The 72089-nt window shown below is 35.8% G+C and overlaps 5 protein-coding genes and 1 pseudogene across 5 annotated transcripts in view; 1 reads left to right on the forward strand and 5 right to left on the reverse strand.

Annotated features, from left to right (window-relative positions):
• The first annotated feature begins 7674 nt into the window (after window positions 1-7674).
• LOC104603917 (RNA polymerase sigma factor sigA-like) lies at window positions 7675-16939 on the forward strand. The gene is made up of 10 exons (XM_010268085.3): window positions 7675-7812; window positions 9328-10171; window positions 12474-12672; window positions 12786-12878; window positions 14539-14667; window positions 14876-14929; window positions 15025-15102; window positions 15209-15271; window positions 16115-16227; window positions 16615-16939. Exons 2-10 carry the CDS (start codon window positions 9489-9491, stop codon window positions 16721-16723), a joined length of 1521 nt encoding a protein of 506 aa, XP_010266387.1. The 5' UTR covers window positions 7675-7812; window positions 9328-9488; the 3' UTR covers window positions 16724-16939.
• Window positions 16940-21903: 4964 nt separating this feature from the next.
• LOC104604079 (aspartyl protease family protein At5g10770-like) lies at window positions 21904-27459 on the reverse strand. Its single transcript, XM_010268311.2, has 2 exons — window positions 27273-27459; window positions 21904-23274 (listed from the first exon to the last, which is right to left on the reverse strand). Exons 1-2 carry the CDS (start codon window positions 27433-27435, stop codon window positions 22031-22033), a joined length of 1407 nt encoding a protein of 468 aa, XP_010266613.2. The 5' UTR covers window positions 27436-27459; the 3' UTR covers window positions 21904-22030.
• A 9176-nt stretch (window positions 27460-36635) lies between these two features.
• On the reverse strand, window positions 36636-40323 carry LOC104604078 (aspartyl protease family protein At5g10770-like). Its single transcript, XM_010268310.3, has 2 exons — window positions 40086-40323; window positions 36636-38018 (listed from the first exon to the last, which is right to left on the reverse strand). Exons 1-2 carry the CDS (start codon window positions 40249-40251, stop codon window positions 36778-36780), a joined length of 1407 nt encoding a protein of 468 aa, XP_010266612.3. The 5' UTR covers window positions 40252-40323; the 3' UTR covers window positions 36636-36777.
• A 12293-nt stretch (window positions 40324-52616) lies between these two features.
• Window positions 52617-53960, reverse strand: LOC104604076 (aspartyl protease family protein At5g10770 pseudogene; annotated as a pseudogene).
• A 7712-nt stretch (window positions 53961-61672) lies between these two features.
• Window positions 61673-63581, reverse strand: LOC104604075 (aspartyl protease family protein At5g10770-like). Its single transcript, XM_010268307.3, has 2 exons — window positions 63404-63581; window positions 61673-63131 (listed from the first exon to the last, which is right to left on the reverse strand). The coding sequence occupies exons 1-2, from the start codon at window positions 63570-63572 to the stop codon at window positions 61897-61899; spliced, it is 1404 nt and encodes a 467-aa protein (XP_010266609.3). The 5' UTR covers window positions 63573-63581; the 3' UTR covers window positions 61673-61896.
• A 6911-nt stretch (window positions 63582-70492) lies between these two features.
• Window positions 70493-72089, reverse strand: part of LOC104604074 (aspartyl protease family protein At5g10770-like) — a 3274-nt gene continuing 1677 nt past the window's right edge. The window contains exon 2 of the mRNA XM_010268305.2: window positions 70493-71919. Within this exon, the coding sequence (XP_010266607.2) occupies window positions 70679-71919 (1241 nt within the window). The 3' untranslated portion in view covers window positions 70493-70678. The remainder of the gene's footprint in view (window positions 71920-72089) is intronic.

The following is a 72089-nucleotide window of genomic DNA, read 5'->3' on the forward strand; positions in this document are numbered from 1 at the left end:
GTCGATTTGGTTGTTGCGGTGGCCGTGGATACTTCGGAGGGGGTTGTGAACGCTGCTGCTCGTATCATGGCGAGGCTCCTGATACGAAGAATAGAGGAAAACTTCACAAATAAAACTAATAAAACTTTATGTTAGTGCGGGGAAGTATGAAAAAATTAGAATTATGCATGTGCTATTATGCGCTCAACTCAATTTTTTTCTTTTTTTTGTTGAAACAAATTTACGTTGATGAAGGTTGTCAAATGTCAACAAAAATAAATGGATATGAACGCTAGATTGATTGTGCACATGTAAATAAACAGATATGTTTATGCAATTTAGATCCAGATTCCGTTAGTGCAAAGCTTGTTCGAACACCCATTATAGCCTTGCATTGGGAATATCTCCTTATCAAATAAAATACAGAAGTGAGGAGATGTTTCTGATGCAAGACTGTAAAGACTGTTCGAATGGGCCTTGCACTGACTGAAGCCAATTTCTAACTGAACGCAATGGCTATGTAGTGTTGGGGTCCACATATTGCAGGCACCGACCGAAGCCGATCTCTAATTGAATGCAATAGCTATGCAAGGCTGTAAATACATTGCAGCCCACTGCATAATTCTGGAATTACTGCCCCCATAGTCTACTAGTAGCCCCCCATAAATCACATCATACCCATGGATTTGACATCAATCTACGGTCAGGATTCATCTCACCTGTACTGTAGGGTTAAGAATTCTGACTTGGGCTGAGCAGTCATTCTCCCTTTATTTTATACTGGTGTGGTGTGGGGTGTTATTATTGATTCCACAACCCAATCAACTAACCTGTGTTTTGGGACAAATGGTCTCTTCTTTTCAGAGCTTTGGCATCTTGTGTAATAGTTTTCCACCATACCATTGGACCATCTGAATGTTTTTAAAATTGGACCGGACAGGGAACTGTTCTGGGTCCAGTTCCCAGGTTGAATGGTGTTTGACCGTCTGGTCCAAATGGATGGCTTCTTTGACAAAAAAATAAAAAATTTAAAAAACCCAAAAAACAACCAAAAACTGTTTTTAGGTTGAACGGTTCAACGATTCGACCACCTGGGTCAATGATCAGTTCCCAATTTTTGGCCAAATAATGATTTTGAGGTAAAACAAAACCGATTAAATGATCAGTTCCCAATTTTTCTAGTCGACTGCCCGGTCCAGTTTTGAAAACATTGATCTGAATTAGACCTGTTCATGGGCCGGGCTCGGGCCAGGCTCGAGTTGGGCTTTTAGTCCCCATTAATGAAAATATGCTAGGCCCGAGCCCGGGCATGATAAAAAGCTCGAAGCCTGAGCCCGACCTAATAAATTTCGCAGAGAGAGAGAGAGAGAGAGAGAACTCATCGTCGCTACCGGAGTTATTGCACTGGTGAACGTTCGCTGCCTCACTGTGGAGTGTGGAGGTTGGAGAAGAAGGGTTCGACTGGAAAAAGAAGAGGGAAAGAGGGAAAGAGGCAAAGAGATAATAAAAAGATGGGGCTATTCGATTAGGGTTTTTTAGGTTTAGGTTTAGGTCGGGCTGGGCTATTTTGACAAAACCCAAGCCCGACTCGAATTTATTGTGGACCAGCCTTTTAGGCCCGAGTTTAAGCCCGCGGGCCTATAACCATGTTCAAGCCCGTCCGGGGGCCGAGCAGCCCGTTGGGCCACCTAGCCCATAAACAGGTCTAATCTGAATGATATAAACGGAGACAACTTCATCTTGTTTCATGCCTCACTTCCAAACAAATAATTGTCCTCCCACCTTCTCTATTATATATAAGTTGGGACCTACACCATTTTACTTCCCACATTACTTTTTACAAAGAAATAAGATCATCAACACTGAAGCAAAAGTAAATTAGAAGTTATTAGTTTTATACTCCAATGCATTTATATCGGTGTAAATGAAATTTGCACTATAATTGAACATAGTATCCTATTGATAGTGTTTAAGTAGTTGAATCGAATTTGTATATAACCTGATTCAATTTGATAAATATCCAAATTCAACCAATTATTTAATTTGTATACATAATACATAAAATAATTAAACATTTTATATAAGTTATATATATTTATAATATTTAAATTATATAAATAATTCATATACTTTATATAAATAAAACATTTATCTTATATATATTTATTAATTACTTAAAATAATTAATTTGTTTATATCTACTTTGGATATTGCCTGATTCGATTCAAGTTTGATTCATTTACATCCCTAATGATACCCAAAAGGCTTTTATTAATAAAAAAACCTCGCAAATTTTGATAAACACCACCTAATTGGTTACCACTTTCGTTTGGTAGCAAGTTATTTACCTAAGTAAATGCATTTACCTAGGAAAGTGTTACCTAGTCAAGTACATTTAGGCCAATGTTTGGGAGTCATTAAAAATAGTTCTTATTTAAAATAAGTGCTTATTTGGGCCATTAAGAACTTATTGGTATTTGGGAAATAAGCCCCAAATAAGTGCTTATTTTAAAAATAAGGGCTTATTTTTTAAGCCCAAATTTCCGGTTTTTTTTAAGTGCTTATACAATAAGCATTTATTCAATTTTGTTCTTCCAAAATTATCTCTTGTTGAATTTTAAAATACCACTTGTAAAATTATCCCTAATTAAATTTTATAAAAGTATTTTTATGAAAGCACTTTTACGAAAGCACTTTTATAAAAGTACTTTATGAAAACACTTTTAAGAACAAACTTTTATGTGAGCATTTTTACAAAAACACTTTTATAAAAGTACTTTTACAAAAAGCACTTTTATGGAAGTGCTTTCATAACTTTTACAAAAGCACTTTTATGAAAGTACTTTTATGAAAGCACTTTTGTGAAAGCACGTTTATGATAGTGCTTTTATGAAAGCACTTTTATGAAAACACTTTTACAAAAGTACTTTTACGGAAGTACTTTTATAGAAGTACTTTTATGAAAGCACTTTATGAAAGTACTTCTACGAAAATTATTTTATGAAAGCACTTATAAAAGTACTTTTACGAAAGTACTTTTATGAAAGAACTTTTACGAAAGTACTTTTACAAAAGCACTTTTATGAAAGTACTTTTACAAAAGCACTTTTACGAAAATACTTTTACGAAAGTACTTTTACGGAAATACATTTACAAAAGCACTTTTAGAAAGTTCTTTTGTAAAAATGCTTTCATAAAACTACTTTCTTATTTATAAAAGTGTTTTTATAAAAATGCTTTCATAAAAATACTTTCTTAAAAGTGCTTTCAAACATATTTTGAAAAATTGAAAGAAAATGAATGACAAAATATTTACAAATGGTCAGAGGGTTGGTTTTATTTTTATTAGTTTTTCTTTCTTAACATTTGGTTCACGGGGTTGGTTTAAGGCCCGTCAACCCCCTGAAATGGGTGGGACCCCGAAGGGCACATCAGAAATGTCATAATATGATACATATCGGCCAATACGCCCCAATACACCATAAAATTAAAATCCTTTGTCACTGGCTATAACTGAGCCTTAGACAACTAGCAAGCATTCATAACCATTCATAAAAGGATATTTGAACATGAAAGTAGGTTGGATCAGAGTGGAGAAAGATCCACATTGGAATTGGATCTAACTTGGAGCGGTAGCCTGGTAGGAATCCTCAAGTTTTCACTATATCACATTTAAAGACTTGTTGAGGTCAACCTAGAATTAGTTTCCATACATGTAATGCCTTGAATTTGAAAATTCTACAAGTTGACTATGAGGAGCACCATTAAGGAGATCTGCTAACATTATCATTGCACATTGTAAGACTGACTTGGAGAGAGATTGAGTAAAAGCTGAGCTTTTATTAGGACTATATTTTGGGTCATCCACTTACATATGGTCTTTCAAATCATAGGCATGTTCTAGTCTTCATTCTATTGATGCCAAGGAACTTGTTGCGGATAAGAAACGTTTTTTTTATTTTTTTATTTTCTTATTTTCTTTCTTTTGTTTTTTCCTATTTCTTTTATTTTTTATTGTTTGCTTTTTTCCTTATAATGCAAGAATGTGTTTAATTAGGCCCCATTTGGTTTGCAGGAATATGGGTCTGGAAATGGGTTATTCTGATTCCAGCTGTTTAGTTAGAGAGAATTAGAATCTCACTCTCATTCTTGCTGGGATGGCATTCTCCCATTTGAGGGAATGGCCATTCCTTGCCCCTTCCTTGAGAATAAAATCTCCTTCTGCTGATTCTAATTCTCAATCCCACTTTTGTCTGAACCAAACAGACTATAGAAATACGTCATTCCTATTCCAAAAAAAAATTCCAATTTCGATTATAAACCAAACAGACCCTTAAAGGACATGCTACTCCAATATTATAGAGGATGCATGCTAGAAGAATAACGTAAGAATTATTGGAAGGATGTCATACATGCAGTCCTATAAAGAATTTAGGAACAAAAGAACATGAAAATTGAGACCCTGGGCATGGCATGGATGCCCTTATGCAAAGTTTTGAAAATAACTTTTATATATGTTGTGGTAATAAGAGGGGGCTCGGATTTGCTGCGCACCAGTTGTTCCCCACATCCCTATCCCACGAGACATTACAGCTGCGTATTGCGTATATCTCCCTGGCGATGGTACTCTATTGTTATAAATGTGGGAATAATTTATAAATGGTACTCTAGGAATTCTCTACTCTCTATAACCGAGCAATAGCCCTCGCCCATATTTTAATTAGCATTCTTCCAACCATAAATTATAAAGTTGATATATGTCTTTGGTATATTTAATTTTTAGTTGTGGTAGGTTTGAAATTGTATCTATTTGCATGTAATGAAATATTTTAAGATGTCTTCTACTCTCTTTTTGTTTTACTGAATTTTATTCTTAACTTTTATAAATTATTATTGCCTCTTGATTATAGTTTACTTTAAGGAAAATTGCAAATTAGTATCCTGTATTTTAGGTCTAGTTTTATTTTGGTCCCCAAACTTTAAAATGTGTTAACTTAGTATCTACCATTAACTAATCGTTAGTTATGTGTATCACATTACATCATGTGTGACTTAAAACTTTAGAAATGTCAAAATTACCCTTTAAAATAAAACAATGTTCACCATTACACCCGAAGGACATTTGTGTCTTTTCATATGTCACTTAACAATTGGTTAATGGTAGGTGTTAAGTTGGCATGTTTTAAGTTTAGGTACTGGATTGACACGTTTTGAAGTCCATGGACCAAGGTAAGACTAGACTCAAAGTATATGATACTAATTTGCAATTTTCCCTTTAGTTTACTGTGAAGAGGTTTAGTAAAATAAACTACTCTTATGAATAAATAACTTTGAAATATATCCTCTTCATCACTTTTAGTAAAATAAATATATTCCTTAGTAAAACACACCCTCTTCATCACACACCTTGCACAAGGAATATATTTTACTGTCAAGAGATTTAGTAAAATAAACCCCTAAATTTTGATATAATTTTAATTTTGTGAAATTAAATAATAATAAGATTTTTGTGACCTTCCTGACTCGACCCAATTATACAGGACATTTGGCCTGTTTCCGAGTTACATATTCTAATTTCTGAGGTTGGGCTGGGTTCATTGGATTGAGGCTCGAACTAGATTGAAGTGCCACCAATGCCCCGCACCCGCACCTCAACCTGAATCAACCTGATCTGAATTGCACCCGTAGTTAGATGTGGCCATGCGTTAGGTTTAGCACCTATTATAAGGAGTCTGGATATGCTCCTCATATAGCATGCCTTATATCGATTTCATAGCGTGTCTTGACTGCACATCAGGAATATCTTCCGTATTTGTATTTATTATTTATGGGAAAATGTACCCAATACAAGATGAGATGGGGCTGTGAAATCGGTATGAGGTGCGCTCTATGAGGAGCAGATCCCTTTACAATATAAGGGCTGTAGCCTGGGCCCAGACACTGGACCTCAAAGACAAGTCTAGGTCTGGGCCAGGTTTTGGCACATGTTTTCAAATCAGGTCGGGTCAGAAATATTGGACCGAAGCCCATCGTCCAAATTTCTGGGCCTGAATTGCTATGAGCACAAAACCCAAGCTGCTTGGAAATTTACAGTCCAAGGCGGGTTAGAAATGGTCCAGCCCATTATCTCTTAAAAGCAAAAGCTCCCTGTAAAGTGTTTGCAGGGTTTTTGCTTTTCAGGATATGAAATGATCACCACCACCCATAGTCCAAATCCAATGTCATGATCGGGTTGTATTGGGTAGGGACGAGCATTATTCGTTTAAAATGGAAAAATTTGGTTTTGTTTTTTTTGGTTCTTTTTTTTTTTTTAATTTTATAAAATTTCAGTTGTCAGGTTTGGGAATTGGGTTAATAAAAAAACCGAATTAACTGAACTTTATTATCTATATATATTAACATATAATATATATTATATTGGATTATATTATATATTTCAATATATAATTTATTATATGTGTTGTATAATATATACTTTTTAATATATATAGTGTTAAAATTCGATTTTAACCAAAATAATCGAAAACAAATAAAAAATTTCGATTTTGTTTTTTCAATATTTCAATTTTGATTCAATTTTTCATTTAAAATTTTAGTTTATTCAATTTGATTTTTAACTAAATAAACCGTTTGTTCACCCCTAGAACTGGGGTTGAACACTTAAACCGGACCTGACCCGATATGCAAATCTATCGGGGAGTGACCCGATTCATTTTCTACGGTAGGACCAATTAAACAATGGATCATATAGTTCCATAATACTTGACTGGACCAATTAAACAATGGATCATATCGTCCCATAATACTTGACTGGTTATCACTTCTAGTCAAGTGTGTCCAACTTGCCTACTTGGTATTGCTCTTCTCAAGAGAAGCTATAAAACCGGGTCCAAACCCGTGAACATCCAGATCTGCTATTAGTGGACCTCATACAATATTCCAATCAGATGATATACATCGATCCAACCCGATCACAATGTTATTTGGGCGATTGGTCCGTGACGCGTGGGTGGTTCACGGCTTGGGGTGAACAAAAAAAAACCCGAAGGTATCAAATTGGTTTCGGCTAATCAACATAAAAAACTGGTGATTAATCGAACCGACTGGTATACATATATTTCTATATATGTCTATATATTTATGTATTATATATATACATTATATATAGTATAAATTAATAAATATGTATTATATATAAATATATATTTATAATATATTATATATTATTTAAAATATAATTTTATATATTTATAATTTTTGTTATATATATTTTTATAATATTATTATAAAAACTAAAAAACCAAAAAACGGATGAATGATGGTTAACTGAATCAATCAACTGATTAACCGATTGATTTCGATTCAATTCCAATTGCTGGTTTTCCAAAAACCGATACTACCGATTCGGTTAAAAAAGACCCACGATCCGATTAACCGAACCGTGAGCACCCCTGAGTCACGGCCTTAGCAGCTCTCATCAACATCGCATTTCTCAAATCCGGGTCCCGATCCTTCTGTTCTGGGGATCGCGTGTCGCGACTCGCGACTCGCCAATGGGGACCGAATATGAGATCAAATTACAGGACATGGCGCTCTGTACACCACAAGAGAGGGCGGTGGGCCCAATATCTCTTCCAGCCAATGAACTCTCTTCCTCCGATATCCATAAATTTAGAAAAATCCGTTAAAACCCCCATAGGCCATACGAAATAGCGATTTTTGATATTTCATTTAAAAAATTTCAATTTCCGTTCTAGCTTTCACCGCCTTCCAAGTGGCTACAACTCTTCTCCACTCAAGTCTCAACTGACGTTCTCTCTATCTCTCTCAAAGGTACGCCTTAACACATTTCCATAGTTTTCCTGTATTAGTTATTCAGTTTGTTCGTTCGATCTTCTTGCCTTCGTGTTTCTGCTAATTTTTTCTTATTTTCTTTGAGTTGTTGAATTGAAATCTTTCGGTCTGAAGAATCTACCGCAATCTCATGTTAGAGAATGTTATATAGGAATTACAAGCTCGAGCTTACATCCAAGTATTCTAGTTTTGGTGGTTTATTGCTTTTGGTTATGTTGGGTTCTTTCCAAATTAATCGGAAAACCACAAATAAGAAGAAACATAAATTGGAAGTGAAACATGCTGCTGTGTTTGCCAAATATGTCAATATTTATCAACAGATTGACAGTGATTAAAATAGCATATTGTTTCTGCTTATTGGACCATCCCATTTCCTTTCCATAGAGTACTTTGAGTTGATTATCCTTCCAAAATCCAAATGATATAGAAGATGGTAATTAAATATATGTTCTGCTCATAAAAGCTTTTATAGGTTAGGGTACTTATGGATAAATCTTTTATAAATAATCAATATGTGCTACTTGTAAATTTTTTAGCAACATACATTGTGAGACATTGGTAAAGGCACACTCCATTGCTATATTTTTGATTTTTCGGATGTTATGAGATTCTATAACTTTATTCCTTGAAGGTTCCACCATAATGCTTCAATGCAGAAACCTTATTTTTCTTCCTTGCAGTTACCATATCAATATCTAAAAAGGCCATTCCCTGATGTTGTTCCCAGCTATCTGGGTTTTGGGAGGGGTAGACTGGTTAAGGACCTAACCTTTGGCATTTTTGTTTATCTTTCTTTTTTCTTGCACTAAGTGGCTGCTCTCAGACTTGTCAGCTTTAGATTTTACCATTACACCAAGCATTGGCCTCTAATCACCATATGTTTATCTATATACTAAAAATGGAATCAAGAAAGGAACAAATATGGAAACTGAGTAATGTAGCCCTATTGAACCAGATGGAACATCAGGAATTGTTGAAATAGCTATTGCTCCGGACCTTCTATTTGATGGTTCTCTGTTAACATCTCAAAAGTGAGAATTACAAAGAACAAAAAGTTGAGGCAAATTCTTTTGGTTGCAGTCTTAAGTTTCCTTTCTACCTGAAGCATATCTGAAGTATTAATTCTTCTGAACCATCTCAAAAAACATGTATCAGGCTTTCAGAATTGTTATTCAAGTATGCACTGGTTATCATTTCTTTTTCTGATAGTAAATAAGCCAGAAGAGCATGAAAACTGTTCAGCTTTACTTCTACCCAGAAATTCTTGATGGAACTCATGGATATATACCTTACACCTTCATGTCCTGATATTTAATTTGCAAAGTGTTATGATGGTAGAAACTAGCGTTTTCACTACAGTTTTGATGAAGAAATTGTTCATCTTTCACAGAAAATACTCTGGTCTTTATTCAAGTTGTGCATATTTGCAATATAAAGAATATTGTGAAAGCAGTCAAATGTAATCTGATAATCCTTTTTCTCTTTCTATTCCAGAGATTTGACAGAGTGCTCCAGGCAGCTTCTGGAGAAAAAAATATTATTTCATTCAGATATAAGTAGCACTTGTATAACCTGACAATTAAATCACATGGTTCAAGCTCAGGAATCTTCATAGAGTGTGATGGTAATGCACATAATTGATAAGAAGCCCTATAATGGCTACAGCTGCAGTTATTGGGTTAAGTGCAGGGAAGAGGCTTTTGAATTCCACCTTTTATTACTCTGATGTTACAGACAGACTTCTTTCTGTCTATGATCATGGATTAGCACAATATCAGGCAACTTCAGCCAAGAATGTGATAATTGCAAGGAAATCTTCTAATTTTGGTGACAGCTTTCCATCTAACCAACACATACAGTCTATTAGGGCTCTTAAAGAACACGTGAATACTTTGTCTACTCCATCAACTGCAGATGTGTGGCTACAGAGTTCTGGCCTTTTAGAGGAGGAAAACACAGATCTTGACTATTCTGTAGACGCTCTCCTCTTGTTGCAGAAGTTTTTGCTGGAGAAGCAGTGGAACCTTTCCTTTGAGCAAACTATAACTGATGGTGCACCAGGAGAAGAAACCCACAAGAAGATACAGGTCACTCGCTCAGGTGTATCTGCTCGACAACGGAGAACAAGTACAAGGAGGACATGTCTGAGCCCAAAACATTCTATAATGCAACCAACTAAAAGAAAGCAGCTTGGTTCAATGGTCAGTCCAGAGCTGCTGAAGAGCCACTATGGCTATGTGAAGGGTGTTATAAGTGAAGAATTGCTGACCCATGCTGAAGTTGTGCAGTTGTCAAAAAAAATCAAAGCAGGTCTTTCCTTAGAGGAACACAAACTAAGGTATGTTCATGTCTTTGGAAAAATATGACATTATTCTTTTCGATTTTCTGCTTTTGTATCTTTAATTTCTTGTTGAATCTTCTAGGTTATTGTTTTGTAGCATGTTGATGGTTTTGTGCTATTTGGAAAGACATACATGGTGGAACAATTACTTTGTAGGGAAAATACCATTTGCACGATATCATTCTATTTTATTTTCTTAAAAAAAAAACTTCCTGAATGTACTTTCACATTTCCATAGGATTTTGGTATTGTAATTTAATGAAGATGATATTAAGTTTTAGTTCTCTCTTACTCTATCTGTCTACACAAACACACACATGAGTTTGCTAAATAAACCATTTAGAGAACGCATCCACCAGTTGCTCCTTCCATGCACTTTCCCTGGTCATTATTTTTAAGTGGAAAAAGAATGATTGAAGCTTTCACTGGGTGGCATCACCTATGACAAGCTTAAAAAATGGTTGGTTTTAGGGCTGATATTTTATGTGGAGTTAACAGATGGAAAATCCAGACGAACCCCTATGGCCCTATCTGAGAGATGTTTCAGATTCACTGCATCAGCTATCCATATGATGTGGAAACATTAGGGTAGGCTATGTAAAGAAAAATCCCCAAGTACAAGGGTCCTACACTTTCTAGTCCTTAAAGGTCTGCACTGTATCATACTTTGCCCCCCCCTCCCCCCTCTTCACAATTAGCAGATCAATGGAAATTCACTGATAGGAATAAGTAGCTATTAAGCTGTATCTGGATTGGGATAGATGGAAAAACATGGTGGGAAGGGAATTACAAATCCACTATGTATCGTTTTGGCTGTGTTCCTGAAAGAGAGCCCAATGAAAATCAAGAAATGAATGCAATTTTTTGCCAAGTTTTCCTACCTTCTGGTGGATTTTGAAATTGTTTGGGGGAGAGGGGGGTAGTAATTCTGCAATCCACCTGAACTTCCTTTACCTCCTGCATTTCCAATTCTGCTGAATCCAAGCACAGCCTAAGAGCAGTGCTTTAATGTTTTGAACCAGTTATTGACTCATAGGTAACATGCTTTCCGATCCCATATAGTTGGGATAAGGCTTGGATGATGATGATGATGATGATGATTATGAAGTGAACATGTGTAGCATGTTTCATAATTCTCAATATGTCTCAAATATATAATATCATGAAAGCTCAATTCCTGCAGCATCTGAAAAGAGGTAAAAAGATGGGAGATTGAAAGATCTTAAGGTATAGAAGGTTTTACCATGGATTAACAAAATTTAGAAAATTGAAAAAAAATATAGGTGGTCAACAGTGGATGGAGGGTGTCATTTAAGAGAATAACCTCTGTCCTTTGTCTTCTTTGACCTTTCTCTTTCTCTCTCTCTCTCTCTCTTCCCCCTCCCTTTCTAGGGTTTCATAGAATAACCTAATATCGTAATCATATGGTCGAAGTCATTCTAATGATGTCGCAGTCTGACCTATTCAACCTGAATGGTTGAACTGTCATACCATCACCTGGAGAGAAAAATGGTATGATCTTCAGTCTAGTTTTTTTAAACATTTCCAAACAGTTAAACATTGGCAAAGAATGTCCTGTAACCCCTATGCACCTTGTCTAGGTCCAGGGGCAGCCCCTTTGAAAAGGTGCATGCTTAGTGTGCCTCAGCTAAGTTTTGTGATTCTTCAAACATGGTGGTTGGGGCTAGAGGCTCCACCCCTGGACCCCTGATCAAGTCCCTTGAGGCAAGCCCAAACAAGTTCATGCTAGGGTCTTAAATTCTTGATTTGTATATAAGAGTTAGTTGTAGTTCTTATCTTTTGAAGAATATCTTATATTTAGAAGGGTGAGAAGTTACTAGCAAAAAGGGGGTTCTACTCTGCCTGTGCTTGAAGAAGTCCATGTGCATCTCCATTTGGTGCCTACCCTGAGTTTCAACTTTAGCTTTTGGTCATACCAAGGCCAAATAAAGACCCTTAGAACCAAAAACGTCCAAATGTAGGTCCATTTCCAAGCTAGAAGGGGCTGTGCAGGAGCAACTATTTTTCATTCTTTTTTTTTCAGGGTTCTGATCCTGAATCAATATTTTCTTATTCTCAAAAATTAATAAAGGGAAACATACAAAACATCCTATAAATTGATGATAAATGTTGTTGATCTACTTCTTGGTTTGATTTTGGTGACAATATTTTCTGTACTTTAGCATTACATGGAGTTGGTGATCATTGACCAAAGATGTAAATATCATTGTAAAGAATTAATCTTATCATCAATTGCTTTTCCTACGAAATTTCATCTAATAAAATTTTGAAATTCAAGATTGAAGGAAAGATTGGGATGTGATCCCTCTGATGAGCAGCTTGCTTCGTCCTTGAGGATATCTCGTGCTGAATTGCAATCGAAAGTCATAGAGTGTTCCTTGGCAAGAGAAAAGCTGACAATGAGCAATGTTCGTTTGGTCATGTCTATTGCTCAAAAGTATGACAATATGGGGGCTGAAATGGCTGACCTTGTTCAGGTAAGTAATTCCTTTTCCCCTTTTCAAAACATTTTAATTTTCTTCTCAAACATTGTACTTGTGGCAAAAAATTGGGGGTCATTTTCTTATGAATAACTTATTTTGGAATGTAGGGTGGTTTGATTGGATTACTCCGTGGGATTGAGAAATTTGATTCTTCCAAGGGATTCAAAATTTCAACTTATGTATATTGGTGGATACGGCAGGTGAGATTAAATATTATCCTTCATTGTGGGAAAATAAACTAAGCAAATTACTTGAGGTTATTATGAAACCATAGACAGGTTTCTATACAAGCTTTATGTAAAATTAAATGGCAATGTCATACTGATGCATAAACAACTCATCTAATGCATGAGCATAACTCGTTACACTGTCATCTGCTTAATTATGAAAGCCACCAGGCCACCGGGTGATGACTTGGTGGCAAAGAGCTCTAAAGACAGATAGTTTAACCATTCCTAGATTTGCCTAATAGTGTGAGCTTGATTTGGCATAAGGTTTTTATGGTGTATGTATGGCACATTATATCACCATTTATATAATAAAGGAATAGGATAACTTTATTATTTTATGAGTTTACATGTTCACAGCTTGAAGAAGCAGTATCAACAATTTTACTTAAAAAAGTAAAATCTTTTTTCATTTTAATCACATAAGTAAAATGTTATATATATATTAATTTTGAATTTGTATATTACTAACTTGCCATGCTAAATATATCATTTGTTTTTATGTTTGATAACATGATATTAACCAGAAAGATGCTATTATCTTATGCTGCTAAGTTGCTCTAAATTATTCTTTCAAATCACTAGATTTCTTAATGTCTATTTTGTCATTAAAAAAGGCCATTACCCAATGTTGGTCCCGGCTACCTGGGGTCTTGGGAGGGTTGCACTGGATACTGTCCTAACGTTTGGCATTTTTTGCACAAAGTGGCCCCTCTCAGGCTCGAACCTAGGTTCTCATGCTTGACAGCCCAAGATTTTACCATTTTGTCATTATTTTTTCTAAATCTAATATTACGGAAAATTAGGAAATTCTAAGATGTCAACATGGATGGAAGGTATAGGCACTTTTGGGGGTTGGTTTGTAGATTAGACAATGCCCAAGTACTAGCTAAACCAAGGTTCAAAAAATCGATACGATACACCCCATGTCGGGCATATCGTATCGTATCTTTTGGGTCCCGAAACACTTGTTTACAAGTGACAGGTGTTTTGGGACCCCACCCTTTTTAATAAAAAAACCCACCCTTTTTTAATAAAAAAACCCTTTTTTAACTCCCCAAAAACCAAAATTTGAAAAAAAAACAAAAAAAAAATGTATTTCAGTGTGTATCTAAGTACCGGTACGCCTCTGCCGACACGCAGAGGCGTATCGATACTTTGAACCATGGCCTAAACTCCTTGTTAACAATGCACTGTGCTCTCACTTTGCTTGCCTGGTTGCCTTGAGTACTATGATTGTTTAGTAAGCCTGGGTGTTAATTTTGGACATAGGTTACCTGGATATTGTCCACTAATGGATCTATAACAGTGGTTTCCAACAATAGACTTATTAGGTGAACCTCTGTGATATCAAAAGGACATTGAGGAACATCTGAATCTTAGAAGTCATTCTATTATTAACTGGACATTGGTCTACTTCTGTTGGTCAATCATGTATACTCAAATAATCATTGTTATTAACAACTTAACATATAAAAGGAGAAAAGTATGTAAGGCGTTGGCTTTGTAGTTCATGTTCAATCTGATCTATGGGTCTAAATATTTGAAAACATACAGAACAGAGTATAATGGCTTATCCAGTTGTTCTGGCAAACTTACACTTACAGCAATATATGCTTCTGTTTGTTGTTAGGGTGTTTCAAGAGCATTGGTTGAAAACTCCAGAACTCTAAGATTGCCAACACATTTGCATGAAAGGTTATGCTTAATTAGGAATGCAAAAATTAGGTTGGCAGAAAAAGGCATTACTCCTTCAATAGATGTAAGTCTACTACTACCCTTTTCTATGTTAAATTGATTCATTTCTGATTGTCTTTCTTTTTCCACAATTACTGCAGCGGTTGTAATTAGTTGATTCTAGAACTTCAATTGTGGAATATGATACATGGCATCATTCTGCTTCTATACGAACTCATTCAGTCCTAGTTTTTTATTACTTTTGAGTTTGACATATATCATTTCATTTCCAGAGAATTGCTGAATGCCTGAATATGTCTGAGAAGAAAGTTAGAAATGCTACAGAGGTACTAAATATTCTATACTTTTTCCTTGCTACCATGTAATTATCTTGATATTATTAATCTTGTTTCCTGTTCTTACGAAAAAGGTTATAATGCAGGCAGTCAATAAGGTCTTTTCACTTGATAGAGAGGCCTTTCCTTCTCTAAATGGTCTTCCGAGGGAAACCCTTCATAGTGTATGTTTAAAATTACCAATTAAATCATTCAAAGAAGGTGGTTCTGGTTAACAGTTGCATACCACTCATGGTACTTGTTGCTGACCATAATTCTATTAATTTGCAGTATATTGCAGACAATCGTCTTGAGAACAACCCCTGGCATGGAGTGGATGAATGGTCACTTAAGGTAAAGAGGAAACAGAAAAGAAGAGAATAGAAATATAAACAAGGATAAAACTTAAACCACAAGGTAGTTTTCAAAATAGGATAACAATAGAATCTTTAATTATGATACCATAGGTACATGGCGGTGTTATGCATTTAATGCGTGAATATGGTGTAAACACCACATATGGATAAACCTAGCCACATCCATTTTATACTTTTGATCATCATTTATTCACTCCTTATACCACTAGTTTGGGCAGATTCATGAATTTTACTTCTCAAGTGCACATGTTTTTTTTTTTTTTTTTGTTAAAGCATAAGCTTCTAGTTCCAATATTACCATCTTAGATAGCATCCTTATGATAGAGCCCTTTACCTTACTCCAAATCATTCCACACTGGTTTGTCGTTGATCATCATTGGACATATTATCTCTCAATGTACTATTACTACTGACTACTGCTACTAGTACTATTGTTGTTGTTGCCATTTTTATTGTCTTTTCTTACTTAATTATCATAATTGGTGGTGGTGGTGGCAAAGATTCAGCGTGGTCAAGTTCTTTTTTTCATAGTTCTTTTGCTTATTAATGAGATTTTTCTCCTGGTACTTGTCAATTGATATATATATATATATATATATATAAAACTAATCTTCCCCTTTTTTGTAAAGAAAATGAATCTGTCAAACATTGAAATTGATCCTTGACACTAATTGAAAGTTTCCTTCTGTTTATCTCACATTTTGGTGCCTATTCTATCTTTGCTTTTGTTCTTGTAGTTCAGCTTTTTATTTATTTATTTTTTTCACACATCATTCACCAAATGGTGGAAATGTTTCTGAACTCGAGTAATTATTTCCAGGATGAAGTTAACAATCTCCTAAGTACAACACTTGAGGAAAGGGAGAGAGATATAATACGCCTCTATTACGGTCTTGATAAAGAATGCCTCACATGGGAGGATATAAGTAGACGGTGAGTGCTAAATTTATCATATTACTCTGTTTCATAAGCAGTACACTCGCTCAGGTAGTTGGCAATGTCATACACTTGATGCTATTACATAGGTTTTGTCTTGAAGAGTGAACCATCCATTAGCTATATTTCTTGGATGCCTACATTGGATAAATTGGCTAAAGCATATCCTAGTGATTTGGCACTAGGGCTTAGTCAAATAAAACATCTTACTCATGAATTGCAGATGGTAAACATTTGTACATTACTAGCATAGGTTAGTTCTGTGTAGTATTATCCCTTCCTACCAAGAAAAAGGAAGGCTCACATAAATGGAAAATAATCTTTTTGTTGCTGAAATCATTATATTGCTACTTATTTTACTGATGCTGTACTAATTTTCTTCAGGATTGGTTTATCGAGAGAAAGAGTTAGGCAAGTTGGCCTTGTTGCCTTAGAGAAACTAAAACACGCTGCGCGAAAGAAAAGGCTTGATACCATGTTGGTGAAACATTGATTTGTTACTTACCATTATAGGCTTCACAAGATGATTTTGTACGTGTATATATAACATCGTATCCCTAATTTATTTTTATCACCTGGAATAAAATATAGAAGAAAATATGTGCACGTATGGGAATTAAGGCCCAGAATTTCCTGTAATATGAAATGAACCCTTGACTTGAGAGTTTATAAGATGGAATGAAATTCTTTATGTACCATATTAGGTGAAGAGTTCTAATCTCTAGGTGTTCCATTCTTCTCCAATCATGTTATGAAAGAATTCTACATATTCGAAATGGGTATGTTTTGACAGAAAAATGAAACTAGAAACAACACAATTTAAGGGGGTGTTCGGCAACTTGGTTTTGATTTTCAAAAAAAAAAAAACAAACTGCCAAATCATCAAAATACATTGATTTTGTTGGTGTGACAGTTGTTTTTGCTTTGAAAAACAAAACTAAGTCAAGTTGAGGAACACTCTCAATAAGTATGTATCATCCATGCGAACTCATTCTTTTCTTGTGATTTAGCCACGATAGCTACAGGAATAAAGGCTATTAGTCCCAGCAATCTGAGTTCTGAAGTCTTGGGAGGGGTGGACTGGATACGGTCCTATTGGCATAGCCGTTGGTCATCTGTGAGGTGGTGTTCCAATTGAACGGTATGAGTGATGATTTGGGTTATTTGGGAACTTTTTTTTGGACAAGGGGTCGTGTCCTTAAACAATTTTCAAAACTTAACATGATTCTAAAATAGAAAAATGGAAAAGGTTTCATTGCCTTTTCATTGAGGATGTTCTTGAATTATCAGAAGCTCCAAAATAGTACACTTTCTTATTTTTAATGAATATCTTATCCATGATTAATATGTGGTAATTATTCAGAAGATCCTAGAAGTTTATTCCATGACAAATATATGAAATTAAATTAACTTGTCAATTCAATTTATTGATTTGGTTGTGTTTCAACTATATATATAATTGATTTGATTGAAGATGCCACTGTGCCATATGCCATGCATCTAGGATTGAGTATGGAGCTGGCCTTACACTGGGCTTCATTTCATAATACAATACAAGTCTAAGCTTGGGCCTGAGCCTACCCTGGCCCACGAATAGGGCCCAGATTAGGCTTTCTGGGCCTAATGTCTATTACACTTACAAGATATGTATTATCCATAGTATATAATATGTACTAAATACATGATTTCACCATGATACCGGAAAGACATGATATCTGAAAAACTTGTAACCAATCAGCCAGTAGCATAAACATATTAGCCAATCAATAAGGTGATATTATCAAAATTCATGGGTGGGTTTTGATTGATCAAAGCTCTTCCGGTACCAAATACAAGGTTTTGTACTCTACATATTTGCATTTGTAGTCCTTCCAAACTGAGCCTATGGAACATACTTTAATTTATCCAATTTTCAGGTTCGGGATACATGTCTAATGTTCCCCTTCTTTAAGATGAAGGGGGTATTCTACAATGTGGTGATTTTTTTTGGTGGGTTTCAAAAATAAATCAAAATCATCTTTTTGAAAACAGATTGTTTCTTAAAACAAAACACAAGAAGTATGTTCTTGATTATGTATGTGTTTTTTGTTTCCAAAATTGAAACCAAAAACATATTCTTGAATCTAGTTTAAAAAACATGTTTTCATCTGATTATTCAATATCATGTTCCAAAAATCATATAATTTTTATACTAAAATATTTGTCTTTGTTTTAAGAAACCAATATTTTGTTGGTCCCAAAAATATGTATTGTTTTTTTTGAAAACAAAATTAAATTGTTTTTCCCTTTGAAAACAAAAACAGAGTTCAAGAATAAGTTTTTGTTTTTTTTACTAATGTGAAAAACAAATAAAAACAAAAACATTCGTATTGTAGAATGCCCTGTAATTTTTGAAGAAAATGGATATGCTTTCTTGTAAATAGAAAGATATAAAGTTATGTAGCTTCAGAGGTGGAAAGATATAAAAAGAATCTGATTTAACATCTGATTCAGTTTCTTAAGTCACACATCTTGAGATAGTAAAGGTGAGTGCTTTTACGGTCTTAAAAATTAAGGAATGTGGGTGTATTAGAAGTTTTAAATTGTTGTGAATGCACGGTGAAGTTAAACTTTGTGGGGTGGTTTTAGTGAGAGCTCCCCAAAATGTAAGTCTTGTCTGTTGTCCATAATCAAAACCAACCATTCTAATCTGGTGGACTTAATACACTTGTGAGGCCTATTGGTACATGTCAAAGGCAGAATATGACCTAGCATGTCATCTTTTACAGCATCCATGATCATCAGGGCTTCCACTATGGTGGTTCGACACTCTCATGGAAATAGGTAAGGTTTCACCTTTTAATCCTCAATAAATTTCTTGAAACATGAGCATTTTCTCCAACAATCAAATATCCCAAAATTGGCATTGTCACCCAGACTTAGGTTACATCTGATAAATCTAAAGTTTGATGCTTGAAAAGTTAAAAAGCTATTATTCGATTTGAAATCTGAAAAAAAATAAAAATGATTTTCTGCTTTCTCTGAAAAGATAATAACGTTTTAGTTGGTATAATTCTCCAACATCTAACATTGTAAAGTTTACTATTTTACCTTTGGAAGTAGACTGTTTGATAATATTACAAATAATAAAAAGAATATTAAATAAAAATATTATTATATTGATAAATAAATATCGTAATTTGTTGAAATAAATAATTGTTTATTATTAATTAATATATTGAATAATGTGATAACAAAATATTATTATTTATTTAAATAACATAATACTATTTACTATTTACTTGATAATAAATATTCAATAATAATATTTATTATTATTAAATAAATAATAATATTTATTATTATCTATATTATTATAAATTAGTTACTTGTCTTGGTTTTGGAGCAAGTCATAAAAGTTAAATTTGTTAACATATATGTAATTATATTTTCATCTTTACTTGCATACATGCATGACATGTCCCCTCCCACTGCTTATCAACTAATATTAAATTGAAAACATTATGATTATTATTAATAATATTTTGTGTGAGACATTTGTTTGGAAATGTGACCTTAATTAAGCAAATAAAAAGGGAGAGGGAGTGGTTACCTTTCTCCTCATGTGTATGTGCTATGCTTGCAAGGTGGGGAATTGCCGATCATCTTTAGATTTTCTTTAGATTTGTTGTAATATAAGTAGGAATTTATGGTTCAACTTTGTTAACCTTGCTAGAAGTACTTTTTTTTTTCCTACAAAACCTTGCTTGAATACTTGGGTCTGACCAAACGTTCCATTGATCTATATAAATCTATTAAGCTAAAATGTGTATGTAAGAAAGCCTGAGGATGAGGGAAATGGAATCTTACAATGATTTTTTGCCTTTTTTTCATAGAAATTACAAGAATGCCACTCTTTACCAACTCTCTCATTTTCTTTTTTTCTTTCAAATTACAAGAATACCATCTCTCTCTCCTTATAAATTACAAGAATGCCACTCTCTTTCCTACCAACTCTCTCTCTCTCTCCCTCTCTTTTTCTTGCAAATTACAATAATGCCATCTCTCTCTCTCTCCTTATAAATTACAAGAATGCCACTCTCTCTCCATCTGAGAGAGACCTCAGCTTGGCATCTCGACTACTAGGGGACCTACATTCAAAGGTAGTCGAGTTCGAGCCGAGCCGAGCTCGAGCTAGATGACACTTCGACCACTGAGGGAGACCTCGGCTCGGCACCTCGGTTACTGAGGGAGATCTCGGCTCAGCACCTCGACAATTGAGGGAGACCTCAGCTCGACACCTTGTCAACTAAGGGAGACCTTAGCTTGACACCTCGCATGCTAGGGAAACTTCATCTCGACACTTCTGCAGATGAGGGAGACCTCGATTTCGCACCTTGACAGGCTTGGCACCTCGGCTGCTTGAGAGACCTACAACCAAAAGTAGTCGAGCTTGAACTTCCAAGCTTTTGACTCGAGCCGATCTTGAGCTCGAGCTCAAGTCTTTAATTTGAATCGAGCTCGAGCCTAATAGTTTATGAGCGAGCCCCTGCAACGTAGGGCCCCGTACGCTAGTTTGTTTTGGAGTGGAAATGTGTGGTAGTTTAGGCAAGAGGGGCAAAGTATTATGGGGTCACATTCCTCATGCAGTGCTTGGATAAGCTTTTGCTTCCTTCACTTGGTTAGTTGGTTTTACAGAAGTCGAAAAAAGAGTTTTTAGACTTTTGGCTTTGGGCTTCTCTTCCTATGTGTAATAGAAAATTCATTGAGCCCTAATTTTTTAACAGGTTCGATGCAGATTGTGGTTAATGCTTGATGTTTCTCTGTTAAATGGATGATATTTCTACTTTTTTTTGTGTGTTAATGGGCTGTTTGATTTTTTTTTTCTTTTTTTATTTGTTTAGTGACTATCGAAAGGCATTTTAAAACTTCATACTTCTCTGTTAACTAGAAGTCGAAGTCTAAGAAAGCATTTTAGTTAGGGAAAATCTATGATAACGAAAAGAAATGGTATGGAAAGAGCTTTGACCAATCAAAGCACCCTCGTGAATTGTGATTAACACCACCTGATTCCAACTATTTGGTTGGGTGGAAGAGCTGTAAATGTGGAATAGAATTCCCCCACTTGAGGAATGGCCATTTCCTCTCCTCCCTTAGAAATGAGTTCCATTCAAACCGATTCCAATTCCCTTTCCGATTTCTATCTCAACTTTGAACCAAGGGTACAGACTATGGGAATAGACCATTCTGAATCCGATTTCGATTCACCAAATATGACCCAAAGAATTTAACAAGATGGTTGATATTTTGGCAAAATCTCCTTGTTCATTTTTATTTAAGACTCCATTTGGCACATCTTTTTGTGTGGGCTATCAACTTTTTAGAAGTCCAACATCCCACATTTTGGTCTTTTCCTGTTTGATTGGGAAAAAATCTAGTCGTTGAAAGGCACAATCCCAAAAAAATACGTAAAAAACCCACTTCAGGCTATTTTCGAGAAGCTCTAAATAGTGTTTTTCACTTTTTCTTCAACTCATCTTCTCGTGTAAAGATGCACCTTAACCGGACGGTCTTCAAGCTACTAAGATCTTAATGCAAAAGCTCACATCGTCTTTTGGCTGTAAGGTCTACTAGAAGATCTTCTAAAAAAGACTAATCAAACAACGCCTTAAATAACATCTTGTTAAACACAAATCCCATTCATGATTTGCTTGTTTCCTCATTCATTCTTTAATTAAAATAACATCTTGTTAAAAATAAATCCCATTCAAGATCAAATCATTTATTTATTTAATTATTTTCATCTCTCTTATGGATTTCATCAGTTGCAAGTCGGCCCAACACTGCGAAACCCTAACCTTCCTCGAGGAATATCATAAATCACCTCATAAGTCTTCTGTTGAATACTGCCGATGATTGTTGTTTCTTCTTCATCATCGTTTGCACTGAAAGCCAAGCAAAACTTGGATGCCCCTACATTAGTAATAACTCCCGAATATTGGTCCAACGGGATGTCAATACCTCCTCCAAAATTCAGCTTTATGGATGGTATCGTCACTGTCCTGTTCCTACTCAAGTCATAGCATGTATCAAAAACTCCTTGTGGTGGTGCTGCAGATGGGTAGCCTGACATTGCTGCCCGAAACGCATTCCGAAGGATTCGGTAGGCTGAAGGTGGTAGGTAGCTGATGATTGTGCCTGAGTCTACTATGGTTCCATGATTTGAGAATGTTGGTGGTGGAATGGCCAGTCTCTGCCCGTTCAAGCTTATTCCTATTAATGGCACGTAGTACAGGTCTGGTTCTTGTGGGTTTAATGTCAACCGTATGTACCTCACAGCTCGAGAGGTGGCATCTGTTTGGTTGCCAAATGCCAAGAACCCATTGGACCTTGTGGAGCTTGGCAGACAATAAGAGAAAACTTTTCCAAATTTAGAAGCAGTCTGATACACCAGAGATGCAGGGTGAGAGCCTAAACCCAGAATCCCAGATGTGGAATCTTGTAATTTAACATCGTGGCCACACCCTAACTTGAAACCAGGGAAGACATCTGAGGGTGTTAGTCTGAGTGTTTCTCGTGCGAAGAAGCCGACGGAGTGGTCACTGTCTTCATACTGAGTTTGGTAAATACAAGCGTCTCTGCATGCGGGAGAGTGGTGTGTGGCGCTGTAGGCTTGAGAGCAGTCTGCTGACCCACAAGCAATATTGGAATAAGAGGAAGAGCGGGAAGGGGAGAAGGTGAGTCCCCTACAGTTAGGACATGGTTTGCAGAGGATCCAACTCAAGCTGCTTCCGGTGTCCATCGTCACCCATAGATTTTGGTTTGGTGTGCCAACTCCAATATTGACAACGTAGTTTTCGGATTTGAAAGGGAGACCATACCTGGTTGGAATTTTAGCCTTGGAATCTCGGTCTTGTTTGTTGATCATTGAATGAATAGAGCGAACTCGCAGTTTGTCTTGGTGGAGGATTTTCTCCAGGCTAGGAGTTGTCTCTAGTGGTGAACAGGGTCCATTTACATCTACTAATTGCAGCTTTCCAGGCGGATGATTGTCGAAACCTGAAACTGTGGAGATATAACCATAAAACATTAGATACTCATTATTCCCCTCTCTCTCTCTCTCTCCCCCCTGTACATGCCAAGTTTCATATGTTGTATTTAATGTTTTTTTAGATGGAAGATTCAAAATCTATGATTGTTTCTCGCATCTCCTTGGTTTTTTCTTCTTCCTCTTTATCAAATCTTGTATGTGTAGGCAGGAGCCCGTTAAAGAAAGATGTAGTATTCCATATTGTTACATACTCAAAGGGGCGTTCTTTTTCTGGATTTTGAGAGGGGGAAAGTTGGTATTCCTATTGACCAAAGAATCCCATGTTCTTTTTTCAGATTAATGTGGGAATCAGGGAAAGTTTATTTTCCTAAGTATCACTTAATTGATATCCATCTCCTATGTGGGTAAACAACTTTCCTACTTTGGGGGAAAGTTGCCAACACTTGAATGGGACAAAAATGCCCCTTGTAATAATGGATTTTTATAGCTAAAATAGTCATTGCCTTATTTACATGGGTAAATGCACTTACCTGGGTAAGTATCTTACTGAAAAGGGAATGGGGCCTAATTGGGAGACTAGTGGTAGTTGACCTTCTCTAGTAAGCTACATTACCTATGCTTGAGAGAATCTTAAAGCATTTCCACTAGGATAATCCTCTATTCCCATTAAGGAGATAATTCAAAGTCAAGGGCTACTTGAGAGGGCTGAAGCTTCCATTGAGCTTCTTTCCCTGAGCTCCTTCTTGGAAGGGTTGAAGTGTAGAGGCTTTTTGATGCAGTACAGGAGAACGCCAATAAATTCTATATAAGTTGGGACCATTCCAAGACTCATAAGAAGCTCGGATGACGTTACTAATCCAACTGAGTAATTAATTACCAAGTTAGCGCCAGTACAAAACTTCTATTCTGATTCGAATTTACTAAATTAGTGTCAGCACAAAATTTCCATCTTAGTTCAAATTTACCAAGATAGTGCCAATACGAATTTTCTATCTTAATTCAAATTTACCAAACTAGTATTTCTATTCTAGTTCATAATTACCAAATTAGTATTTGATCATGATTTTCAGATTTTTGTTCAATTAGAAATTTCTTTTTGAAGAGTTTCAGTAGGATTTTATTATGGAGTGCTTTCATAGATGATGAAGTTTTTTTGTAGGAGCCATAAGAGTATATGCCTATATAAAGAATATCTAGGGAAATGCTAAGACAATTTTTTATATTGATTTTTCTCTTAATTATTGAGTGAAAAATTCTTCTGGTATTTCAACTTTTACTCTTTTCTTTGAAGCTTTTCTCAACGTATTTTATTTTTGTACTCTACCACTTTTGGCTTTCTAAGGTGAGTCGACATTGACAATCAATAAGCTATATGTATTTGATAAAAATTTAAGACAACCCTAATTGGCGGTCCCCGGTCCTATGAAAGGCTGGCTGTTTAAGCCTCTTTTGAATGACGTCTCTAAAGCATTTCAAAGTAGCTTAACCAATTTAACTAAATCTTCAGCTCAGTCATCCCAAAAAGGCCGAGAAATTTAAGGGAAAAGCTCTACTTTTGGCTTAATTAAACAACTATTTTGGACTTTTGGGGTTTTTATCAAACATAATTTATGAGCTGTTTGTGAAAAGGAGGCTCACCTCATAAACAGAAACTGTAATGACGCTACCTGAATGGGTACTCAAACCAACGGATCAAAATTGGACAAGGATTTGGATTAATTGGCGATCGATGTATCTGTTTCTTCTTCCATCAACTTTCTTGTCTTCCTTTCTTTTATGTATCTTTGACTGTATTTTTATAGTATAAATAAAAATTTCTTAAAGAAAAAAAAAGTAAATGAGAAAATACAACGGGATCAAGCCAAAGAGACTCAAGTAGTTGAGCCCCAAGGAGAAAGCAACTAGGAAACCACCTCAAGAGTGTGAGTTGGGGATATGGTGAAGCTACGGTCCAGGTAACTCCGGCGGGTGTAAGAGTGCAAGTTGGGGATACGGGGGTGAGGGAGAGGGAAGCTTGGTTGGGGAACTTGAAGGTGAGAGGTCATGGTCTTTAGACCTGTAGAAACAAATAGCAGGGCTGGAATTGCAAAACCAACCCAGAGATTAGACGGTTGGCTGGAGGTCGACTCCTTTTCGTTTTGGATTCGGAACTAGAGGCCCTTAGAATCCTAGAACAAGGCCCTTTTCGTCTGGGGGCAGAATCTTAAATCTATTTTGTTGGTCTTCAGATATGGAAAAAGTATGCAAACGCAGAGTAAAACAGAGATGGAGGGTGAAGGTTTTAGGTGTGTAGGAGTGCCCCTTCATGCTTGGTGCATGGAGACATTTCCAGAGGTGGGAAACGCTGCCAAAGGATTTGCTGGAGTTGCAGAAGAGAACCTGTGCCTGGAAGATCTAGAGGCGGTAAGGATTTTGGTGTGGGCGGGAGCGAATTTCAAAATTTCTAAAGCTTTTACGGTGGAGGTCGCAGGGGAGCTATTTGTGGTTAGGTTGGTTGTTGAAGGACCGGAATCCCTCATAGAGAATCCAACTAGGATGTGTCGGTGGATTCTAGCAGAGGATGAGGTCGACGGTTTGATGAAGGGGCGCATCATGACGGGTCCCAGAGACGATTCAGAAAGCTTAGGGGGCCTGTAAGAACGGGGGCTTCCCAGCCGGATCTCAGGGGACAGGAAGAGAAGAAATGGCCTATAGGGGTGCGTAGGTGAAAGCAGGAGCGCGGGGAAGATCTAGGGCCCGTTTGGTGTGTGTACGGTTTTTTGGTTGTTTACAAGTTTAGAAGACCGATTTTTTGTCTATTCTTGTTTGATTCATGGAAGATCTAACCATCAAAAAACTATGCACCAAAAAGCTCATTTCAGGCTGATTAAACCGTCTTCGAACTGCTCAGATCTTATATTGAAAGCTCAATGCATCTTTTAATTGTTAGAACAAAAAAAAGATCTTTTTAAAAAGATGCACCAAACGGGCCTTAGACAACATCGGAGCAGAAGAGGATGACATGTTCGATCAAATGGTTCAGGGCGGACCCAGTCGCCGAAGCTGGGAGAGGTGAAGGCGCGCATCCAAATCTGGCAAACTGGACCAATGGGCCAAGGGTCTCCGAAAATGGGCCTCCTAACAACTCCTGCAAAATTCTTGGTCTGGGCTCAGAAGATGGGCAGAGAGAATTTCCTTTAAGCCAGGGTAGGGTGGTGCCTATTTCTGTATATCCTACCTTTTCATTTTTAATAAGATTCATTTTTCTTACTCTTCAGGAAAAAAAAAAAAAAAACTCAAGATCAGCCTCCGCTAAACCTGCGCCTCAAATTCTGAAAATTACATGCACGATATTATCTAATTTCTTCATTTAAGTTTTTTAAGAACCACTTAACCCAAAATATGAAATTTGAAATGTTTAATTAGAAAAAGGAAAATGCATATTGAAGTATAAATTAATGTTGTTTCTAGTTAATGATGACAACTGATTCCTCTATAATTATTGTATGTATATAAAGGCAGTGTTTGGAACGGGTGCTAATTTTTCAGCACCGTGTTGCATAGTTATATCTTTTTATTTAGAAAATGGATTTTTTGGTTTGAAACCATTACTGTTACATAGGCATTTTTCAATGTCACATTTGCATAATATTGCTAGTAACAATAAAAAAAATGAGAAAACATAAAAAATGAGTGTTTTCTCATATCACACATTTCTTGATTTCTAAGGCGTGGTATGAATAAGCGTTTTTCTGGAAAAATACCCAACCAAATAGTAAGCGTTTCTTCATAAAAAGGATTTTAGAGGTGGCACTGATGTGGTGCCATTTAAAAAATAAAAATTGGCATGGGTTCCAAACATCTACAAAACCAGTTTCTTAGCACAATTTACTACAATGAAGAGATGGTTATTGATGGGAAAAATAGAACTGCATGAAGGAGGAAATCTATTTCAAATAACTACACAATGGGAGCATAAATAGGGTTCCCCAAACATATTATCTAAACAACTAGACAGGGAAAACTTTTATACCTTTTGAGGATGCAATGCATTTTGTTTCTGGTAGCAACGAATCAACTGCAATCTCTACTGTCTCCTCATCATGGGCCCTGACCTTATACCAACAGCAAGAGAGAAGCAAAAGAACAAAAGTGGATAAAGTAAAGTTTAGGAAAGAAGTATGGAGAATGGCCATGAATGGCTAATCTTCTTCTTCTGCGTTGTTGATGTTGTACTGGTAGTACTATTTGCTGGATGTTGTACTGCTATTTATAAGGGGTAAGGAATGAATAAAGTGTTTTGCCTTTATAAAAAGTCATGTGTATGTGTAGATGTTGAAGGTTATGGATAAACAACCCTGAATGCTGTTAAATTTAGCTTAGTTTTCATATACAAAAATCAATATACTCAATCAAAGGTTCAAAGAATTAGTATTCCAAAGAATGTTGGGAAGACAAATCTTAAGATATATATCAGGACATGCATGGATTATATATTAGGTTAACTCTAAAAAAATCCTAAAATAATTCAATATTACTTAATTGAAGGTTGAAATTACCATAAATAAAGAATAAAAACATAAAATACATATTAAATAGTTCATTTAAATTGTAAGCTACCATGATACACTTGAAAACATTAAGAATTGTAGAAAAATTTAAATATATAGTATTAGTATACCTTAGGAAAAATATAATTTTTATTAATATTTTTTTAGATATTTTATTAAAACTTTGAAACTTAAAGACCATGTTATTTTAACATGTATATATATATATATATATATATTGTAATGTAGTTTAGTTGTTAAATTTACTTATCATTTTTAATGCATAATCAATTCTTGCTGCCAAATACCATATATACTTTTTATATGGCACTAATTATGATGCCGGAATGGTATATAAACAATTGATAACTCATTAACTGGTATTCATCCAAGTGTAATTTATCCACTACACGCTGTTCATCCACATTCATGTGGGTATCTGATTGGTTGAAGTCTTTTTTCCTTTTTTTTTTTTGTTTTTCTAGTATGCGAATTGGTTAAATTTTAGAGTGAATTACAGATAGGTAACCTGTACTTTGGGGGTAGTGATTGATAGTTACTCTAAAATTTCAATTGCAACACTTGAGTACCCTAAACTTTCAAAAATAGACATTAGGGGTCCATCAGTTAGTATTCTGTCAGTTAAACATTATATAATGTCATAAATTCTCTTCTCATGTATTTTGAGATCATTCTATGGAATAAAATCATTACCAAAGAATGCGTTCGTCGGAAAATTTGAATCTATTATAAATTTGCTGTCCATGTGAGAACGTCATCGTTGGGAGACATTTTGTTACTTGAGAATGATCTCAGAAATCCATGAGAAGGACATTTTTGGTATTATGTAATGTTTAACTGACGGAATAGTAATGATGGACCCAAGTGTCTATTTTTGAGAGTTTGGGGTACTCAAGTGTTGCAATTGAAAGTTCAGGTACTTATTTGTCACTACCCCCAAAGTACAAGATACCTTTCTGTAATTTACCCTAAATTTTATAGATATTAGTATAAATATTGTGTCTCGGTCACCTGCAACAAAAGAAGTTCCAACACCCTATCAATATCATCTCACATCGCACATTTCATGCATGGTGGGTCCCAGTTTTATAGAAAGATATGTGGTGTTAAATCACGTTGATAGTGTGTTGTAACTAGGGGTGGTCACAAGCCGAGCTCTTTACAAGCTATTTGAGCTTGGCCTGGCTCGGTTTCAATCAGGCTTTGAGCCGAGCTCGAATAGCTACATAATAATAATAATAATAATAATAATAATAATAATAATAATAATAATAATAATAATAATAATAATAATAATAATAATAATAATAATAATAATAATAATAATAATAATAATTATTATTATTATTATTATTATAGAAAATAATATATAATAAAAATATTATATATAATATTTTTATTTTTATATATAATAATAAATAATTATTATAATTCTTAATTTTTTAAATATTTTTTTATTTTTATAAAACATATTTCTCAAACTAAATTTGAATCGAGCCGAACTCGAACTTACGAATTTTTGATTCGAGCCGAACTCGAGCTCAAGGTTCTAAATCAAACCGAGCTCGAGCCTCGTATTACCTTGACGAACCGAGTTCGAATAGCTAGCTATTCGCTCGGCTAGCTCAAATCTACCCCTAGTTGTAACTTGTTTTATTGGCAGGAGATCCCAATTGAAACTTTGCTTTTATGCATAAACTGTCGTACAATAAGTACAAAAGAGAGATTGAATTAAAATTACAGAACCTTAAATAAGGGGTGTAATGGGCACTAATGAGAGAGAGAGAGAGAAAATTAATTAATAAGGCTTAAATAGTGGATTTAGATGTCAAGATCTGTTGGTATTACAAACAATAATAATGCCATTTCCAGGCACATCATAGGCTTTGTGCAATCTATCCACGATACATGAGTACGATGAATTTTTGTTCATTGCTTTTGAGAAATTTTAAGCGATCGATGAGGACTGGTGTGGTACACAACTTTTATGTGTCTATTGGAAAAATTCGGTATTTATCATGTAGCTTGCTTTACGTGGTCATCTGTTCTACTTACTGTTGCCTCTATTGAATGAAAGAAAAAAAAAGAAAAAGAAAAAATCTGTTGTGTCTTCCGTTGTTTGTTACTACCAGATCCAAACCTGTCAGTTAGGTTTTTACTAAGGAAGTTATTAAGAATTTATATGAATTAACTAAGGTATTAATTATTATGGGTAGACAACAAATTCATATGTATTGACCAATTTGGACATAGGATAGCAGTGAAGTGAAATGGCTTGTGGATGCACTTTGTATCTGCCATATTGTTTCTTTCACAAGCAAAACTAGGCTTCGAATCCAAACTTATATCTTTCAAATGTACAGTGTCTTTCTACATAGAGAACTCAAAGAATGTGATCACGAGGCTATCACCTAGTTCTGGATCTACAACACTCTTCTAATGTCTTTAGGCTTAAGAAGTTGCTCTATGCATGGGCTCAAACAAGCCCCTAGAGATTAGCTTTTGTTGTTGACATGCATACTTATTGCAGTTCAAGTTGAACTGATATTTAATCTCGTATTGATTCCTGAAATTGGAATTCTCCCATCTTAGAAAAGGAATCATCTAAGTTGAATTTGTATAAATGGTTTGTTTAGAAAATCTGGATTCACAAGATTTGGTATCATTCCACAGTTATTTTGCAGTCTAATTTGTATGTTTTGCATGTTAATATATACTAGAGAGAAAGCAACAGCCAGATTACAAAGTCACACTTACCTTGGCAATTGAAAAGCTTATTGTCAAATACAAAACGTCTCCCACTAATCTTGGGAGTTCCCGCCCTGTGTCGATATTTTGAACCTTGGACCCATGGATATGAATCCAGATTTTCTATTCACTTTTTCTACCACTCTCTACTCGCTCTGAATTGCAGCCACACATCTCTCATTTCATAATAGAGATGTGTGGCTACAATTCACGACGACGGGTAGAGAGTGGGTAGGAAATCCCGACTGCATGGACATATCATAGCCCAGCCTAGTTCGGCATATGCGTGTGATAGTCCAAGTGCACTTTTTCCATAACTCCTAAAAGACATAAACCACGTGCACAAAACAATAGATAAACTAGGGGTGATCATGGGCCGGGCCCAGACCGGGCTTTGCACTTGTGATAAGGGTTATAGCTTAGGCCCGGGCCCAATCTAGCTTAGGGTTTCGGGCCTGAAACAAAATACCTAGTCTAAGTCTACACAGGCCCGGGCCGGGTCGGGCCTGATTCTGGGCCAATGTCTTTCATATATAAAACAATACACATCTATAATATTTTGTATTAAATGACATAACATGCATACAAACTTTTATTTTATATATTATATAATATAAAATATTACATATAATATAAATTACACATGCCATGTTATAATATTTATATATAAAATATATAATATAATGTAAAATAACATGTATACATATGCATACATTATACACAAAATGTGTAAGATTAAATATATGCAGGCCGGGTTGGGCTTGAAGTATTAAGCCCAAGCCCGGCCCTAAAATTTGCGAGCCTGATGTAGGCCCAAGCCTAGGCCGGGCCTGAACACAAAACCCAAGCCCAAGCCCAGAATTTCCGGGCCGGGCCGGGCTGAAATGATCACGCCTAAGATAAACTAAAGACACTCAATTAATAAATAAAACAAAATGACTACTAAAAATAAGATGCATTTAATTTAAATCACACAAATAAATCCCCCTAAAAAAATACTAGCAAGCAGAAATTTCCATTTTGGCAGTCCTAAAGGGTCTTAACTTAGCTGCCTCTATGAATTTACGATTATCATTGAGAGAGATACCAAAACCATCATTGATCTCCTGCTGGATGAGAGCATTTCCTTTTGCTTGGATTGATACATTCCCATATCTAAGCCCACTTTCTTGTTCATTGAGTCAATTCGCTATCTTATATTTGGGTTCTTATGTTTGGGATTCTATCATTCTTTTTAAGGCCTTTTTAAATGATATGTAATCGAATTTGAGCTATTGAATGCAATTACTTTTATTCTTAAAAAACTTTTCTTTTAAGTTGATCTAAAAGAAAAAAAAAAATGGGAGCCTAGGCTTTATTTTTTCCCTTGTTTTAGCTCCTTTTTTCTGTATTGATTTGATAGTCTTGGATGTCCAAACAATAAAGCCTGCTGAAACATGTATTAGGGATAACTTTGAATAAGACAACATTTTCTGGGAACCATTTTGATCCATTCCTGGTCCAACGGTTGGACCATCTGGTCTGAGTCCGAAAACATTGGTTCATATTGGAGCATTCATTTAAACTACAGACCTATATCAAGCAACTTGGAAATTTCTTACATACATTCTTTCTACTAAACAGTTCATAACTAAATTACTTAGGGAGCTTGTCCACCATAGCGTCTAATTCTTTTGTTGAAATAAAAGAAGAGCAGCTGCTAATTCTGCTTCCCCAAAATCAAGCCGCAGAGATTTCGCAAAGAAGTCGGTGTAGGCCAACTGCCACAAGAAGTTGCTCACCAGTTGCATTGTCATATTGCTCACTGTAGTTAATTGCAACAATCAACAAGGTGGAAATTTCTGGAAAGTGAAACCCAGGGCTGGGGCATCGTACACTTGGAAAAGTTTACTAAGGCTATGTTTGGTTTGAAGAAAAAGGTAGGGAAAGGAAAACCAATACAAGGTTTGTAAAGGTTTTTCTATCTTTTCCTACATTTTCCTTCAAACAAAATATAGCCTAAGGTTATATTTGATTTGAAGGAAAATGTACGAAAATGAAGTAAAATGTAGGAAAACCTTTACAAACCTTATATAGGTTTCCCTGCCTTTCCCTACTATACAAGAGAGTTGTATGGTTAATTGATGATGGCTGGAACATTATTTTATTTTTACTTTTATTTTTTTGAACCATGGAGTACTGATATTAACTCACATTTCTCTGATTTTGAAATCAATACCCATCTCTCTCACGTGTCACGGGTTGCTAACTACATTGATTATAAGTTCAATATACATGGTGTGTTAACACAAAGCTCCGACAGGTGCTATTGCGGGCTTCACAGATTCTCAAGGTACCCTTCCAGAGTTCAAATCAGCCCCCCACAATGTCCCACACCACATCCCGGTTGTGTACTAAAAACATTTTCCGATGATAAAACCAGGAATGATGATGTTATCATCCGCAGATGATTCCAATACATGGTGGGAATGTATAGGACGTTGTGGGGGGCTGATTCGGTCTCACCCCTTCCCATCCCTAATTCCCAGATGGCCGATACTTTAGTTTGGTCTTTGGAGGGAAAATTTTCATGTTCTTCTGCCTTACGCTTAATAGAGTCATCCTCACCCATCTCGTTCTCCTCTCAACTCATCAAAGGAGATATACACGGAACCATGCATCTCTGGATACTCTTTGCTCCTCCAGCTGTGAAATTATTTCATTGGAGATGTGTGTCTCAAAATTTGCTTACATGTAAGCAAATCTGGACACTCTTTGCTCCTTATGTAATGATTCGGAGGAATTATTGGTACACGTTCTGTTTCTTTGAAGCACAAATGAACCAGAATTTACACTTAGGTTATTTATACTCCCATACATTTAAACCAGTGTGAACAAATAAATAGAGCCTTAAGCTTCATTTGAAAGGGAAGAAATTTGTTTGATGTAGGTGGGCATTTACAGTGAAATACAATGCAAATGAATTAATTGAAATATACAAGACCCAATTGGTTGTAAATGGGTACATACAAACTTATGGTATTGACTACTTCAAGACCTTTACTCCATTCGTCAAGATGAATACCATTTGTATTTTGTTGCCTCTTTCTATGAATTTCTTGTTGTCATTGTTCTAGATGGATGTAAATAATACATTCTTTAATGGTGATTTGTAAAAGGAGATATATATGGAGTTGCTCCTAGATTTTATGGTGCAGAAGCAAGAAGGAAGTTTTGTAGGTTGAAAAAAAAAAGCTTTGTATGGCCTAAAATAATCTCCAAGGGCATGGTTTGATAAATTCAAACTTGCCTTAGAAAAATTTGACTATATATAAACACAATCTGATCACACTTTTTTTTATCAAGAAAAATAGGTAGTTGCTTGATTCTCCTGGTTGTATATGTTGATATAGTGGTGATAGGAAATAATATTGATGAAATTGAATCTCTTAAGAGGTTATTAAGCAAAGAGTCTGAGGCTAAATACCTAGGGGACCTAAAATTGAGGTGGCTTGGTTTAAACATGGGATCTTCATCTCCTAGTGGAAAGACCAAGGTTATGGTTAAAAACTCCAAAGCAGTAACACTTTCTTATTTCTAATGAGTATTTTATTTTATCCATGATTAATATGTGAAAATTATTCACAAGATTGTAGCAATTTATTCTAAGACAAAAATATGAAATCAAATTATCTTGTCAATTCAATTTAGGCTATGTTTGGTTTGAAGTAAAGAGTAGGGAAAGGAAGGGAAATACAAGAAACCTATACAAAATTTGTAAAGATTTCCCTTATATATATATCCGGGCTTCCACCATGGCAGTTCCATTCTCTCATGGTAATAGGTAAGGTGTCACCTTTTAATCCTCAATGAATTTCTTGAAACATGAGGATTTTCTCCAACAATCGAATATTCCAATATTGACACGTGCCACCTAGACTAGGGCTACATTTGATAAATCAAAAGTTTAATGTCTAAAATGTTAAAAAGCTATTATTTGGTCTGAAATTTGTAAAGAAGTGAAAATGAATTTCTTCTTTTTAGAGGCTATGGTTTTCGTTGGAGCAATTGTCTTACATCTAAAATTGTGAAGTTTATTACTATTTTAACCTTGGAAGTCGATTGTTTGGTAATATTGTAGAGAATAAAAATAATACTACAAAGAACATTAAATAAAAATATTATGATTTCTCAATAAACAATTATTTATTATTTATTTAAATCATAAATAATAATATTTATTATTACTGCTATTATAAAGCGGAACTTGTCATGTTACTTGTCTTGGTTTTGGTGCATGTCATAAAAGTTAAATTTGATAACATATAAGTAACTTATATTTTTATCTTTAATATATAGCACACAAGTGCATAGCACATACCCTCACACTAATTATTAACTAATTTTAAATAATTTAATTTTAAATCACGAATAATAAATAACTATAGTACGAGTTGTCAACGAATCAGGTCTAGGTAGAACTACTCTTGAACCAATTATTTAATTGGGATAAAATCATAAACTTGATTATATTAAAATAATAACTTAAAATAATACTAAATTACTTTTATAGTAATAAGTTAAACATTTTAACTAATATTGTCGTACTTATTATCTACTAAATCTACTTTTTCAAACATAAAACATGATAAAAATTATAAGAAAGTTAAAAAATTATATATTTCCATAAAATAATTGTTTCCAAATCTGAATTAGTTTTGGATAGGTAAGAACAAAAACTAACCTAATTATTAATCGAGACAAAATCATGGAACCATAACCGTTATAATTATGTTCAATCAATTTAACTCCATTGGGTAGACCCTACCCATTAGTTCAGCCCCAGTTTTTCTTAAAGAAATTAATATTTATATAATAATTTATTAAATAAAATAAATAAAAGTTTATTGAGATGTGACTCGTATAGGCTATCTCAAGCCATGCCTAACTCGTTGACAACCCAAAATATTGGGCTCAAGGGGAGAGACTAATTTGTTAGTAAGTTATTTCTAAATAAATAAATAATTTAGTAAAATAAATAAATAAATAAATAAATGTTTATTAAAATATTTCTTTTAATGTCAAATCTCCTTTATTTTACCGATTTATAAATAATGTTTTTACTTTTATTAAATAAATAAATGCTTAATAATAATAATAATAATAATAACAATAAAAGTTAAGATAAAGAATAGGAGGGGAGAGAGAATTAAGCAAAAGAGAAGAGGGATGACATTTTATTTTATAGGATGGCATAATTATAAATAATTATATGTGACACTCCTGTAATTTTCGAACGCCATAGAGTCAATTACATTTGAAAGTTTGTTTTATATGTGACATTCCTAGAGGAAGTTACATAGTGAGGTAAAGAGAATAAATTTATCTTATATGTGGCACTCCTATAATTTTCCAATGACATAGAGTCAATTACATTATAAAGTTTATCTTATACGCGACAGTCTTATATTTTTCAAATATTATAATGGGTTAAATAAAATAAATCTGCCTTATACGTGACACTTACTTAATTTTTAAATACCTCATTTTTGTACCTTTCATGGTCTTTGTACGTGGGATACCGTTTCTTGAAGGATAACGAATATATATATATATATATATATATATATAGATATATAGATGAATAGGGGAAAAGTCTTCTCCTGGAGGAGAGGAATCTTAGGCCGTGTTTGAAAAAGCTTTTGCTTTCTTCATTCAGTTTCACGGACTTTAGGAACCCAAAGCTCGAAAGCGAAGAGCCTGTTAAGGGCCAAAAGTCTGAAGCCGAAAACAGAGTCTTCAAAAACTTTTGGCTTTGGGCTTCTTCTTCCCGTGTGTAATAAGAAAACTCACTGAGCCCTAATTCTTTTTACAGGTTGGACGCACCAGTAAGTAAATAGAGGTATGCCATATTGAGACCTCCCATTACTCTCTTCAATATTTGCTTTTCGAGAAACCTGTGTGCATTTTTTTTTTGTTTTGTTTTACGTTAATACTTGATGTTTCTCTCTTAACTAGAAGGTATTTTTGTTAATGCTTGATGGTTCTCTGTTAAATAGAAGGCACCCTACTTAATTAGCTGATATTTTGGCAAAATATGGAGTTAATAAACAATCTTTGTATTGGGCTCGATTCATTTTTTCCTTGTTTTTCTGTTCATTCTTCAAGTAAGAAAATCCCATACATGTTCAATTATTCATTGATTAAATTATTTTCATCTCTCTTATGGATTTCAATTCATCAGTTGCAAGTTGCCCCAACACTGCGAAACCCTAACCTTCCTCGAGGCACATCATAAATCACCTCATATGTCTTCTGTTGAATACTGCCGATGATTGTTGTTTCTTCTTCATCATCGTTCGCACTGAAAGCCAAGCAAAACTTGTATGACCCTACATTAGTAATAACTCCTGAATATTGGTCCAACAGGAGGTCAATACCTCCTCCAAAATTCAGCTTTATGGATGGTATTGTCACTGTCCTGTTCCTACTCAAGTCATAGCATGTATCATAAACTCCTCCTCGTGGTGGTGTTGCAGATGGGTAGCCTGACATTGCTGCTCGAAACGCATTCCGAAGGATTATGTAGGCTGAAGGTGGTAGGTAACTGACGATTGTGCCCGAGTCTATAACGGTTCCATGAGCTGAGAATGTTGAAGCTGGAATGGCCAGTCTTCGCCCGTTCAAGCTTATTCCATTTAATGGCACGTAGTACAGGTCTGGATTCTGTGGGTTTAATATCAATCGTATGTACCTCACAGCTGGGGAGGTGGAACCTGTTTGGTTGCCAAATGCTAAGAACCCATTTGAGTTTGTGGAGCTTGGCAGACAGTAGGAGAAAACTTTTCCAAATTTAGTAGCAGTCTGATACACCAGAGATGCAGGGTGAGAGCCTAAACCCAGAATCCCAGATGTGGAATCTCGTAATTTAACATCGTGGCCACACCCTAACTTGAAGCCAGGGAAGACATCTGAGGGCGTTAGTCTGAGTGTTTCCCGTGCGAAGAAGCCGACAGAGTAGTCACTGTCTGCATACTGAGTTTGGTAAATACAAGCGTCTCTGCATGCAGGAGAGTGGTGTGTGGCGCTGTAGGCTTGGGAACAGTCTGCTGACCCACAAGCAATATTGGAATAAGAGGAAGATTGGGAAGGGGAGAAGGGGAGTCCCCTACAGTTAGGACATGTTTTGCAGAGGATCCAACTCAAGCTGCTTCCGGTGTCCATCGTCACCCATAGATTTTGGTTTGGTGTGCCAACTCCAATGTTGACAACGTAGTTTTTGGTTTTGAAAGGGAGACCGAACCTGGTTGGAATTTTAGCCTTGGAATCTCGGACATGTTTGTTGATCATGGAATGAATAGAGCGAACTCGGAGTTGGTCTTGGTGGAGGATTTCCTCCAGGCTGGGAGTTGTCTCTAGTGGTGAACAGGGTCCATTTACGTCTACTAATTGCAACTTTCCGGAAGGATGATTGTCGAAACCTGAAATTGTGGAGATACAAGCATAAAACATCAGATGCTCATTATTTCTCTCTCTCTCTCCCTCTTAATGCATGTCAAGTTTCATATGTTGTATTTAATGATTTTTTAGACGGAAGATTCAATATCTATAAATGTTTCTCATCTCCTTGGTCTTTTCTGCTTCTTCTTTTACCAAATGCTATATGTGTTGGTAGTGAGGCAGGTGGTCGTTAGAAAGAAAGATATAGTATTCCATATTGTTACATACTCTAATTGGGGGATAAGGGGTGGCTGACCTTCTCTAATAAGCCACATTACCTGTACTTGAGAGAACCTTAAAGCATTTCAACTAGGATGATCCTCCACTCCTATGAATGAGAGAATTCAAAGTCAAGGACTACTTGAGAGGGTTGAAGCTTCGATTGAGCTGCTTTCACTGAGTTAGCTCCTTTTGAGAAGCCACTAAATGAGTAGTACTCGATCGTTTGGGAGGGTTGAAGTGTATTGGCTTCTAGCTTTCTGAGGTGGGTTGACATTGACAACCCATAAGCTATATGTGTTTGGTAAAAAATCAAGACAGCCGAATTGGCCGTCATCTAAAAGGCTGGTTGTCTGCTTAAGCCTCTTTTGATTGGCTTCTCTAAAAGGGTTTCAAAGCAGCTGAAGCAACTTAACTGAATCTTCTGCTCAGTCCTCGCAAAAGTGCCAAAAAATTTAAGCCAAAAGCTCTTCTTCTAACTTAATTGAACAACTATTTTGGGCTTTTTACGGTTTTCACCAAACATAATTTATGGGTTCAATTGGGTTGTTTGGGTGAGGCGGCGCACCTCATAATCCAGAAACTTCTACCTGAAAGCCCGCATGAGTGGGCACTCAGTCCAACGGTTCATAATCGGATGAGGATTTGGATTAATTGGCCATGTATCTGCTTCTTCTTCCATCAACTTTCTTGTCTTCCTTTCTTCTATGTATCTTTCAAATTGTATTTTATAGTAAAAATAAAAATTTATTAAAGAAATAAAAAGAAATGAGAAAATACAATGGGCTCAAGCCGAAGAGACTCCAAGTTGAGCCCCAAAGAGAAAGCAACCGGGAAAACCACCTAAGATCAGCCTCCGCTAAGCATGCACGTCAAATTCTAGAAAACCCAAACAGCTATGCGATGTTTATAAAATGAATAAAACTACATGCTTTGACGGTTGGTTATAACTGATCTTCCAACTTATTAAGGCTGCCTTTGAAAAGAATGTAAACATGCAGAGTGTAAAATGGTTCATATAAATTACAAAATTGGGTTAGTTTTGCATTGATAAATTTATCTTCTTACTAAACAAACTTTTTAGTTGTAATGAATATTAACACGAATTTCAATAAAGCATATGCTTTAATATCAAAAGCCCACTTGAATGCAAATTGACTTCTTCTTTATTGATGTACTTTTACATCTTATTATCAATGTAAATATGCATTGATCTGTCATTTGTCAATACAAAAATACAATATTATCAAACAGAAGTAAAAGTGAACCAGAGTGCAAATTTACCCTGAACTGGGATTTACACTCCATTTGCATCGTTTCCAAACACAGCCTAAGCAAACGAAATTAGCAATCCTTTCACAATTAACCAATTTGGTAAGCCCAATGTAATCATGGCAGATTCTACCAGCAGGTATTCTTCCAAAAGGTTCCAGATCAAGCAAAATTCTTTGATTTGGATCCCAAAGTCGTAGAACACTGCTTAGAATTCCTTTTCTACACAATAGCATGTGAAATTTGAAATGTTTAATTAGAAAAAGGAAAATGCACATTGAAGTATAAACTAATGTTGTTTCTAATTAATGATGACAACTGATTCCTTTATAACTAATTGTATGTATATAAAGGCAGTGTTTGGAAGGGGTGCTATTTTTTTTTGCATAGTTATATCATTCTTTTTAGAAAGTGAAATATTTTTCTTTTGATTGGAACCATTGATAAAATAGATTTTAGATGTGGCACTAATGTAATGCCGTTTTTCTTATTAATGGCATGGGTTCCCAACACCCAAACATATTATGTGAACAACTAGACAGGGAAAACTTTTATACCTTTTGAGGATGGAATGCAGTTTGTTTCTGGAAGCAACGAATGAACTGCTATCTCTACCGTCTCCCCATCATGGGCCCAGCTGACCTTATACCAAGAGCAGGAGAGAAGCAAAAGAACAAAAGAGGACAAGCTAAAGTTTAGGAAAGAAGTATGGAGACTGGCCATGAATGGCTATTCTTCTTCTTCTTCTCTTCTGTTGTTGATGTCGTGCTGCTAGTATTTGCTGGATGTTGTACTGCTATTTATAAGGGTAAGGAATGAATAAAGTGTTTTGCCTTTATAAAAAGTCATGTATAGATGTCGAAGGCCTGAATGTTGTTAAATTTGCTTAGTTTTCATATACAAAAATCAATGCACTCAATCTAAGGTTCAAAGAATTAGTATTCCTAAGAATGTTGGAAAGGCAAATCTTAATTTAGGTGAACTCTAAAAAATTCCTAAAACACTTCAATAGTACTTGATTGAAGGCCGAAATTACTTTAAATAAGGAATAAAAACATATTAAATAGTTTATTTAAAGTGTAAGATACCATGATACACTTGGAAACATTAGAAATTATAGAAAAATTAAAATATATAGTATTAGTATACCTTAGGAAAAAATATAATTTTTATTTTATGATATCTGTTAAGATTTGTAATAAACCATGCCTTTCCAGTTTCATAGTTGGACTTGGGTGGCACTATAGCTAAAAGGTATGGTATCTAAACAACTGATAACCCATTAATTGGTATTCATCCAAGTGTAATTTATGGACTACTAGCTGTTCATCCAAATTCATGTGGGTATCTGATTGGTTAAAGTCTTTTTCTTTTGTTTTTCTTTTTTATATATACTAGATATTCTTTCCGCACTACAAATATTGTGAGTCCAGATCATCTATCAACAAAAGAAAATACCCTGTTAACATCATCTCACACCACACATTTCATGTATGATAGGTCCCACTTTTGTGGTGTCAGATCACGTTGGGTAGGGTGTTGGAACTTGTTTTCTTGGCAGTAGATCCCAACTCAAACATTGCATTTATGCATAAAATGTCGTACATAAGTACAAAAGAGATATTGGATTTAATTAAAGGATCTCAAATAAATGGTGTTATGGGCATTAATAAGAGAGAGATAGAGAGGGAGAAGGGGGGGGGGGGGGATTAATGAGGGAGAATGACTGTTCAGTTAATCTCAGAATTCTTAGCCCTATCGTACAGGTGAGATGAATCCTAATCATGGACTGATGCCAAATCCATAGGCAGGGTGCGGTTTATAAAGAGCTACTAATAAATTATGGGGGCTATAATTTCAGAATTCTGCAGTGCGCTAAAATATACTTCTCCCAATTAATAAGGCTTAGATAGTGGAGTTAGATGTACAAATCTGTTAGTAACAAACAATAATGCCATATCCACGTACGCATCATAGGTTTTGTGCAATCTGTCCACGGTTTATGAATAAGATGAATTTTTGTTCATTGCTTTTGAAGAATTTTTAAGTGATGAGGACTGGTGTGGTACAAAACTTTTATGTGTCTATTGGAAAAATTTGGTATTTATCATCCAGCTTTCTTTACGTGGTCATCTGTTCTTCCTTGTATTTCTCGTGTAATCCATTTGGAAGTTGGAACTACGTATTGTTACCTCTATTGAATTAAATTAAGCCGTTTTGGCTTATAAAAAGAAAAATAAAAAAGCTGCCGTTGTTTGTTACTAGCAGATCCAAACCTGTCAGTTAGTATTTTAATAAGGAAGTTACTAAGAGTTTATATGAATTAATTAAGGTATTAATTAATATGGGTAGGCAAAAAATTGATACGTATTGACCAATTTGGACATAGGATAGAAGTGAAAGATGCACTTTGTATCTTCCATATTGTTGCTTTCACAAGCAAAATTAGGCTTCCAAAGTTCTAACTTTTAATATAAATTTTATCCATAATAAAATTCGATCATTTGTACAAGTAGAAAAGTGTTTTAGCCTAAATGTTATTCATAAACGCTTTGATTGTTTAGGAAGCTCACTAATGCTATGTTTGTTTGAAGGAAAAGGTAGATAAACAAAGGAAAAGACAGGCAAACCATACAAGGTTTATAAAGGTTTCTTTATCTTTCCCTTCCTTTCCCTACATTTTCCTTTAAACCAAACATAACCTAAATGCATGACTCGATTAGCAAATTCATTTTATAGAAAGATAAGATCCCTTAATCTCTATTTAGGACCAGGCAAGCTATTTATTAGGAGTTTAAATTGGGCTAGGTTAGACAAAACCCAAGAAAAAAATCAAAATTGGCTGAAGTATAGAACGAAGTTAGGGTTGAAAATTATGAACACAATTTAATTTACAAGTTGAATTAATTCCATGTCCTACATAGTAATAACACTTGACTTGGTGCCTTATCAATTTACCATGAATATTGTTGGATGTAGATGAGTCTTGTATCATGCAAATGTCTCTCTTGATAAATATATGTAAAGCTCATCTTGCTTCAAATTAAGGGTTTTCATCAACAAAAAGGCCTTTATTACAAAGAGAGCTCAGCTTCAACCTTGTGGTTAAAACATGCCACAATTAATTCATCCAATTTTAAGCATGGCTTGCAAAAAAAAAGGGCCGGGGGGTATTCACAATTAATTCATCTAAGTTTGAATTTGTACACATGGTTTATTTAGAAAATCTGGATTCAAAAGATTTGGTATCATTCCACAGTTATTTTGCAGCCTAATTTGTGTGTTTTGCTTGTTACAAAGTTATGTTGGCAATTGAAAAGTTTATTGTCAAAAACAAAATGTCTCCTACTAATCTTGGGAGTTCTCCCGAGAGTATGGTGGTTACAAAATGGAATGTTAGAAAGTGGATTCATATAATTGAAATGTTAAACACCTTAAGAAGGAAGAAAGAAAAATAAAGAGAAGAAGAAAAAAGGGCTACACACAACATAAATCGGGTCAGATGTATTAGGCACGTTAGGTAAGCACAATGAGTGAGCACGTAATAGTTAGCCGTGTGACACATGTCCCAATTAATTCGTCTTTCATCCAAACGTTGGGTTTTCCTTTTTCATTGTTTTTATTTTTAATTATTTTGATAAAAATAATAAAATAATGGATAATTTCTATCTAACGGAACAAAAACGTTTGGATGAAAGGCGTATTAACTGGGACATGTGTCACACAGCTATTACGTGCTCACTCATTATGCTTACCTAATGTGTCTACTACATCCAGACCCACATAAACCAGACTAGCTCGGCAAATGCATGTGTACAAAACAATAGATAAACTCAAGATTAGTTTACTTCTTAGTCCATATGAGACTCAAGACACTCTTGCTAACAAATAAACAAAAGGACAACTAAAAAGAATGTGCATTTAATTTGAATCACGGAAAGCCCAAAGAAAGAAAACATACTAAGAAGCAAAGATATCCATTTTGGCATTTTTAGAAGTTCTTAATTTAGCTGCCTCTACGAATTTACAATTATCATTGGGGAAGATACCAAAACCATCACTGATCTCCTGTTGGATGGGAGCATTCTACTCTTCATTGGTGTTAATTAAATTTCCTTTTGCTTTACATTCCAGATCCAAGACCATTTTCTTGGTCAATTTGCTATCTTAAATTCATTTAAACTACAGACTTATATCAAGCAAGTTAGGAAATTTCTTACATACATTCTTTCTACTAAACAGTTATAGCTAAACTACTTAGTGGGCTTGTATTGTCCACCATAGCGGCTATTCCTTTGCTGAAAATAAAAGAAGAGCAGCTGCTAATTCTGCTTCCCCAAAATCAGGCCACAGAGATTTCGGGAAGAAGGACTCGATATAGGCCAACTGCCACAACAAGAAGTTGCTCTCCCTAAGCTCACCACTGGTCCGAATTAGCAGATCTGGGTAAGGAAAGTTGGTGTAACTTGTTTCCAATTCTTGTTCAATTACAGACTTTGTGATTTCTTCTGGATGGATTAAACCTTTCTCTAGTTTGTGAGCTATTCTTTTTCATGCTTGCATTATGTCATATTGCCCACTGTAGTTAATTGCAACAATCAACTGGAATTCTAAGTTGTTCTTGGTGGCCTCTTTCACTTCAATTTTCAATTTTTGTAAGGACTTTGGTAGGTTGGATGGCTCCCCAATTATGGACAGGCGAATTTTTTCCGTGTTAATTTCAAATCAAAGCAAGTATATTCATGATACAAATACTATCATTTGAAGAGTGAAGACTGAATTATTACCAAATTCAATTGCAGAGTGAATGAAGCAAATTATTACCAAAAAAACAAAACAATTGAAGAATGAATTAAGCGGTATTTGTTTGCAGGGCAAACATGAACTGCATACAAAAGAATACAAAATACAAGGTTTTGTACTCTACATATTTGTAGTTGTGCTCCTTCCAAACTGAGTCTAAAGGATATAACTTATGTTGGCCTAAGTTAGCATTTTACACTGTTTTGGGCGTGGGCCTTTGGGCTGGGCTCATTGAAATTTTGACAAAATCCCAAACCTGCACCCTATTTGTACTTTTGCCTGGTTTGCAGTTTCTTGGTAGTACAAATTTTGCATCCCAAAAACTGATGCAAAATTTGCACCACCTCCCTTCTACATTGACTCTCTTTCTTATGAAGTGGGGACTCCATCATCTTGCTTTTTACCTCACACCTAAGGAAATAACCCTCCTATCCCCGTTCTCTTTTCATTTAGGCTATGTTTGGTTTGAAGGAAAAAATAGGGAAAGGAAGGAAAAGGCAAAAGAACCTATACAAGATTTGTAAAGATTTCTTTACCTTTTCCTTTCTTTCCCTACTTTTTCCTTTGAACCAAACACAGCATTAAAATGGGGATACCTTATTTTACTTCTTACTGTGCTTCTCACAAACAAATAAGACAAACTCAAATTTCAAGCAAAAGTGAACCACAATATACATGTAGGAGAAAAGTGTGTGACAATGTAGACTTAAAAGCACTGGTCTTACAGACAAGCATCGTTGGAATAGGAGGATGACTGGGAAGGGAAGAAGGTAGGTCCTCTTCAGTTAGGACATGGTTGGCAATTGATCCATGTCAAGCTGCTTCCGGTGTCCATCGTCACCCATAAATTTTGAAGGTTAGTGAGAAACAAGCCTGAAATTTAGATTTAATTTTTCATACATGAAAAAATCAAATTAATGCACCCAATCAAGGTTCGAAGAATCAGTATTTGAAAGAATGTTTAGAAAGACAAATTTTATGATACATATGTAGGTATGAATGGATATGGTGGAATGATTACGAGAATACACTAAGGAAACTCTAATAATCTCAAAATAAGTTTAATTCTTAAATTACTATAAATTAATAAAGTGTAAATGCACAAAGGCACATAATTAATAATTTATTTGAAGTGTAACGTACCAATAGATACTTTTTGTTTTCAAAACTATTGTGAAAAATTAGAAATGGTAGAAAAATTAAAATATATAATATGTATCTTAGGCTGTGGTTGGTTGCGCTGCAAATGCAAATATGTATTCTGCGTAAATACCTCTTTTTTCGGTTCTTGAACTTAAAGTGTAACCCATTTTTTGTATTCTTCATATTTGTTTAAAATCGATGGAAAACATAGGTTCTATCATTAAATGCCTTAAATTTTTGGTCAAGCACACCATTTATCAAAAGAGCACAAGTTTATATCCAAAAAATGGTTACAATGATGAACTCTTCTCATAATTTTGACATCTTAATCATTACATTTTTGTATAGCAACCAAATGCTCACAAATGCGAACTGGAGTACATAAATAGCTAGGTTCAACATTTGTATTGCAAACAAACACAACCTTAGAAAAACAATATAATTCTTGCCAATATATCTGTGATGCCTGAAGGGTATGATATGACAAGAACTTTGGCCAATCAAATTGAAACCCCATTCCCTTGAATTTCGATGAATATCAGTTGATTGGTTACCATTTTAATGAAAAAGACTGATTGGTTATTAGTTTTTAAGATACCTAGGGATGGCAATTTTCCCCATCCCCATTGGGCATTCAACCTCCTCTACTCAATGGGGTCGGGGTTAGAGATGGGGAATAATGTGCCCACCTCGCCCCGACCCCGATTACATATATATATGATGTTATTTATATTATATATCAAAATATATTTATTTTTTTTTATTTTAAGTGAATTTGTATTTTTTTTTCAAAAAGTACTATTAATTAAAAAATCTCGAGGATTTAGGTCCCCGTGGTGAAACCGTCTATGTCGGGAATTAAGGATGGAAGATAATTTTTATCCCTGGTGGGGTCGGGGTCTGAGACGGGAAGTATGATCCTCGCCCCAAATGGCCAAACCCACCCTGCCATCCCTAAAGATATCATCCCAAAAATTTGATAATAAATGAATTAAATAGGGGAGTTAGAGAGAGAGAGAGAGAGTATCAGCCTTATGAATAAAGGAGTTAGTTGAGCATCCGGTTCGGTTGGTAACAAAAAATGCCAGATACATCAACATGGAAAAACTTTAGCTGTTTGGACGTGAATAGGTGAATTGCCTAGAATGTGCTCAGCCCAGAAACTGTCTCAACAGTCTATGCTATTGGGCCCCAAAAGCCAAAGTTAATCCCATCAACAGAGTTCACATCTCTGCCCCACAGAGAGCCACCCTACAATGTCCCACACCACATCTCCGCCATGTATTGGAAACATCTTCCGATGATAGTAGTAGAACCGATGATGTTGATCATTGGGAGATGTTCTCAATACATGACGGAGATGTGGTGTGGGGCGTAGTGGGGCGGCTCTTTGTGGGGAGGAGATGTGAGCTCCATCAACATCTGGTTCTCCTGCCTAAAAGTGGGATCTGATCATAACAAAATTGTACCAACATGGTATCAATAGGACCTGTGTCCACACATCTCACCGTGAGGCTGAGACCCACAATGTCTGTGATGGGTAGGAGATCTGAGCTCTACGCATCATGGGTAGAGTTTCACAAACCGACCACGTTTGTAAGATATCCCCATTGCACGACTATAGTGTCTTGTGGGTAGAGTTGGGGGAAAATTGTGGATAGGAGATCTGAGCTCTATGCATCATGGGTTTGTGCAATCTGTCCATGACACAAAACTGTGATGAGGACAAATGATACATTGTTTTTTGAAATTTTTATTGTGTAGAGGACAGGTGACACAAAATTGTAATTGCATTAGTTAGGGTGTTAATAAAAAAAATTATCAAGAGAAAATGAGAATTAATACCTTAAATATAGGATTTAATGAAAGGTTAATTAGTAAAATTTAAAATCACAATTTCAACCCTTACAATAAAAAGAACCAAATTCAAAAAGAGAGTATTTTTATCAAGAAAAGCCCAAAAGGCATGAAAAACTATTCCCCTTTTTATAGTAGTATAGATGTACAAAAAATTATAAGAAACTTCACTTACCCCCACCTAATAAATTTTAATTACACCGTACGGTTGGGAAAAAGTGGTAAGGGTGATTGATGGCAATACAGAGTGGGGGTGTGGGAAGTTCAGAAATGTTGTAAGTGTAGGATGGAATTAAAATTTGTAGGTGGGTCTCAATGATGTATTCCCAAAAATTTAAGTTTGAAAACTAAATTTTCTATAGGATATAAGTATTGTACTCCAAAGCACATATTGTTATTTTATCTATACCCTAAAAAATAATTATTGTTTCTTCCCTACAAACATAAAATGGTGGAATGGAAAGTATGCAATCAGAGGTCAAACGTATGAATCCAAAGGTGGGCGTGAATTGGTTCAGCTTTATTTTGTCAGCCATATCTGTCATATACCATTAAAAGGTCCAAGGTGTATACAATGTTAATTTAGAGAATCAGACCTGACCAATCGATCTGACTAGTAACAGTTCACCACACGGTTTGATCAGTTTCTAAAAACCTGGAAAGGCCAAAATTTTGTTTGGGCACATTATCATGAGAGTGAGCAAATAGTAATGTGAAAATCTATGATGTGGGAAAGATATGATATGAAAAGAGTTTTGACCAATCAAAATCTATCTATGAATTTTGATAAATAACATCTTATTCGCTATCAAGTTTATGATTCCATTTTATTGGTAAGTTGGTTTTTAGATATCATATCTTTTCCATATTGATGATGCGCAATCCGGCCGGTCTTAGCTATCAATGACCTTGCCTCTGAATTGAGTAGCGGGGACCTGAAACGGAGGAGATGAAGAAGCTCCGGGGAGAACCCGGTGTAAAGGCTCCGAAGCTTAAGTTAGAATCTTTCAAAGGCAAGATAAACCAGATAGCGCAAGGTTTGCATCCCTCCTCTTCGGGGGTGGAGCGCCTTTTATAACCACCTCGCTCACTCACTCCTAGACTCCTGTCAGGTTGGGAATGAGTATTTTCGTGCTTCTGCCAGTCCGGGCATCATCGCCCCTGCTGGGGCAGAACCGTCGCTGCTCCTTTTGTCGGAGCCGTCTCTGTAACTGGAGGCAGTGGTGACAGGTGACGGTGGCAGGTGGCCGTTGGAAATGCGGCCGTCAAGCGTCAGATCCCAAGTCAGTCAGGTGCGTCGCCCCTGGATACAGACTCCTTCGGTGTCAGGTACGGCGTGGTTCGTTCAGTTCAATGCTCCGGAAGCGAAGTGCCTGAAGTGGTGCGCAAGGCAAAGTCTCGAGTTTGGAGAAGGGGAGGCCCCAAATTGTCATAAGATGGGCCTGTTCGGGTCTCTGCTTTGTGTGACGGGGTCAAAAGGGAGAGTTCGGGCTCCTCGCAGGGAGTCCGATCACTAAGTAGGGAGTTCGGGCCTCTTGCTAGGGAGCTCGGGCCTCTTGCTAGGGGGTTCGAGCTCTAAGTAGGGAGCTCGGGCCTCTTTCTAGGGAGTTCGAGCTCTAAGTAGGGAGCTCGGGCCTCTTGCTAGGGAGTCCGAGCTCTAAGTAGGGAGCTCGGGCCTCTTGCTAGGGAGTCCGAGCTCTAAGTAGGGAGCTCGGGCCTCTTGCTAGGGAGTTCGAGCTCTAAGTAGGGAGCTCGGGCCTGCTGGTCCCTTCCCTTTGGCGTTTGTACCCTCAATACGCTGTCTTGAGTTCCGAGCTGCTTGCCTTTTTTGCCACGTGCCGTGATTTGCGAGGTCGGGCCAAATCTTCCTTCATCAATATCATAGTCGAACCCATTAATTGCCCATTGATTTATTTTGAGTAAAAATAAAAGTATGCCCGTGAATTGGTGAACTGCTGTGAACGTGCCCAACCAAGAAAGTCTCTCATCAGGAAAGGCCTTTGGCCCCCAACAGCCAAAGTTATAGCCAATTGAGGAAATGATTAACCGATATCACAGTTTCATAACATTGATTGTTTTTTACATTCTCATCCCGCAAACGATGCTAATTTTAGTGAAGTAGGTTCACTAAGAGGTTGTTTGGCACCGGAGCATTTCATAGTGAATCGTTTAATTGGATTTACAGTTTCACCTGTTTTTTTGAAAAATAAAAAAAGGGATATAGGCTGATTGGAATTTTAAAGTAATTTAGCATAATATTAAAATATATTTATAATGACAACTGTGTGACATCTCAAAAAGGGTTAGTTTTTTTCTTTTTTTTTATATTTCATTGTGCCATGTCACCAGGGTGATTCAGAATCACCCAGACAATTCAAAAAACGCCAATTTGATGTTTCAAGAAACCACTCCTTTCCCGAATTCCAATAGTAATTATTACAGAAATGTTTTTTTTTTTGAAAACACCCTTGCCAAATAAGATTTTTTTTTGCGGATTCCGTTTTTTTTTGCTGATGTGGTACGCATAACACATCAGCAGAAATGAAACACACACACTGGTGCCAAACGTATAGTAAAGCGACATGTTTAATTTTGTAGAAACGAAAAGGTTAATGAAGAAAAGACAATGATAAATGGATTGGATCATGATCCGATCTGATATGAGATCCAATCTAATATATATATATATATTTATTTATTTATTTATTTAAAATATATTATTTATATACTTTTATAAATTTGTTATATTATTTATTTTTTATAAAAACACATATATATACGATGAAAATAATTAAAAAATACTTATATTTTTTGTTTTTTCTTTATTTAAATTGGTATATTTTATTTTTTAATAATTTATTAATTTTTAAAGTAAACAAATTGGATAAGATCAGATCCGAAGATCTGACTTACTAATAGGATTTGAATTCAAATCGAGGCCTATTAGATCTGATCATATCTTTGGATCAGATCGGATCCGATATAAACAATGTCGGATCGAATTCGAATATACCTTAATTTGAATTCGATCTGATCCATTTGCATCCCTGTTTGCACTCAGTGGTCAAATTAGTGTGATCATTTTTGTATTTTTGGTAACTATTGAAATGTGTTCTAAGGAGTTGAATGTGTCTAGCTTGGAATACTATTTTTCATTAAAAGAAAAAAAACAGCTTGCAATATTATAAATGGGCTCCTTGCAGATAGGGGCAACTTTTTGCCCTTAATATCAATAAAAAATAATATTTTTTATATAATAAGTAAAATAGGATAGCCTTTTTGAAAAATATCAAAAAAGTGCAGTGGATCGTCTTCCTCCTCTGCCTCTCCCTCTGTATTCATGCGAATGGATCCGCTTGGGCTGAATGAGGTTCACGCAAAAAAGACAAATAATTTACAAATTGTGCCGGAAAAGCACATTGCAGCAGCTGATGATTTTTTTTTTTTTTTCCGATTTGCAGGATATGACCAGGTACAGAAGCTTGGTCCGACAACATCTTGATCTTGAAACAGTGAGGTCGAGGTTGGAAGAAGGACGATACTTGGTTGCAGCTGAAAGTTCTTCCATGATCTTCTTCTCTTCTCTAGCAATGTGATTGTATTCTTCCCCAAGAACTCGTTCGAGTCCTCTGCCGCAACTACACTTCGAGACGTCGTCAGAAAGGAGATGGTGAATCCAGTACCGTCCAAAATCAAACCGCCGGATTCAATGCTTTTTAAACCAAAGCTTGCTGCTCCCTTGATTGCCTGCCGTAAGCGCAATTCAATCTCTGCCAAAACTTCCACTACGACAAGCGTAGATAGGAAAGGGGAGCAACGACTAGCTTCTTCGACAAGGTTTCCTCGGGAAACAAACTGCATAGCAGAGCGGTCCAGCGAAAAGGAGTGTTGGGCGCCTGTGCCGTCGAAGCGGGTGAGGGAATCTACGGAAACGGAAGCTGTGAGCTCCAGGCAAGCAAGGAAACGTGCGAGGAGGTGATGGCAATTTCTGACGATTGAAGTTTTTATTTTGTTGTTTTTTTTCACTTTCTGCCCCCTCCTGCGTCGGTTTGCTCTTTGGGACGTGAAAAAGCATTTTCAGTTATTACGTGGCCGGAAAAATGCAAAGGAGGAAGCCGAGTAACAAATTGCCCTTCCAAAAAAAACTATTCCATTTTAATTATTATATACAAATATTACTTTTTAGCTTTTTTTTTTTCCTCTTTAGTTTAAAAATCTTAAACTAAAGTCTATATATTAAAAGAACTTTTGAACAATCAAAACCATCCCCCGTGAAATACTTGGCTAGAGAGCTTTTTCTTCAAATACTTTTTTTTGTTAAATATTTTACTTCAAATACTTGACAATCTATTTTTTAAAGAAAACGTAAATAAAAAACTTGTGGATGCGCCACTCTCAAATAAAATAGTTCTTTATAGATATGTACCAACCCATTCTCAACAAAAAGTTTATTTATAGGCCCAAAGTATTGTTGGGGTAGGTGCTGGTTCCGAATTAATGCTAATTGATATTTTAAATGTCTATAACTCTGTATTAAAAATCAGAAATCTGCATTGAGCCTGTCTGTTAATACTTTTTAAACCCCACTCTCAAAAAAAAAAAACAAAAAATATGCTAATTTTAGACATGTACTACCTATTAAAAAATGCTCACTTCAAAAGACATGTGGCAATATTATAATATATAAAAACTTTCAATAGTGTGGGTTCCATTTTTAAATGAAATAGGTTCTGAATTGTAAAATCCTAGCTAGCATTGAAATAGCTAATTTACGATTGTTGCTGCTAAAGTAAAGCCTACAGAGTACAGAACAATTAACCCCATTAATTCCTTCCTATTGGTGGTGTATTCTTGTCTTTTGTTGTAATATAAGACATTCTTCATCAATATTCATTTTGATGGATTGTGTTTAAGCACATTAATAATGGATTGTGTTCAAGGAGCTGTGTTAAACTTGGATATTATGTACTCATCTTTGTTATAATATATATATATATATATATATATTTTTTTTTTTCCCATCAAAGGAAACTTCTTTTGCATATATCAGTTATTTATATCCAAATTGAAAACCATCAAGATGAGAATTGTGGAGCTTGGGACACCATGGTTCTGCAAATCACTTGCATTGGCACTCGAATTAATAAATTAATATATGCTGTATGCACCAATTTCAGGAATATATAAATACATTTCTCTACTCAAATATAAGCTGTATGCACCATTATTGATTTATTTTTAACTTTCTTTTTCATCTCTCTTTCTCTCTGCTAAGATGGATTTCACTAGCAAGTCGTCCCAACACTGCGAAACCCTAACCTTCCTCGAGGCAGATCATAAATCACCTCATATGTCCTCTGTTGCATGTTGCCAAGGATTCCTTTTTGTCTCACATTATCGTTTGGAAAGAAAGCCAAACAAAACTGAGATGGCTGAGATAGCCGTGCATTAACAAGAATCCCGGAATGTGAATCCAACTGGATGTCAGCACCTCCTCCAAAATGCAAAACGATGGACGGAACCATCACTGTCTCGTTCCTGCTGAAGTCATAGCATGCATCGAAAGGTCCTATTCCTGGTGCAGATGGATAGTGTGACATTGCTGCATTAAACACATTCCGAAGGGTTCGGTAGGCTAAAGGCGGTAGACGACTGATGACTGTGCCTGAGTCTATCACAGTTCCAGGATTCGAAAACGTTGAAGGTGGAATGGCCAGTCTCTGCCCATTGACGCTTATTCCTATTAATGGAACGAAATAGAAGTCTAAATTCCTAGGGTTTATTATCAACTGTGTGTACTTCACGGCAGAGGAGGTGGCGCCTGTCTGGTTGCCAAATGCCAAGAACCCATTTGAGTTTTCTGAGCGCGGCAGGCAATAAGAGAAAACTTTTCCAAATTTAGTTGCCGTCTGAGACACCAGAGAGATTGGTTGAGGCCCTAAACCAAGAAGCCCAGATGTGGAATCTTGTAAACTGACATTGTGGCCACACCCAAACTTAAAACCAGGGAAGACATCTGAGGGTGTTAGTCTGAGTGTTTCACGTACGAAGAGGCCGATGGAGAAGTCTCGATCAGTATACTGAGTTTCATAAACACAGGCGATGCTGCATCTTGGAGAGTAGTGTGTGGCGCTGTAGACTTGAGAACACTCTGCTGACCCACAGGCAACGTTGGAATAAGAGGATGATTGGGAAGGGAAGAAGATGGGTCCTCTGCAGTTAGGACATGGTTGGCATAGGATCCAAGTCAAGCTGCTTCCAGTGTCCATCGTCACCCAAAACTTTTTCTGAGGTGTGCCAATTCCGATATTGACAACGTAGTTTCTACTATCAAAAGGGCGACCGGAACTGGTTGGAATTTTTGCCTTGGAATCTCGGACTTGTTTGTTAATCATTGAATGAATAGAACGAACTCGGAGTTGGTCTTTGTGGAGGATTTCCTCCGGGCTAAGAGCTGTCTTCCCTAGTGGTGAACAGGGTCCATTCATGTCTACTAATTGCAGCCTTTTGTGATGGTCGAAACCTGAAATTGTGGAGATCAAACATCTTACATTAATTCTGATTCTGAGTATTCCTCTCTCCCCACAATAGAAATATAATAATGGGATGAACATATAGCCATACGGCATCTGCTTATGGTTCTTAATTGTTAAATTTCATACGTTGCATTTAATTCTTTTTAGAGGGAAGATTTAGAAATTAGAATCCATTGATCTTTATCGTCTCTTTGTTTTCTCTATTTTTTCTTTAACTTTTTGGTGCTGGGCAGACAATGAGCACGTGCCCGTTAAATTGAGGATATATTCCGCGATTGGGAGTGTTCATTAATGGGTTTTTTTTTTGTGCTTTTCAATGTTTTCAAAGGACCGGACTGGAAAACACCCATTTTACCCCAAAACCGTTATTTGGCCAAAAATCGTTGATTTGATCAGTAAATTGCTGATTCAGGCGGTCAAACTATCAAACCGTTTGACTTAGGAATGATTTTTGGCCGTTTTTTAATTTTTTAAAATTTTAATTTTTTGTTAAAATGGACCATCCATTCAGACCGGATGGTCAGACCGTTCAACCCGAGAACTGAACCCAGAGTCCGGTTTTAAAAACCTTGGTGCTTTTCATTTAGAGCAGCCAAAAGTCAATTAGAAAATTATTTGGCGAAAAAGCATGAAAAGGGCATTTTTTATTAAATTAAAGCCCATTTAGAAAAGCAGAAAAATGCTACTTTTAACTTTTTACATTTGTAAAAAGTTATTTTGAAAAAAAAAAAAAAAAACTAGTGACCAGCCAAATACTAAAAGAACACTTTTTCAAGTCTCTCTTAGAAAGTTAGAAGCCAATTAGGCCAAAAAATACTCAAACACGGCTATAGTATACAACATTCTTACATAATTTGGGGGATTAATTAGGGGTATCTCGCAGTCTATAAGTCACATTCCCCATGGGCTATTCGGGCGTTTTCACCAAACATAGCTTATGGGCTGTTCGGGCGGAGCCCACCCCATAAACCCAGAAGCCACTCCAATGCAGAGATGGGTTACTAATATATAGGAAAATTAAAACTGCAAGAATAAGAAAATCTATTTAATTAAGACGACGAGAATGGGAGAATAAATTGTTTGGGTTTCCCAAACATAGTACCTGAACAAGAAGAAAGGAAATTATTTTATACCTTTTGAGGATGATATACAATTTGTTGCTGGTAGCAACGAATCAACTGCAATCTCTACTGACTCCCCTCCATGGGCCTTGACTTTATACCAACAGCAAGAGAGAGGCAAAAGAACAGAAGAGAAGAGTACAAAGTTCAGGATGAAAGTATGGAGAATGGCCATGAGTCCAATCGTTCTTCTGTTGCTGAAGTTGTACTCGTAGTGCTTGTTGGGTGTTGTACTGCTATTTGTAAGGGTTATGTATGAGTTAATAAAAGTGTTTTTCCTTTTTTTTTTTAAAAAAAAAGGTATAAATAGGATCGAGACACATGAATACACTAGCGGAAATCTAATATCGTATACTTTTTATGGCAATATCTGTGATGAATAGCAACTGATTGGTTACAACTTTTTCAATTTTGCCAATCAATTTGAGACCCCATCTCCAGTGAATTTTATTGAATTCCAGCTGATTGGTTACCAAAAAGGTATTGAACCCAAAAATACTAATAACCAATGAACTGATATATATTCAGTGGTAATATTGCCTGTCATTCATCCAAGTTTACGTGGATACCCAAGTGGTTAAAGTTTTTCTTTTCCTTTATTAGTTAAATTTATATTTTTCTGGCATTATAAATTTACCCTTAATTAATAGGGCCTTAAAATGGATTAGATCATGATCCGATCTAATCCGATATATGTTATATATTTATTTATATAAATGTTATTTATATTATATATATATTGTTTATTTATTTATAAATATATTGTTTATATTTTATTTTAAAAAAAAGTTGTTATATTATTTAATTTTTTATAAAAATGTATATATATGATAAAAATAATTAAAAAATATTTGTATTTTTTTATTTTTTTCTTTATTTAAATTAGTATATTTTATTTTTCTTTTAATAATTTATTAATTTTAAAGAAGACAAGTCGAATCGGAACAGAAGCGAAAATCTGAATTTCCGATAGGATTTTAATTCAGATCAAGGCCTATCAAATCGCAGATCTTTGAATCTGCCACCCGATTCGTTGGCATCTCTCTAGAGTCATAGATTATAGTCGACCTTAAATAAGAGAGAGGGAGCTTTTAATAGGGCCTAAAAAACGGGTATTAATGGGCTTTAAAAAGGATCATAGCCCATAGGGCCGTTTTGAGTAGGGCAGCACCACACTTATAACCCCCAACGAACCAACTAAGTGACCAACATCTAGAGTTGGTTAAGAGTCTTGATCTACTGGTAACAAAAAATTTAGGCGCATCATAGGTTTGTGTCCGATCTGTCCAAAATACATGAGTAATATGAATTTTTGCACATAATAGCATAGAAGGGAAACTTTTGGGCCCTAATATCAGTAAAATTAATATTTTAAAAAAATAAAAAATAGGGTAATTTTTGAAAAATAATATCAATAAAGGGCAGAATCATTGTTCATTTTCTTCTTCTTGCAGTCTATTCACCAGCACCGCTGTTTGTTGTCGCCCGCCACTTCTAGCAATGCCTCTGCCTATCTCTGCCCTCCTTCTCCTCCACCTTCGGCAACATTGTCGGAGGTGGTCTGAGCAGAGGCGGCGGCGGTGGCACTGGTGGTTATTTTTCTGCCCAACGCCGCCACCTCCACCTCCGCCTCCGGAAATATTGCCTGAGGTGGGTGGAGACAGAGGCGACAGCGGCACTGGTGGGCGGAGGTGGTGGCTTGGGCAGAGAAACCACCAGCGCCACCTCCTCCCACCTTTGGCAACGTTGCTGAAAGCGGAGGCGGAGGTGTTGCCGGAGGCGGCGGCGGGCAGTGGTGAGCAGCGATGCTGATGAATAAACTGCAGGAGGAAGAAGATGAATAATGATTCTGCCCTTTATTGATATTATTTTTCAAAAGTTATTATATTTTTGAATTTTTTTTAAAAATATTACTTTTAGTGATATTAAGGTTCAAAAATTACCCTTATATACTATTATCCCTTTTTTTTAATTTTGAGTGTGGCACAAAACTCTGATGTTGTTTGTTACCAGCATATCCGCACCTATTTGTTAGGGTATTAATAAATATATTAGCAAGAGATTATATGGAGTTGAGGCCGCATTAATTAACATGGGTAAGAAGGGAATTTGAACTTAAAAACTGACATATTGAGCAATGTGGACATAAAATACATGTGGAAGGTCTCGAAAATTGGGCCGGCCATCACACTTGGGTTCACGTTAGGAATCTTAAAATAAGATTCAACCTGTATCAATCACATAATTATATTGATGTTTTCACAGGCAATATACATATATAACAATATCAGCGTTTCAAAGTTACTTTTTAATATATAAAGTACGATTATTTTGTACATGTAACAAAAGCGTTTTGGCCTAAATTTTGTTCCATTAATTATGGAGAGAGGAAGTTAAAGGCTCTGATCCTATTATTCAACGTTTTCGATGCGGATGGTTGGACCGTTCAGCCCGAAAATCGTTTAGGCAATTAATTCCGTTTCACTTTTGATTCATTTTTGGGTCAGAAAAACATTGATTTGGTCAAAGAACTACTAACTTGGATGATCGAACCTTGACTTATTTGACCCAACAGTGGTTTGCATTTTTATAGGATGAAAGAGATTGAGAGATGGGGAGAGATGGAGACTCAGATCTAAGATTAGATCCCAGAGAGAGAGAGAATAGAAATATTGCAGATTTGAGACTCAAATTTGAGATCTCAGAAAGATCTGAAGTTTCTGGCACTGCTGCTTCTGTTGCCGCCTCTGTTGTCATCGTTGACGCCATTGTTGTCGTTGCCAGTGAACGTCGGATGCTCTTCTTCCCCTTCCTTCTTCTTCCCTCTCCCTCCTTCTTCCATCCTTCATTTTTTTTTCCTTTTTCTTCTCTTTTTCTCTCTTTTTTTCTTTATCAGCCGACAATCACATCTCTTTCTGAGTTTCTTTCTTATAAAAGATTAAATATAAAGCCCTAATTTTCTAATCTAATCAGACCACTTCAACTGTTTGACTCGGACGGTCGAACCGTTGACAAAAAAACCGGTGGCCAGAGTGGTTCCATTTCCTGGTCAGTTTTTAAAACCTTGCTATTATTTGTTACATGTAATAATGTAATAATTTTGATCATTTAAGAAGCTCACTAAGGTTGCATTTGGCATTCCTTATTTTAAGGACTTATTTCCTTTTTGCAGTTAATGCTCCTATGAACACTGAATTTTTAACTGTAGCAAGGAGATAAATCCTTAGAATAAGGAATGCCAAATGCAGCCTAAATGACCCAACTATTCAATTCATTCTACATGTACACAATGACACAATTAGGATTGATGCTTTGGACAATCCTAACCTAATTTGATCTTATATACCTTTTATAATTGAATGTGTATGTATTTGTATGCATGTATGTATATATTGTGCTTTCAAAAAAATATGTGCATATATATTTAGTTGTAGGACATGTATATATCTAATATTACACATGCATACATGCATATATACATACATACATACATACATATACATGCGCATATATATACATACATACATGCATGCATGCATATTTGGTTGATCAGTTAAGTACACTTGAGAAACTAGAAGCACAAACTACACTTTCTAGTGTTAGATTGGCTATTTCACACCCTTTTACATGATATTTGTTGCCTTCTCTTTTTAGATATTGTCCTATAAAATGATTATATTTCTGAGCATTTAAGGCGATGCTTGGCATTGATGCCGTTGCTCCAGAAAATGGCGACACATCAGTGCCACGTTGAAAAATCACAGCTCCAGAAAATGGTGACATGTTCGGAACCATTTTTTCAAAGAAAATGTTGCCCCAAATCACGTCTTGGAAATTGGGAAGGCATAGTCTTCTCATTTTGGAGCATGTTGCTATTAATGGTAACATGATGTGCCAGTGACGTGGCATCCAACGTGTATTATATTTGAATTGATATGGTGCATCGCAATGCACTATATCATAAAAATTCTCTCCTCTTTTAACGAACCCTAAAGCATTTTCTTCTATGGCTTTTTATCAGTTTGTTTTGTGATTTTCTTTTTTTTATATATTCTGTTTTTTCCATGCAATTTCATTCAATTTTCTGATTTTCATACTTTGTTCTATATTTTTTTATTTATCTAGATTTTTTTCTGTTTTTTTCATGTAATTTTCAGATATTTTGCCATTTTCCTCATGATTTCCAGAATTTTTTTTATAGTCTATTCAACAATTGGGACCATAGGATGAAATGGGAATTTTTTTCCACCGTTGGTTGTAAAATAATATATACATAGTGGAAGCACTCGATAATGGGTATCAGTGCTAAAAACAGATATGGAGCACTGGTACCAAATAAAATGTGTTGTTGTTGCCCCAAGAAACATCCTACCTAGCAGCAACGTTTCCAAACAAAAAAAAAGATACCATCAGAAAGCGGTGCTTCCAACCCACATACAACACCGATGCTAAACACATAGTAAATTAATAAAGCGGGTGTGTTGCTACACTGCCAACATCCTTTCAATTCCACCTACAGCCTTTAAAATTTAATTTTATTCCTTTTGTCCCTATTCCTTTGGCTCCCCAGATTTCACCCATAAAAATTCTGTCAAGGAAAGCAAAGTGGAGCGTTCCATATTAAGTTGGTTTGAGACTTATTCACAATCAAAATGAACTTTGAGCAAACATTTAATTATCACTCTAGCTATTAAACATAGGGAAAATTTCCGATTAGGACCATGTACTTTGGGCCTAGTGTCACTTTGGATCCCGAATTTTAAAATGTGATAATTTAGTACTTGAACTTTCAAAACATGTCAATTCATTACCTACCGTTAACCAGTTGTTAACCAGCTGTTAAATGGCATTTGAAAAAGACACAAATACTCTTGGAGTGTCATCTAAGTTTCTTTATCAACCATTCAAACACTTACAATAAATTAATAGTCCTAAATCCTTGCCTCTTTTATTCAAGAAAGTTGGGGTCACATTTGAGTGGGCATGTATTGGATTGTCACGTTTTGAAAGTTTGGATACTAAATTGTTGTATTTTAAAGTTTGGGACCAAAGTGACACTAGGCCCAATGTACAAGGTACTAATTGGGAATTTTCCCTTAAATATATGCATGTATGTATGTATGGAACCTCTACTAACTTATCAAAGGATTTTGTTTTTTGGATACAAAAGTTATCAAGACAGTATTGGTGAGTTTAAAATGTATTTATACTAAAAATACATTTGCACTAAAACCTCTTCGAACTTAATTAAAATGTATTTGCACTAAAAATAGTTTTAAAACAAAGACGAGGGAGGAGGATGGCTGACCTGAGTGTCGCCGGCGAGAGCACAGTGAGAATGCCTGAAATTGCCCCAAAAAACCAGATTTGGTAAAGAGGGTTTCAGGTGTTTAAAATCTCAAAAAAAAAACCCAAAATATTCAAGAATATATGTAGAAAATAAGTCCATACATGAATTCGACCTGGTTACCGGCGAGTTTGTAGCTCGTTCAATGGTTGTTGGTCGCTCCGAAGGAAGGTGCCACCACTGGTATGCTCGCCCCTATTCGAGTGAGGAAGAGGGGTTTTAAGGAGAGATGAGGGTGTTCTAGGTATTTAAAAAAATAAACAGGGACTTTTTAGTCCCAAAATTTTTGCAGGTTCACTTATTAACAAGTACTTAAAAAAAGTAACTCTCAAATGGATTTTTTAATAAGTAATTCTTTATCAAACAAGTACTTTTTCGGTACTTATTTTTTATCAAACACCCACAAGTGCTTATTTTCCACTTAATGTGTGGTCCCAGCACTTTTATTAAGTACTTAAAAAAAAAGTATTTGTTTGAAGTGAAATCAAACAGGCACTAAGGATATAAAGCCCTAATTTTCTAATCTAATCAGACCACTTCAACTGTTCAACCCGAACGGTCGAACCATTGACCCAAAAACTGATGGCCAGAGTGGTTCCATTTCCGAGTCAATTTTTAAAATCTTGCTATTATTTGTCACATGTAATAATGTAAAAATTTGATCATTTAAGAAGCTCACTAAGGCTGCAATTGGCATTCATTATTTTTAGGACTTATTTCCCATATAACACTTACATGGACAAATGCATTATATAAATAACTTATCACTACCTGGTAATGAAGATTTTTGGGTAGGAAATATATATAAGCCGTCCGGTCAACTTTCTCTTAAAACAGTATAGCTTACCTTCCCTCTTGTTATTGGAACTCAAGAAGTCTATCCTGTCACAATTCACAAACACCCAACACCCATTTGGGACGATGTGCTATAGATCTTAATTATTTAGGTAGGTGTTTGGCATTGGTGCTGAGAACATCACATTGCTTTCTTATAAAAATGGTGTTGGACATGTGGAGTTTTTTGTTTGAAATTGGTGCTGCCACATAGGCATTTTTTAGAAAACAGCATTGGTTTTGTTTGGTATGAATGCTGGTAGCAATGTTTCAACATTGATCTACATTATCCAACGTTCAAGATGATGCCACATCATTGCACTGTTGGCAATAATACACTGTTTTCTTAAAAAACATTGAATTTGGTGTTGCTCCAAACCACATTTACCCGATTTTTAAGGCATGGTCTGGAATAACATTTTTTTTTCTGGAAAATTAAACAATACCAAACAAGAGGGCATTGTTTGAAGCACTGCTTTCTCTGATGTAGTGCATCTCGATGCCAAACATCGCCTAGAATTTCCATGTGGCAATTAAAAGACACCCGCTTATTGATATATTCTTTAAATTCAAAATGGACAAAATTCATCTCTATTCTCATGCATCCCTTTATTATTACAGTTTGGACAATGCTGATCATTTGGTTCTTTTCTTCTAGTTTTCTATAAATATTTTCTCCGCGCCATCTCCATCCATTATTTCTTAATAAACCCACCTTCACCTCTCACTAGCAATTGACCCCAACGGCCCGAAACCCTAACCTTCCTCGAGGCACATCGTAGATCACCTCATATGTCCGCTGTTGTAGGTTGCCAATGATGGTCTGATCGACTAGATCTCTGTTTGGAGCAAAAGCCAAGCAATACTGAACTGCACTGATTTTAAAAAGAACCCCTGAAAATGGGTCCAGCTGGATGTCGGTACCTCCTTCAAAATGCAACGTGATGGCAGGTACATTGACTGTCCTGTTCCTGCTCAAGTTATAGCATGTATCAAGAGTCCTCGTTGGTGGTGCTGATGGGTAGTTCGACATTGCTCTCTGGAACGCTGCTCGGAGGATATTGTAGGCTGAACGCGGTAGGTGAGTGACCAAGGAGCCAGAGTCTATGATGGTTCCAGGGTCTGTGAACGCTGAAGATGAAATATTCAATCTCTGTCCATTGACGCTTATTCCCATTAATAGGACGAAATAGTTGTCGGGAAGCCTCGAGAGTGCTCTCATCTGTGTGTACTTCACGCCGGAGGAGGTAGCGCCTGTTTGGTTGCCGAATGCCAAGTACCCAGTGGAGCTGGCTGAGCGTGGGAAACAGTAAGAGAAAACTTTGCCAAATTTGGCAGCCGTCTGAGACACCAGAGACACTTGCTTCGGCCCTAAACCCAGAAGCCCTGACGTTGAATCTCCGAGAGAATTTCTCAGGCCACACCCAAATTGAAAACTGGGGACGACATCGGAGGATGTGAGTGTGAGCTTTTCCCGTCCGAAGTTCCCGATGGAGAAGTCGGTGTCTGCATAGTGGATTTGGTACATGCAGTTGGTGCATTGAGGAGAGTTGTATTTGTTGGAACCGAGTTGAGAGCAGTCGGGCGATGTGCATGAAATGCTGGAATAAGAGGATGATTTGGAAGGGTTGAAGGTGGGTGCTGAGCAGTTAGAACATGGTTGGCATCGGATCCAAGTCAGGCTGCTGCCGGTGTCGATGCTCACCCAAAAGTATTTCTTTGGTGTGCCGAGTCCAATATTGACAATAAAGTTGCCAGTTTTGAGAGAGTAACCTGCCTTTGTTGGAATTTTAGCCTTGTAGTCTCTGGGAGAGAATTGTTTGCCAATCATGGAATGAATAGAGCGAACTCGGAGTTGGTCTTCAAGGAGGATTTCCTCGATGCTGAGATTTTTCTTGCCAAGTGGCGAACAGGGTCCATGTTTGTCTACTAGTTGCAGCTTATTCCTGTAATAATCAGAACCTGAAATCATGGAAAGCATTCTACTTTAGTTTAATCAGAAACTGAAATCTTTAAGTTTGATGATCTTGTCTAGTGGGTCACTAATCATCCAAATTAATTAAAGGAAACAACCAAGTCAGCAATATTCTATTCACAATTAACTAATTTGTCAAGTCTAATCCAATCATGGCTGATTCCAGTAAGAGGGTCAAGATCCTGGATAGATACATAGATGAGTTTCCCCGAAAGATTCCCTATAACTATAAACAACAAGGAAGCAAATACTTATATACCTTTTTGTGATGACATGCAAGTTGTTTCCGGCAGAAATGAATTAACTTCAACCTCTATCATCTCCTCTCCATGGGCCTCGATTTTATACCAACAACAGGAGAGAAATAGCAAAAGAATAGTTGATGAGGATAGGATAAACCTAAGGAGAGAAGTAAGGTGGATGTCCATGAATACTAATGCTCTTTCGTTGTTGTAAGATGTACTTGAGGACGTTTATGCTGGTACTGCTATTTATAGAGGAATGGATAGGTAGAGTTTGCGGTTAGAATTTTCTTGGGCTTTCGAACAAGGAAGAGTTGCAGTTTGGGCCATCTTACGTACCCTGAATCCAACCCGAATAAACCCAATTTAATTTTGGGTTGGGTTTAGGTTAGGGAATCGGGCAACCCAATCTTACTTAGCAATTAGGAATTTTACTTATTATTTAGGCTATGTTTGGTTTGAAGGAAAAGGTAAGGAAAGGAAGGGAAAGGCAGGGAACCCTATACAATAGGGGTGAGAAAAAAAACCGGAAAACTGAATTGGCCAAAAAAACTGATTGAAACCGAAATGAAAAATCGGTTAATCAAATCGATCGGTTCGGTGTTTTAAAAAACCAAAGGTACCGATTCAGTTTTGGTTAACCAATATAGAAAACCGGTGGTTAACCGAACTGACTGGTATACATATATTTTTTATATTTTATATTTTATATATATTTATGTATATTATATATATTACAAATTAATAAATATGTATATTTATAATATATGATATATTATTTATTATTTAAAATATAATATTTTATATATATTTATAAATTTTTATTATATATTTATATATACATTTTTGTAATATATACTATAAAAATTAAAAAACTACAAAACCGGTGAACCGAACCGACAATTAACCGATCAATTTCGATTACTGGCTTTTCAAAAACCCATACTACCGGTTCGATTACCGAACCATGAGCACCCCTACTAGGAACTTAAATAAAGGAATTTGCCGACTTTAAGAGAGAAAGAGAGTTAGTTAGATGACTGGGTCAGAGGGAGTTAATTAAAAGGAACTTAATTAGGGGAGTTTGCGGGCCTTAAATAGGAGAAAGGGAGTCAATAAATGTGGCCTTGAATATGGTTGTTAGTATGTTAATAGAATAGTGAGTGAATTGATAGGGCGTTAAATATGGGAAGTCGATAAGTTATAGAAAGTTACTAAAATTAATTAATACAGAACATTAATTAAATATGAGAATTTTCGGAGACTTGAATACGAGAGTTTGAATGATAATAGGAGAGAGAAAATTAATAGTACATAAAATAGGGAAGTTATAGTGTTAATTAATAGGCCTCTAAATAGGGAAGTGAAAGTAAAAACAACAGGGTTAATAATGAATTCATTTAAAGAAATTTGGTATATGTTTGGCATCGATGTTGTAGATGCAATTGATGTGCGGTTGGATGTGAAAACGGTGTCTTTATTTTTGTTTGGAATCGCTGTTCTCAGATAGGATGTTTCCCGGAGCAACAACAACTTTTCTGTTTGGTACCATTGCTCTAAGAAACGTTTTCAGCACTGGTACTCATTATTCAGTGCCACATCACTGCCTTGTTGGCAGCAATGATCTGCAGCTCTAGAAAACACCAAATTTGGCATTACTCCAAGCCATGGCTTTCCGATTTCCGATGCATGGCTTGGAGCACATTTTTTTTATAGAAAAGCAGTTCCAAACAAATGCCTGTTTCCTGGAGCACCGTTTTTTCCGATGTGGCACTGATGTGGCATCGTTGCTCCAAGAAACGGCAACGATGCCAAACAGCTGCTTAGTATATGTTTGGCATTGATGCTGTAATTGATGTGCATGTTGGAAGCACCGTTTTTTGAAAAAACCATGTCGTTTTTCTGTTTGGAAACGTTGCCGTTAGGTAGGACGCTTCCTGGAGCAACAACACTTTCTTTTTGGTACCAGTGCTTCATGTCTGTTTTCAGCACTGATACCCATTATAGTAAGTCCATGTCACTGCCACATTATGTTTTCGTTGGCAGAAACGAGCTGCAATCTGAGGAAACACTCAATTCAGTGTTGCTCAAAACCACACCTTTATTTCCAAGGCGTGGCTTGGAGCACCGTTTTTTATGGAAAAAACAGTTTCAAACAAATAGGTGTTTCCTGAAACACCATTTTTCTGACATAACACTGATGTATCACCATTTTCTGGAACAATGGTATCGATACCAAACAAACGCTAGGAGTAGTTCCAATTGTTAATAGGTAATATAAATTGAGGAAAGGTAGACTAAATTAAAAACATTTATAGCACCAATAAGAACAATTGATCTATTACAAGTTACAAGGGTTAGAAGAACGGGCCGGAGATCAAAAAGCACATCAGTTGTGGTGGTAAAAAATAATTTAAGAATAGATATATTACTAAACACAACAAAATGGCAAAATAAGTTTCATTTGGGACAAGGTTTAGATATGATGATGAAATAAGAGAGAATTAACGCTATGGTAAAGAGGGATTTGAATTTAAAAATTAAACTTAGGCTAATTTTGAAAAGAATATAAATATAAATATATACAAAATACAAAGTTTTGCATTCTACATATTTACATTTATCCTCCTTCCAAATTAAGCCTGAACCGAACCGTATAGGCTGATATATCCACCATGCATCAGCATCTTTATTAGATAGGGACAAATTAATAGGAGAGTTATAAAGAGCTAACTAGTTGGGATCTGATCCACAAACGGGCTTTCTTAAGCAAAATTGATGCATAAGGGCTGCTATCATATTCTTAATTGAGACAAGCCTATCTAACTCCAACTCAAGTATTATTTTTTGGTTATGTCCAGTTGGCCCTATGACATTAGTAATTAATTAATTAACAAAATAATTAAATTGAGTTTTAAATTATAATTAAATAAAATTTTAAATTACAATATTATTACATTTTTGTTGGCAAAAGAATAAACAGAGGCAAGATGAATCAACAATTCTAAAATATCCCCCTAGCTCCAGGTTGTCACTTTCTTTAGCAAATTATCTCCTTCATACTAAGGAGGATCATTTTCATCCCAGCCTAGAAAAGTGCGCGCATTGCAAATTTTCCATGTTGGGCTCGGGCCCAATACTACAAGACTGACCTGCACATATTTATGTTATGTATGTATCATTTATACATATGTATATCTTATTTGATTTTCTACTTTAATATGACATCTATATAGTTTATACACAAGAGTCATCAGCTTGGAATGAAGCCCTGAGTTGGACAGAAGTTTTAGGCCTGAAACCCAAGCTAGGTTGAGCCGAGCCTAGGATCTAGCCCTTATCATATGTGTTAAGCCCGACTCAACCTATGATCAATCCTAGATACTTCATCTTCTCTCCCCAACCACCCATCTAACTCTTTGGTCTTTTGGTTCTCCTCCAACTCTGTTAATTCATCATTTAAAATCTGAATCCTGTACCATCCCGAATTCCCAAGTAGGTTGAGCAAACCCTAATCCAGTCCATCCATAATTTTATTAATGTTTAGATTTACTAACATCAAAATAGGATTTAAATTAATGAACATCAAAATGGGATTTAATTTAACTGTTACATACATTCCAAATATTAATAATTTTATTGTTGAGTGAAGTAAATAATTTTTATTCTGAAATGAAATTTACTTATTAATTAACTTAAAAATTAATTATCTTTTAAATAGAAGTAGATTATTTAGTTAAATAGCCTACCATTGAATATTCAATGGGTTATAAATTATAATTGAATAGAATTTATTTTTCTCATGAAGTAAGCAATAAATATATTAAGTTAATTCAGTTTAGTTAAGTTAATTATGTAATATAATTTGGTAGATTTAATTTTTTATCGATAATTATAATTAAATGCAAATATATCTAATGGATATAAAATTATAATGAAATTGAAATGGATATAGATATGGATAGAGTAAGTGAAGTTTAGACAATTTAATGGAATAATTGAGAAGAAAGATAATTAGTGCCATGAGTTATTGGAGGAGAGATGATGAAAAAAGTCTTAAAGGTGGCTGACTATTTGAGTTATTTTATTAAATTTAAAAAATTGAATATTTCAAAAAACAAAAAACGAATAGGTATCCTTGTTTTAGTATAAATAGGATAGAACTTTTTTTTTTGGTATCACATATTACACATTATAGAGGGATTAAGGGGTGTAGACAAAGCAGGGTGCATGTGAGGTCCACTGACCTTATTACCACGAAGAACTTGTATTGTACAATAACATCCCAGATGATTGGTTACAACATATTTTCTAAAACCTATCCTATAATTTGCATATTACTATGATACTCCCTATAGTTTGTAACCACTTTACTTATCACTATTTTTCTTAGATGATAGTAGGAAATGATATATTTAACCCTAACATCTGTTTTTGCCACATTAATCAAATCAAAAGAAAATAAAAACTAAAATGTTGATTTTTCCCTTAGGTTTTGCTTTCTAAAAGTTTGACATAAGAGCTATTAGGGGCATTTTTGGAATAGAAAACATTGGACTCATGCCCTTTCACATTCTCTACTCATTTTAAGAGGTCAATTGACCATTTCTAAATAAAAATACAAGCACTTCTGGATGAAAGGTCAATTAAGTAAAGCGGTTGCCAAATATAGGGAGTGTTTTTAGTAATACACGAACTATAAAGTAAGTTTTTGCAAATAGTGAAAATATAAGGGGTGTCCAAACAAATATCTCCTGAATTTAAAAATTAAACATTTTTTGGCTAACAATTTAAAATTTAAACCTAATAGCTGATAGCATGTGTTGATATGCATGTCTAAAGAGGTAAGCGCACTACTACCAAAACTCCACAGCCCACCTTGGATTATACGTGCAACCCAAAACATATCCCATACTAGGAGTGCAATTGAATTGAGTCGAGCCAAACTTTGGCATGTCTTGCCTTAGTTTGACTAAAATATTATTAGGTTCAAGTTCAGGTGTGAATTTCACTCAAACTATATTTTCTTGTTAAAACTCGGTTTGATTAAATATTAAAGCTAAAAAAATGAAATATATATATATAATATAGGATATTCTTATATTATAGATAGAATACAAAAATGTATTTTACATAAAGAATTTTAAGAATATATGTTTTAAAATTTATTTTTATATTCTATAATATATACCTACATATGTATGTATGTATGTATGTGTTAATTGAGCAAGGCCCGCAAATTTTCAAGCTAAACTTTTTATTAGTCAAGCTCAAATTTGAATAATCAATCAAGCTTACCCTAGTTTTGAACTTGATTCAAGCTCGATTATAATTGAACTCGAATCAAGCTCAGATTATTCGGTTAGAGCTCGATTCAATTGCAGCCTTATCCTATACCCAATGCCATCTAACTGAAAAATTGTTAAATAATTTTAATGAGTTTTCCTTGATAATAAAATATCAGGTTTTCCTCTAAAATAAATATTAAAATTGATAAAAGTAACTTCGTCTATACAGTCTTACCATCACAAATTTTTACTTTTCCTCAACCTAGCTAACATTAAATTCTCATTTCCCCTTTAACATTACTTCGTCACTAGAAAAAATATGGAGTAGGGTATTCTATCATTATAACATACAAAAAAGTGTAGCAAAAGGATAAATGCACTTTTAAAGAATTCAAATGCTATATTATTAAACACATTAATTGGTGGTTGGCTCCAAATGTCTAAAGGAAGAGGGATGAAGTTGGTTGATGATAATGAAGTGGCTGAACCTCCTCTATGGCATGCACTATATATCCTTCGGGGAGCGAGATTAAGCTGTCATGGTTAAATTTACAGGTCTGAAATCTATGAAATTGATACAAGAAGAAAGGAAAAGAATCCCATGTTCTTTTTTCAGATGGGTATCACTTATTCAGATAATAATGGATTTTTATGGTTAAAATGGTCATTTCCTTTTTTATTTAGGAAATAAAAGAATATGGGTGAATACACATACCTAGGTAAGTGTTTTCCAGGAAAAACTTACCTAAATAATTGTATTTACCTGGATAAATAACTTACCGAAAAATGAATAGAGCCTTATATTTTGTTCATATTTTGCTCTGACTTACTACTTTGTGATCTGGGTTGGTCACTAAATGAAGTTGATTGGATTTCAACTTGGGGTGGTTTAAATTGGGTCTGTGGATGGAAGTCTATGCTCTTACACTACCACGGAATTTTACTGAAGTTTCCTTTAATAACTCCATCTGAGCCCCACTAAAATTGTAAATCAAATCCAGCTGAGCCCAAATTGTTTGAGCTGTCAAGAATATATACTTGTGGGCTCGAACACTATTGATGAAGTACGGTGACTCACGGTGATTTGTATAGGAAAGTTAGTGCTTAGGATTATCAATGTTTTAGAAATCCACTCTGAGGCTGAATCGTTTTTGCCTTCACGCTCAGTTTGTGCCACATTAGCAATATGTAAATTCATAAATATTTATGTATATCTATATATATATATATTTGTGTGTGTGTGTGCGTGTTGTATACATATATGTGTGTGTATAGGTTATGTATTAATATGTATTTTATCAATAAATAATGTATAATTATGTTATACATGTAGTATATGTATTATTTTATATTTAATTTATGTTTTTAATTCAGTTTTTAATTTTGTATTCATAAAAAAATATTAAAATTTGTGATTTGAAGCCAAAAAAGGGATTTATTGGAAAAGATAGCAGGGCAAATATCTCAAAAAGTTGCCCAGAAAAGTTAAATGTGTATGCAGATTTAAAGAGGCTATAACTTTACACTCCGATATTTGATGAGGTCTAATCGTCCGGGTCAAACAATTTTTGATTGATGAAATCAACAGTTTTAATTATTCTCCCGATTTTACTAAAAGATCCAGACCGAATGACGGTTTAAATGATTCAACCAGTAGAGTCAATGGCAGATTAAAAGTACTGATTATAATATGAATTATGGAAAAGTACGGAAAAACCCACCGCAGAATTTTAATTTCCACCATAGACACAACATTTCAAAATGTCAATTACCCCCCTATTCACCAATGCACCCTATTGCGAGCTGGCACCAACGCAATTAACCATTATCAGCATTCTTTCCATTTATTGCACATTCCTTATAACATTGATTCCACAAGTACAAATTTATTAAGGAGAATGGCTAGTTATTTGGTTTTAATTTTCTCCAGATTATTTGCCATCCTCTTCATCAATTTATTTATTTATTTCCAATTTTCCATCTCTCTCACTCTACAAGAACGCACTAGCAATTAATCCCGACGGCACGAAATCCTATCCTTGCTTGAGGCAAATCATAAACCACCTCATATGTCCGCTGTTGCAGGTTGCCCAAGATGCCCACATCGGTTTGATTTTGGTTTGGAGCAAACCCCAAGCAATAAATCGATGCATCTAATTTAACAAGAACCCCTGAGAATGGGTCCAACTGGACGTCGGTACCTCCTCCAAAATGCAACATGACGGGAGGTACATTCACCGTGGCGTTCCTGCTCAAGTTATAACACGTATCAAGAATCGCCTGTGGTGGTGCTGACGGGTAGTTGGACATGGCTCGCCGGAACTCCGACCGAAGGATCGTGTAGGCTAAAGGCGGTAGGCGACTGACCACAGTGCCGGAGTCTATCACAGTTCCAGGTTTTGTAAACACTGAAGGTGAAAGAGACAATCTCTTCCCTCCGACGCTTATTCCTATTAATGGGATGAAATAGTAGTTTGGACTGTGCGAGTCTGTCACCAACTTTGTGTACTTGACGGCAGAGGTGGTGCTTGGTTGTTTGCCCAATGCCAAGTAGCCATAGGAGGTGTCTGTGCGCGGAAAGCAGTAAGAGAAAACTTTTCCAAATTTTCTAGTTGTTTGAGACACCAGAGACACCTGGTTGCGCCCAAAAGCAAGAACCCCAGATGTGGAATCTGGGAAACTATTCTGGTTGCCACACCCAAACTGAAAATTTGGGAAGACATCAGAGGGTGTTATTCTGAGCGTTTCCTTTCCAAAGACCCCCTTAGAGAAGCCTCCATCGTTGTAATGAACTTCGTACAAGCAGGAGGAGTTGCAGCTGGGAGAGTGGCCTGTGGCAGTGTAGACTGGAGAGCACTGGGGAGTCCTACACGCAAATGGGGAATAGGAGGATGACCTGGAAGGGGCGAAGGTGGGTATGGATGAACAGTTAGTACAGGGTTGGCATCGGACCCAACTCAAGCTGCTTCCGGTGTCGATGTTCACCCAGAAATCTTGTTTTGGTGTGCCCATTCCGATTTTGACAATGTAGTTGGATGTTCCGAGAAGGTGGCCTGACTTGATTGGAACTTTGGTCTTGGAGTCTCCCAGACCCAGAGGGGATTGTTTGTTGATAGTCGATTGGATAGAGCGGACTCGGAGTTCTTCTTGGAGCAGGATTTCATGGAGACTGAGACTTGCTTTGCCTAGTGGTGAGCAGGGTCCAGTTATATCCACTAGTTGCAGCTTTCTGTAATGATCCGAACCTGAGGAAACCATGAAAAGCTCACTATATTATTACTTTACTCTCTCTCCATCTGCAAGGAAAGAAATATGGCATAACAAGAAACCTAATGGAGCTTCTTTAAGACTCGTACATGCCACGACGCTCCATTGATAGATAAAGTGGCTGGTGCGTGACACTTCGTACTTAGGG

This window comes from Nelumbo nucifera, chromosome 3, assembly GCF_055504915.1.
Source record: "Nelumbo nucifera cultivar China Antique chromosome 3, China Antique-T2T, whole genome shotgun sequence".
Taxonomy (NCBI): domain Eukaryota; kingdom Viridiplantae; phylum Streptophyta; class Magnoliopsida; order Proteales; family Nelumbonaceae; genus Nelumbo; species Nelumbo nucifera.

Bases quoted from the DNA above. Each gene is read 5' to 3' on its own strand.
- LOC104603917 (XM_010268085.3), top strand. From the start codon at position 9,489: ATGGCTACAGCTGCAGTTATTGGGTTAAGTGCAGGGAAGAGGCTTTTG. The intron at 12,879-14,538 runs GTGAGATTAAAT...GTTTGTTGTTAG, and splicing joins TATATTGGTGGATACGGCAG to GGTGTTTCAAGAGCATTGGT. The intron at 16,228-16,614 runs GTGAGTGCTAAA...AATTTTCTTCAG, and splicing joins TGGGAGGATATAAGTAGACG to GATTGGTTTATCGAGAGAAA.
- LOC104604079 (XM_010268311.2), bottom strand. From the start codon at position 27,435: ATGGCCATTCTCCATACTTCTTTCCTAAACTTTACTTTATCCACTTTT. The intron at 23,275-27,272 runs GTATAAAAGTTT...ATATCTCCACAG, and splicing joins ATGCATTGCATCCTCAAAAG to TTTCAGGTTTCGACAATCAT.
- LOC104604078 (XM_010268310.3), bottom strand. From the start codon at position 40,251: ATGGCCAGTCTCCATACTTCTTTCCTAAACTTTAGCTTGTCCTCTTTT. The intron at 38,019-40,085 runs GTATAAAAGTTT...CCACAATTTCAG, and splicing joins CTGCATTCCATCCTCAAAAG to GTTTCGACAATCATCCTTCC.
- LOC104604075 (XM_010268307.3), bottom strand. From the start codon at position 63,572: ATGGACATCCACCTTACTTCTCTCCTTAGGTTTATCCTATCCTCATCA. The intron at 63,132-63,403 runs GTATATAAGTAT...CCATGATTTCAG, and splicing joins TTGCATGTCATCACAAAAAG to GTTCTGATTATTACAGGAAT.